This window comes from Populus nigra, chromosome 4, assembly GCF_951802175.1.
Source record: "Populus nigra chromosome 4, ddPopNigr1.1, whole genome shotgun sequence".
In the NCBI taxonomy this organism is placed as follows: domain Eukaryota; kingdom Viridiplantae; phylum Streptophyta; class Magnoliopsida; order Malpighiales; family Salicaceae; genus Populus; species Populus nigra.
This window is the reverse complement of record NC_084855.1, coordinates 16032813-16093760: the sequence shown is the minus strand read 5'-3', so window position 1 is coordinate 16093760 and position 60948 is coordinate 16032813. Positions and strand designations below refer to the sequence as shown.

At 33.6% G+C, this 60948-nt stretch overlaps 6 protein-coding genes and 1 long non-coding RNA gene across 33 annotated transcripts; 1 reads left to right on the top strand and 6 right to left on the bottom strand.

The window, feature by feature from the left end:
- Nucleotides 1–1361: 1361 nt before the first annotated feature.
- LOC133692876 (uncharacterized) lies at nt 1362–2082 on the bottom strand. The gene has a single exon (XM_062114043.1). It carries the CDS (start codon nt 1928–1930, stop codon nt 1484–1486), a length of 447 nt encoding a protein of 148 aa, XP_061970027.1. The 5' UTR covers nt 1931–2082; the 3' UTR covers nt 1362–1483.
- An 18603-nt stretch (nt 2083–20685) lies between these two features.
- Nucleotides 20686–21714, bottom strand: LOC133691586 (histone H1-like). Its single transcript, XM_062112154.1, has 2 exons — nt 21436–21714; nt 20686–21348 (listed from the first exon to the last, which is right to left on the bottom strand). Exons 1-2 carry the CDS (start codon nt 21514–21516, stop codon nt 20842–20844), a joined length of 588 nt encoding a protein of 195 aa, XP_061968138.1. The 5' UTR covers nt 21517–21714; the 3' UTR covers nt 20686–20841.
- A 4823-nt stretch (nt 21715–26537) lies between these two features.
- LOC133691669 (GATA transcription factor 16-like) lies at nt 26538–27593 on the bottom strand. Its single transcript, XM_062112268.1, has 3 exons — nt 27307–27593; nt 27075–27197; nt 26538–26965 (listed from the first exon to the last, which is right to left on the bottom strand). Exons 1-3 carry the CDS (start codon nt 27322–27324, stop codon nt 26669–26671), a joined length of 438 nt encoding a protein of 145 aa, XP_061968252.1. The 5' UTR covers nt 27325–27593; the 3' UTR covers nt 26538–26668.
- A 1686-nt stretch (nt 27594–29279) lies between these two features.
- On the bottom strand, nt 29280–32199 carry LOC133691550 (uncharacterized). The gene is made up of 3 exons (XM_062112097.1): nt 31297–32199; nt 30795–31172; nt 29280–29867 (listed from the first exon to the last, which is right to left on the bottom strand). The coding sequence occupies exons 1-3, from the start codon at nt 31700–31702 to the stop codon at nt 29506–29508; spliced, it is 1146 nt and encodes a 381-aa protein (XP_061968081.1). The 5' UTR covers nt 31703–32199; the 3' UTR covers nt 29280–29505.
- Nucleotides 32200–33692: 1493 nt separating this feature from the next.
- LOC133690908 (importin subunit alpha-like) lies at nt 33693–38941 on the bottom strand. 2 transcript variants are annotated; one of them, XM_062111189.1, is made up of 10 exons: nt 38574–38941; nt 38275–38463; nt 38051–38182; nt 37741–37926; nt 37476–37639; nt 37294–37372; nt 35896–36024; nt 35297–35424; nt 34823–35202; nt 33693–34240 (listed from the first exon to the last, which is right to left on the bottom strand). In XM_062111189.1, exons 1-9 carry the CDS (start codon nt 38808–38810, stop codon nt 34824–34826), a joined length of 1623 nt encoding a protein of 540 aa, XP_061967173.1. In that variant the 5' UTR covers nt 38811–38941; the 3' UTR covers nt 33693–34240; nt 34823. The 2 variants fall into 2 exon arrangements, with proteins under 2 accessions (XP_061967173.1, XP_061967172.1); XM_062111188.1 differs by having other exon boundaries at nt 33693–34237; nt 38574–38940.
- A 9915-nt stretch (nt 38942–48856) lies between these two features.
- LOC133691727 (uncharacterized) lies at nt 48857–50057 on the bottom strand. The gene is made up of 2 exons (XM_062112333.1): nt 49649–50057; nt 48857–49557 (listed from the first exon to the last, which is right to left on the bottom strand). The coding sequence occupies exons 1-2, from the start codon at nt 50055–50057 to the stop codon at nt 48857–48859; spliced, it is 1110 nt and encodes a 369-aa protein (XP_061968317.1).
- A 3419-nt stretch (nt 50058–53476) lies between these two features.
- On the top strand, nt 53477–59891 carry LOC133692119 (uncharacterized). Of its 26 annotated transcripts, none has more exons than XR_009841819.1 (5): nt 53477–53891; nt 54036–54082; nt 54164–54840; nt 55671–56718; nt 56862–59891. It is a non-coding gene; the product is annotated as an uncharacterized LOC133692119 (long non-coding RNA). The 26 variants fall into 26 exon arrangements; XR_009841820.1 differs by having other exon boundaries at nt 53478–54082; nt 54164–54261; nt 54744–54840; XR_009841811.1 differs by having other exon boundaries at nt 53478–54840; nt 56862–58076; nt 58352–58417; nt 58568–59891.
- The last annotated feature ends 1057 nt before the right edge of the window (nt 59892–60948 follow it).

Here is a 60948-nt window from a genome sequence, read left to right as displayed (position 1 = left end):
CAAAGCGCCACCTTCTCTGCTGTGTGACAATCTTGGCGCTACTCACCTCAGTTTTAATCCGGTTCACCACTCTAGAATGAAGCATATTCAGATTGATTTGCACTTTGTGCGTGACTTAGTTCAGAAGGGTTCACTTCACGTCAAGCATGTTCACACCCAGGATCAGCTTGCCGATTTGCTCACTAAACCTCTATCTTGGCAGCGTACTATGTTTCTCCGATCCAATATTGGCCTTACTGATGGGAGTCCTATCTTCCGGGGGCGTATTAAGAAACCTGCATCAACTCTGCCAAAATCAAGTAATAGATTCTTGACACAGCTCAGCGTTTCAACCGTTACAAATCCTTCCATTTACTGCAGACATTATTCTCCCAGAATTATAGCAAATGTCCATATGCAAATTTTTCCATTTACTGCAGACATTACTCTCCCAGAATTATAGCAAATGTCCATATGTATTCATTGCCAAAAGCAGACTCTTCTCGTGTATATATTTTACTCAACATTGTAATGAAAGTTGTGAGGTTTTCCATCAATTTTGTAATCTGTTGTTTGTTCTTATATCTTGCCTCTGATTTCCAAAGGGAATATATAGAGATAATTATGCAAAAATAAAAACCAGAAAAGAATTCAAAAAAGAGTGTTAATGGTCTTACGCAACAGATTTCCATGAAGAGGACTGGCTAATTCATCAACAAACATTTAGGCTTATAATTAATAAATTTTTTTTGAAAATTGAAACAAATTGCGCAAGGATCTGACTATTAAATGTCAATAAAATACCCCAAAAAAACTATATACAATAAATAGGTTTTTCTGATTTTTGATTTGAAAAAATTGAATCGAACTAGTCGTTTTGAATCAGTTGATCAGTTAGATTTGTTTTATTTTATAATTTAAAAATAAAAAATAAAAGTTTCTTAAATATGGAAAATGTTCACATGAGAAACATGAAAAGCTGGAAATGATTGTAATACTTATCATTTTGCTCAAACGTGGATCCAAATATTTATGAAAGAAAGCTAAACACTAGAAAAAAAATAAAAAAAATACAAATGAATCGTTGAATCATGTGTATTAAAAAGTACATTGACCACTCCATTACTTGGGATGCACTACTACGATTCATTTGTATTTTTATTATACTTTTTTCCTTGTTATATTTTATTAATATTAGATTATGTTAGATATGAGTTTGAAAATATAAAGGTGAATTACTAATGAATAATTGGGATGCTCTAAAGATATTTTATTTTCTTTGTGGATCCGAAAAAGTGAGAGATGGCTAAAAAAGTAGTTTTATTGCCAACTGAGAAATTAATCTTAATTATTGCAATTAATTAAAAGAACATATATCGGTGTAGAAAAAGAGGACATTATATTATAATTCTTTTCCCTCTTCCTTTGGGAAATTTATGGAACAATTAACAATCTGATTCTGGATTGATTTAGTTGTCCATTAAAAAAACACCCTCCATGGCATCTACTCTGCAATAGCAGTGAGTTTAGGCATGGAGCCAAGCGTGGGTGCATCGCGTGGCACCAACTGACCCTGTGCCATCACCAGCGACTTGTAGATCTCAATGATCATCTTCTCATCATACTCCTTGATTGGGCGGGCACCAATCCCATCGCCGTACCCTGCAGTTCCTATCGCCCTGGAATTAGCAAACCCAAGCATCATCTTCACGTAGGCATCCCGTAGCCAGACAAAAATCCTCTTCGGAGAAGACATTTTCAAGGCTTTAAGCTTCGGCTTGACCTTGATCCGCCAAGCAAACCTCCTCCTCCTCCTCGAAGTAGTGCTAACCGAACCCAGCTCCACCGGCCAACTCCTCCGAGTCCGACCTGACCCATTTATCCTCTCGTACCCTCTCCTGCTCCAGTATTCTTTCATCTTCGTGAATATCCTAGCAGAAACACCTTCCATACTCACACACACACACACACACACACACGCCTGTGTATATGTTTCCGGTTTTTTTTGGCTTCTCTTTACTTTTTTGCAGTTTATGTGAGAGAATTATGGGGCAGAGAGAGGAAGGAGGAGGGTCGTCGAAAGTTGTACACAAGTACACAACTTATATACCAATTAATTCTCTCACATAAACTGCGTAAAAATAAAGGATAAACCAAAAGAAATCAGAATCACACGTAGGGGTGTGTGTGTGTTTTTTGTTTTTTTATTATTTTTTTATTATAATCTTTTTAATGTTAAATGTATTATGTACATCTCGCGTACCTGAAACAGAAGATCTTGGCCCTTGGATTCTGGTTCGGTTCAGTTGATGTAAATAGTTGTCGTCCACACTGTTTCTAGTTACCTGTCTTATCCCAAATACCACTGTCTTTTCTTCAACCGAAGAAAGTTATCTGACGTGTTTGAAATTTTAATATTTTTTAAAATATTTTGTATTTGTAAATAAATTAAGATTTTATTTAGTAAAATTTATATCCATTCAAATTTTAATGTGATTAAATTAATGTTTGTTTTTACATTTTAAAAGTATTTTAAAAAAAATAAAATTTTTTATTTGCTTTAAATAAATAATTTTTTATATTTTTATATCATTTTAATACGCTGATATCAAAAATAATTTTTTAAAAATAAAAAATATTTTATTTTAATATAAAATAAAAAAATATTTTAAAAATCATTCGTAACCTAATTCAAGAGACGCTTTAAATACATGAGTACAAAAAGTTTTCATCAACTATAGACACAGTAAAGCGATATTTAATGGTGACCGTATTGAGGGATCTAAAGTCAGTGTAAAAGCGGCAGTCGCCATCTTTCTTTTTAATGGGAGCTAGGTCTGATGAGCCCCACTTTTAGCACGTCAAGGAATTGGTTTTCAATTTTAGCTTTTGTAGAAATAGTCATGGCTGTAGGGCCGCACCTTAACTGGCTCGGCGGCTTCCCTTGCCGGTGGGAGCTGTGCGGGTTTCTTGGAAACATCAGCATAGGCTTCTAGTCAGGGCTGCATGTCCTCTTGAACTTGTAGCTGATTTTCTTGCTCCGTTGTCTGCAAACAAAGTGCAAAAACCGAGCCTCCTTGCCTTATTTCTTTAGCAGTGGTTTTTAAGGGCGCAGATTGAATTGTCTGCGTATCCATGGCTTGTGAGATCGTAGCTTGATTATTCCATTGGATTTCCTTTGTCATTTGCTTCCAATTACAAATCAATGGTCCTGGTTGCTTCTGTTGGAAACAGATTGCAGAAACAAAAATGAAGAAGATTTGTATGAGATAATTGGTAGACCTCCAGAGCAATACAAAAGATGTCTTTTATTCTTCTTCTTTTCTTCAATACAAAAACAGAATGGAGGAGTACTCTGTATAACAAGGACGAATTTAATGAAATCTCTTCTATCTAAGAAAAACCAAGAGAACTCTGATTCATTAAAGCTAACAATTAATGACACTGAAAATTATAAATTAAACTTTAATACTCCCTCTTAATTTGTATTTTTCAAAAACTCCTTGAATTGTTGGAACTTTTTAACAAAGAATAGCTTTCGCAGATTAATTATTTGTATTGATAAACTTTAGTTGTATCTCTTTCTTGCTATCCGTGTCTTTGATAGCAAGAAAGAGATATAACAGTAAAATCAAGGACTTTTTACTGCTATTTAAAAAGAATACTTCTCAACCACACTAACTGACATACCACTTCATTTGTAGCAAAGTATTCTGCTTCTACAGAAAACAATGCTATAAAATTCTATTTCCTTGAGCATTATGAAATTATATTTGTTCCTAGACAAAACACATAACCATATTTATTATTCCTATCATCACAGCTTCCAGCCCAATCACAGTTAGAAAAACCAATCAACCTGTTATCTTCTTGTTTCTTGTACAGGATTCCATGATCCTTTTTTCCTTAAAGATATTGCAGGATTCCTTTTGTTGTTGCAAAATGAAGTCTACTAAGATCCTCCATAAATATGAAAATAATACTAATTAAAAACTGTATATCAGGTCTTGAATTTGAAAGATAGATTAAAGATCCAACAAGACTTCAAAAAATCTTTAAATCCACCTTAGCAACGTTATCATTCTGTTGTAACTTCTCATTTGCTGCCATAGAAGATCCTACTGGTTTACATTGTGACATGTTGAATTTCTTGAAAAGATCTGCAACTTACTTTTCTTATGAAATAAAAATTTTCCCTAGAGATTGCTTCACTTGAATGCCAATAAAATATCTCATCAACACAAGACTTGACATTTTGAATTCTTTCATTATAGCATTCTTGAATTCAACAACCATATCTTTACTTGTTCCTACATATATTAGATCATCAACATAGAGATAACTCATTGGAAAGTCTTTTTTTTTCCTCACATAGAGTGATGGTTCAGATTGACTTCTTTCAAATCCATTTTGATGAAAATACCTATCAATTTTGTTGTTCCATGCTCTTAGTTCTTGTTTTAATCCATAAAAAGCTTTATAAAGTCTGTAAACTTTTTCTTTTTTTCCTTTTAATTCATATCCTAGGGGCTGCTCAACATAGATTTCTTCTTGCAATTCTCTATTAAAAAATGCTAACTTAATATCAAGTTAAAAAACCTGCAATTGAAGTTATGCAGATAAGGCAATAACTATTCTGATTGTTTCCATCCTTGCAATAGGCATAAAGGTTTCTGTAAAATCAACTCCAGGCTGATGTGAGTAGCCTGTTGCAACAATTCTAGCCTTATGCTTCAGAATATTGTTATCCTCATTGTATTTGATCTTGAACACCCATTTTAAGCCCATTACCTTCTTGTTTTTTTTTTTGGAGATCAACTAACTTTCATGTTTGATTCTTTTTAATACTTATCTTCTTATTCGTAGCTTTCCTTCATTCTTCCTTTCTTACTACTTCTTTAAAATTTTAAGGTTCACCTGGAAAGAAAGCAACATGACAAGAGTTGTAAATGTTAGTTAATGGTTGAAATCTCTTTGGAGGATATCGTAGGATTCTTTTTGCTGCTGCAAAATAAAGTCTGTTAGGATCCTCCATAAATCTAGAAATAATACTAACTGAAAACAGTATATCAAGTTTTGAATTTGAGAGACAGATTAAAGATCCAACAAGACTTTGAAAAATTCGTGAATCCACCTTAGCAGCACTATCATTATTGAATATTAACATGGATATGCACACACAATTAATTAACTCTTCCCTCTCGTATTATTTAGTTTATATGTTCCACTATATAACTAATTTGTGTGTGTGTACACACACACACACACACACACACACATACTGGTTATGTAGTGGTTATAGAGGTCCAATGTAGGTAAGACTTTGGATGAAGCTAAACTTCATCCTTAGGATATGATTACATCAAATCAGAGTTACAACATGATTTAAACAGTGGAAGTATCAGTAACAGATTCTCTTGAATTTCCAGTAGTAGCATTATCCATTATATACCCCATTAAGATTGTGCTGCCATCAAGCAGACCAATCTTGCTACATAAATATCATGTTTTTTGTCGGGATAGAGGTTTGGTAAGCAAATCGGCTAACTGGTCTTGTGTGTGCACATGTCGAACTTAAAGGCGCCCTTGACTGACTAGATCACATACAAAATGAAGTTCAATCTGAATGTGTTTCATGCGCATGTGATTGATAGGATTGAAGCTCAGATATGTGGGACCAAGAATGTCACACAACAATGTTGGAGTCTGTGGAAATGAGAGACCAAGTTCAGTGAATAGGATCTGCAGCCACTAAGTTTCAGAGGCAGCATTTGCTAGTGCACGATATTTAGCTTTTATAGAAAAGTGAGCAATTGCTCTTTGTTTGTTTGATTTCCAAGAGATTGGTGTAACCCCGAGAAAATATATATAGGCAGAAATGGAGGTTCTGTCATTGAGGTTTCCAGCCAAGTCAGCATCAGAGAAAGTATTAAGGGCAAGAGTACCAACTTTAGAGATTTGAATGCCATGAAAGATGGTCTGCTTCAAATAACGCAGGAGATGTTTTGTTGCAATACAGTGATTTTGGGATGGTTTGTGTATGAATTGTGAAAGTTTGTTGATAACAAAGGAAATGTCTGGACGTGTGAATGAGAGATATTGAAGGCTCTCGATAATGCTGCGAAACTGAGAGCTATTCGTAGGTGTTGTGCCATCCTGTAAGTGAAGGGAGTGACTGGTTGAAAAGGGAGCAGAGACAACTTTAGCGCCCAACATATTTGCATGGGATAGATGTAACGCCCTGCACTTTCATATGTGATTATAGTTACTTTCCTACGATTTGGTACGTAAAAATACGGGTAATTTTTTTTTCCAATTCTCATATATAAGTTTACAAATTTCCACCGAAATTTCGGTAGAGTCTCCCCTATATCGGAAGGTCCCAAATTATCAACATATACCCTGTTTACACTTTTAATAACTTACATCTCGTAACTCAATCACAACCCAATCATCGTAGGTCTCAATCCCACAAACATCATCATCATCATCACAATCACAACATATATAACAAACATTGAACAACAAATATCATTTTTGAGGAATAAATAAGATAAACACGCATACATGAAACATGATTATATGAATTTCAAAATGAAGTTCATCTATTCAAGTTTAAACATCAATTATACAAATTAAGTTATATAAAAGTTGTAATATTACAAAATATAAGGGTATACTCCCTAGAATCTAGATTATAAAAAGTGAACATAAGCTAGGATCTACTCCTATCGTGCATGCGATGGTTTTGGAACAAAATACATATTATTGAAACATGAAAATCATAATAATATAGCAACACAAATATCCAACAATTTAAGAAGACAAACATACATTCATATTTTATTCACTTCTCCCTTCTGATTTTCATTAGAAACTCTCTCCTTTAATTACTAAAAATCGTTTCCACTTTCATTATCAACCTCCATTCAAGATTTCATAAGATCAACCATGATCATTTTCGCTTAACACATTACCGATACCAATTTCATGGTATTATCATCACCTCGTAAGAGTCAATGCAAGGTGATCCCCTTACCCAGGATCCTATATACACTAAATGTATACTAGCTAATACATGGTGATCCCCTTACCCGGGATCCTAACATACACTAAATGCATGCTAGTCAAAACATGCCGATTGATCCCCTTACTTTGGATCCTAACATACACTAAATATATGCTAGTCGAAACACATATTACACTTCTTATATTTTCATTGTTAGTGGTACTTCTATCACTTGGCAATGCACATAAGGGTAGTTCATCTTGAACACACACATACATTCAGAATACTATCCGAAATAACAATAACATTACACCAACTTCCATCATTTCACTTAATATTCAACGTTGCAAATTCACATCTCACATTATTAACATATTAAATTCTTGAATTTAACTAAAAAGCTTAGGTGAGGATCACTTACTTACAGGAGAAGCTCTATTCGTGCTCCCCTGCTGCTGCTGTTGCACCACACTGGTGGTCCCTCTTACAATCATAGGCTTATCTCATAATTTTTCCTCATTCAATGATATGTTTTATAATAATCATATCAATAGCTAATAGATCTTTCTTTCAATCATTTCTTTCTTTATATTTTAAAATTTTCTCATTACATTCATTAATGTTGTCATCCTTTATCCAACCATAGTTATCATTCCTTTCTTTATATTTGAACTATTACTATTTAAATCTTAAACTGTTATTATTTAACTATTACTGTCTAGACATTGAACTGTTACTGTCCAACCGTTACTGTCTTGATATTGAACTGTTACTATCCGACCTCTCCTCATATTTTTAACTATATTTAGAGTTATAAAGCTTCATTTCAAGCGAGATTGGTCTCGTTGGAAAGCTAAGACATGAGACTATATGTTCTCAAAAGCAGAAGAACCCATTTATACCCCTAGGATAGTCAAAATTGCTTATCAACTAATTAGTCCTACTGTTTTACAGAGTTAGTCATGACCTAGTCTCGGTTGGAGACCCATAACTGGAGTTCTACAGCTCCAAATCAAGCAAGACCAATTTTCTTAATTAAATAACATCCAAAATTATAATTACTATGAAGGAACCTGATCCTAATTCCCTCATCCTTCTACTCAAATTCTCTCTAAAAGTCAGGTGACAAATCTCTCCAGATTTATCAACCTTTCAATTTACACACAACATCCATAATTTAACTTTTTCTCTTTTATATCAACCCCTAGTCATATCACATACCATTTAAGAGTGTCAAAAATATCTTTTTAAGAGCCATTTTATCTTATTTATTTCAATCTTCCCTTTTAACGTCAAAATAAAACATTCTTATCGACTTTACAAACTTTCCGAACAATATTCTTCTAAACACAATCCTTGACATTTCAACATGTATTTTTTTTCATTTTAACACAATTAAACACACGTCATCAAGCTAAATATATCAAATTAAACATCCTTCCCCTTTGATGCATAATTGACCGAAAGTATGGTCTTAAGGAACCAAGAGTTCCCTTGTTCTTTTCATGCTAAGTTCATTGCTAAGTTCATTAAATTCATACACACATTCACATAAAGAAAACAACATATTATAATAAATTCATTAAGGAAAACCATAATTTCCCCATTTTTTCTCTTTGCTCTTTATATGGTCGGCTAACTTTCCTTGCCCCCACTCATGTGGCTGGCTTTTTATATCACTCTGAGTTGTCCTTAGAAATTAGGATAACAAGCACAATAACCTTATATATTTTTATTTTTATTTTTACTTTTGATTTTGGAGAGGTATTTACCCCCCTAAACATACACTTTAAAGGCTGTCACAGCAGACCCAAGGTCTCCTAAAAATTAATTCTCTCTAATGCTCAATTTCCATTTAATTTTAGGGTTGTTTTAGTTCACACAAAACCAATTTTGACAATAGTTTTAATCAACCATAAATAACAAATGAATAATATTTCAAACAATCTATACGGTCAAGTTATAATGCATTATTATGAGTATAACATATCCAAATATCAACTTCATCGAATGGTGAAATTTCCAGAAACATGGGTTTAACCAAACTGGCCTTAAATTTGCAGACCTACTATGTGAGAAGCACAACTTCTATACCAAGTGTTTGCTTCTAATCTCCACCGTTCAGAATCTAGATAGCATTGGAAAGAACAAAATATTCAAATTATAGCCCAATCCAATGGTGTCCAGAGGGGAAAATAGTTAGAGATGAAGACTATCCAGAAGTGTATTTTCCCTGAAATTTTCCTCCTGCGATATCTCTCAAGCGGAGACTGATATAGAAGATCCCTCCAGTGACAATATACGCAACAAGGAGGAGAACAACATATCCGAATATTGTTCAGATCCAATGGTGGAAGGTGGAGTTATAGCTATCGAATTTTTTGTCATCAATATGTCTTCTCTCCAACCTCTCTCTAAACTCTCTCTTGCTCTCGCAAGTCACTCCAAGAGAGAAAATAGAATGATATTTATAGTGTTATCATCTTGTTAATTGCACATTTATCCCCACCCTTTTTTATCATTTGTACATAAACTCATAACCTTCTGTTATTTGAATATTGACCTCTTTTGGTCTTACATATTCATTTTGTCCCCACAAATATTTTTCTTTTCAACAATTTAGTACTATATTCACTTTTCTTTTTATTAATTTCACTATTTTTATATTGATTTAGGTTTCTTTAATTTAATTTAACCCATTTTACTATTGGTTAAATTTCTCATATTTTAATAACTTAGAAAAATTATAACCTGGGGTTTACAATAGAAGATCATGAATGTAATTATGTTGTATTAGGAACAGACCAACATGGATTGGGATCACCTTGATTCCCAAAAAGAAATATAGATCGCCCAAGCCTTTTACGTGGAATTAGGTACTAAGGTGTCGAATGACATTGGTGATGAAGACTGGATTGTTGCCTGTAATGACCAAATCATCAATATAAACCAATAAATAACATTTGAGAGAGTCAGTCGAATAAATAAAGAGGGATGGATCCGCCTTGGATTGAAGAAAATGTAGATACGTGATAACGACCTTGAGAGTAGTAAACTAAGTTTTGGGAGCTTGTTTGAGACCATAAATGGCTTTCTAGAGGCGACACATATGATTTAGTTTTGATGGATCTTTGAACCCAGATAGTTGAAGCATAAAAAATATTTCGGAAAGATCACCATGTAAGAATGCGTTGTGGACATCCATCTATCATAAACTCCAGCCATGCATAACAGCAATGGACAGAATAGACCGAATGGTTGCAGGTTTAACTACAATGCTGAATGTATCTATATAATCTAAACCTGGTTGTTGATTATAACACTTGGCAACAAGGCGAGCCTTAAAACTATTAGTGGAACCATCAGGATGATGCTTTACCTAAAAAACTCATTTACACCCCACTGGTTTTAAGGAAGCAGAGTACGGAACTAATTCCTAAGTGTCATGACGCATTAAGGTTGTAAGTTCAGAGCACATGGCTTCCCGCCACTGTGGATTGGAAAGAACTTGAGTGACACTAGACGATTCGATGGTCTTAGGGAAGGGGTGTTTAGTCACAAGGTTGAGTTGTTTTGGTTTAAAAATATTATTCATGTACCTGGTGATCATAGGTTAAACACGGGATGTTGATGCAACAGGAGCAGAGTCATTGGTTTGAGGATGGTTAAGGGGGAAGGAAAAGGCAAGATAGAAGGTGAGGGATTGCATGTTGATTGTGCTTGAGGATGTGATATGAACTGAGATGAAGAGGATGGAAAGGCTGAGATATTACCTGAAGGAGAAGCAGCAATGGTAGTGTCACTTTCCTGTGGAACTAATGGAGATGTGGATGAAGACACAGTGGTTAATGGTGGGCATTGGACAATAACAAAAAGAAGAGAGGGGGAGGGGGGCAATTACTGCAAGGACACATCAGGTGGGATTGGAGGAACATGCTGGTTTTCATCAAATAGAACATTATAGGAGAGAAATAATTTGTTAGTGGTGACATCTAAGCATTTGTATGCATTTTAAGTTTGAGAATAGCCTAGAAAAACACAAGGGCGAGATTTTAACTAAAGTTTGTTAGTGTTGTATGGAAGAGTGAGAGGGTAGCAAATACATTGAAATTTTCTTAGTTTAAGGTAATTTAGATGCTGACCAAAAAGATATTCAAAAGAAGGTTGATTCTGCAAGAGAGGGGCAGGATGACGATTAATGAGATATGAGGCTGTGTGAAACGCATATGGCCAGTAGGATTGATCAAGTTTGGCATCATGAAGTAATGTAAGACTTGTTTCAACAAGATGCCTTATCCCACTAGTTAAGAAAATTGATCGTAAAGTAATGAATTCGCCACCATTATCAGCATAGAGCAACTTTATCTTTGTTTGAAGCCGTGTTTCAATGAATTTTTTGAAATGTGGAATGATTATTGAGACATCAGACTTTTTAACCATTGGATAGAACTAGATGTATTTGTTAAAATGATCTACAAAGATGACATAATAGTGAGAACCATCAATGTCAATGGAAGAGGCAGGTCCCCACACATCAGTGCAAATTAAATCAAGTGGAGCCTCACTCATGAGACTATTTTGACAAAAAAGAAGTTGATGTGCTCTATTGATAGAGCAAAAATTACATAAGGAATAGAGTTTGGAAGATGAAACTAGAAGAAAAAAAATTCTTGACTAGATGAGCAACTATTTTGTGAGAAGGATGTCCAAAACGTTTATGCCAGCCATCAATGGAAGTTCTTTCAAGAGCTAAAGCAAGAAATTTAGAAAAGGGTGACACCATTGCTTTCGGGAAGGCGTATACACCATTGCTACTTGTTTCTCTTAGTAGAATCACCCCTATGTGTTTGTCCTTCACCAAAAAATAGAGAGGATGAAGTTCAACAAAAACATCATTGTGTTTTGTGAGATGGTGAACTAAGATTAAATTTTTACACAGATATGGAATACACAGTGCATCAAGTAAACAAAAAATTTTCTTAGGAAATTGTAAGGATAAAGAGCCAGTGTGAGAAATTGACGAACCTGAACCATCGCCTAAAATTACTTCGTCAGTGCCATCATATTCTGAGTGTGTAGTGAGATTTGCAAGATCACTTGTAATATTGTGAGAATCCCCTGAGTCAAGGAGCCAAGGTTTTTCCATGGCACTAGATGTTTGAGTGGAGTTGATCGTGGTAGTGTTGGAGTTGAATTGAGAACAGGTCTTTGTGGTATGTCCCAAGTGGTCACATATTTGGCATCAGGGTTGATAGCGATGATTTAATCTATTTGGCTGGTTGGATTCATAAGATGTCCCAAGTGGTCACATATTTGGCATCAGGGTTAATAACGATGATTTAATTTATTTGGCTGGTTAGATCCATAAGAGGCCCAAATATTTTCTGGCGGATAAGTTGGAGAACAAGGTTGGTCATGTGAGATCCATCAATTTTTAAGGGTTTTAATTGGGGAATGGTATTGACCATTGGTTTTGTTGAAACACTTGGTGGAGTAACTACCGTGTGGATTCTACTTTATACAAGTTGTGTAATTTGCAGAGACTACTAGCTGCTAAGTTGCAACTTCTATGAGAAACAGGTAAGTTTTATGACCTATTAAAAGATCTTGTAATTCTTCAAAAGTCAGGGTATTCTCTTATGCGCGAATGGGGGCAATAATCTCTCTGAAGTCGGCTCCCAGTCCATGAAGGATATGGAGCGTAAGATCATCATCCGAGAGTTAGGGGTGAGCAAAAAAACCGAGAAACCTAGAACACCGAGAAAAAAATAACCAAAAAAACCGAACCGAAAAAAACCGTTTAAATTGATTATTTTTTTTGTAAAAATTTTCGGTCCGATTCAGTTTCGGTTTCTGAAACCTGAAACCGGCAAAACCCCAATAGAACCGAACCAGTTTGGTTTAAGGAGTACTATAAATACAAGGAAAAAAACACATTCTAAAAATAATTAACCTTAGACACTCTCCAGCGACTCCTTGCAGCCGTTCCCTCAATCCTCACGGTCACACCTCACACAATTCACACTTTCACTCACTCTGCATCAAAACCAAGTTAATCCATCTTCAATTCTTCATCCATATCCCTCTCCGGCTCTCCCACACTATCTTCATCTTCAAAACTAACAACCTAGCCAATTAGCCACATCTATTTTCCACACGGCCACGAGTTGCATGACACACACCACCCCGGCACACCGAACCTCCAAAGTCCAAAACTAGCAAACCAGTCCCTTTCTCTTTCACACCCGACCTTGAATCGTGTCCCAACTCACACCAGGTATGATTTCTTTTTTTTATCAATCTCTATTTTTATTTTTTTAACATATGCTTTGTGATTCTGTGTATTTGTTGGTTTTTTTTTTAACACCAGAGTCCAAATCTAGCAAACTAGTCCCTCCCTCTTTCACACCCGACCTTGAATCGTGTCCCAACTCACACCAGGTATGATTTCTTTTTTTTTGTCAATCTCTGTTTTTATTTTTTTAACATATGCTTTGTGATTCTGTGCATTTGTTGGTTGATTTTTTTTTTTACACCAGAGTCCAAATCTAGCAAACCAATCCCTCCCTCTTTCATACCCGACCTTGAATCGTGTCCCAACTCACACCAGGTATGATTTTTTTTTCTGTCAATTTCTGTTTTTATTTTTTTTAACATATGTTTTGTGATTCTGTGTATTTGTTGGTTGATTTTTTTTCAACACCAGAGTTTGAGCATTCTGTGTATTATGGTTGATTTTTTCAACACAAATCTATTGTTATGTGTAGTGTGTATTCTATGATTAGCATAGGGATGATTTTTATTTGTGCATTCTATGTATTTTGTATGATTTTGTTTTTGTGTGTTCTATGTAGTGTGTAATGTGTATTTTGGGTAAAGCCCTGCATTGCCATTTATTCATTTTTGTGTAATGTGATTCTGTATCCTATATTTTGTCATTAATTTCATTCATTTTATCATTAATTACATGAATAATTCTGATTAACATAATGGATATTTAAAATTCTGTCACTAATCGTTGATTTTTTCTGATTATCATTGGAAAACTAATTAATGACTAAATATCGGATTCGTAACAGAACTAGTGGAGACTGAATTACTAGGAGATCAATATTTGATTGCTGGAAAGACTTACGCTTGATAGTGAACTTATTGTTATAAAAATCTGTTGCTATTTCCTGAAATGACTAAGAATCTGTTGCTTTTATAATATAGGATGTAAATCTGTTCCTATTGCATCTCGAAATAAACTGTTAATCAGAATTTCAAGGACAATTTGATGGTGTGAAATGTGAATTTGAGACTTAGGCTTGGTAGATGGCAGTGAACTTAGGATTGACAGATGTTTTGGCTGATATTACTTTCCTTTTTTTTTTTGTTTTTGCCTGACATTTAAGTTTCTATTAGTTTGATAGTTTCTTTCAATTTTATTACATTTAAGTCTATTATAAATTATGGGTTTTTAATATATTAGAAGCTTGATAAATTCCAACTGATATTAGAAGCTTGAAAAATGATTTTGAAACCTATGAAAACCTTGAGTCAGGTAATTGTTTTTTAGAAACTTGCACCTTTTATTTTGTAATTTATTAATTAAATTGTTTGCAATCATCTAACATGTCTAATTTTTTTTTGTAGAATTTGGTGGAAAGTTACATGTAGCATTGGATTATAATTAGTTCAGAAGTTACTTTGATGGTAAAATACTACTTTTTATTTTTACATATTCTAATTTATTTTATCATGTTATAATTTTAGATCTTGATTTCCAGGTTTTGATGTCAATGGTATTACGGAATCAAAGTGCAATGTTCTTGTCATCTTGATGTGCTTTTTGGTTGGAATGTTATGCACAATAAAGATTTATATTTTTTGCATGAAGTGTTTTATTTTTTATGACAATGTTATTTGTTGTTTTTTTTTAAGCCCTTTTAAAGGCAATGCTTTGTAGTTTAAATTTAAATATAGTGTGTGTTTTATTTAAACTTTGATGCAGGAGAGGAGTCTAAAACACAAATATTAGAAAGACTTGCAACATATTAAACACATTATTAGCACTAATAATTTAATATAAATGAATATTTAGTGACAAAAAATATTAAATATATTATAGAATTTTGTAACAAAATTAGATAATATTTACATTAATTACAAGCCCATTAGAAAACCCATTAGAAAACCCATTAGAAAGCCTAAAAAACCTAAAAAAAACCCAAGAAAACACTAATACAGGTTTTCTGGTTTTTCTGTTAAAAAAACTGAACCGAACTGAACCAGTTTTGGTCAGTTTGAACCGGTTCCGGTTCGGTTCCAGTTTGAATTTTTTAGTTTTTCAAATTTTGATTTTGGTTAGTTTTTAGATAAAAACTGAACCGGACCGAATTTGCTCACCCCTACCGAGAGTGGTTGATTGATAATGGCAATTTCATTTGCCAACGTCTTCACAGTATGCAAATAGTCGGTGATTGTTCTGTTTCCTCATTGAATTAAAGTAAGCTCCTTCTTGAGCTGCATGACTCTAGTTCTGAACTGGCTAGCATAAAGGGTGTAAAGTTTTTGCCAGGCTTGTTGAGATGTTTTTGGAGTAGCTATTAGAGGGGTGATCTTTGGCAATGTAGAGGCTAGGATGGTGTTGAGGATGAGTTTGTCTTGTCGAACCCAATGTGTTTTATTTGGGTTTGCAAAGGAACTGATATCAATTGAAGGGTAGGGAATGTCGTCGTTTACGTAATCAAGCAGGTCGTAGCCAATTAGTTGTTCTTCAAATTGAGCACGCCATTGCGGGAAGGTGGACGGAGTTAATTTTTTGTTGATTTGTGCAGTGATATTTAGAGCAATGAAAGATTTTCCAGATTCAGAGGAGGGGAATGTGTTGGGACTAAGATTTTGGCTTTGATGTGAAGATGAAGACATGATCATATTTGAATTGTTCTCGTTGGAGATTTGTGGATTTGATACCATATTGAATATTAACACTAATATGCACACACAATTAATTAACTCTTCCCTCTCGTATTATTTAGTTTACATGTTCTATATATATATATTGGTTATACACTGGTTATAGAAGTTCAATATAGGTAGGACTTTGGATGAAGCTAATAGGATAGGATTACATCAAATCATAGTTACAGTAGGATTTAATAACGGAAGTATCGGTAACAAATTCTTGGTTATACACTGGTTATAGAAGTTCAGTATAGGTAGGACTTTGGATGAAGCTAATAGGATAGGATTACATCAAATCATAGTTGCAGTAGGATTTAACAATGGAAGTATCGGTACCAAATTCTCTTGAATTTCCAGCAGTAACATTATCCATTATAATCATTGTGTTGTAACTTCTCATTTGCTATCATAGGAGATCCTACTAGTTTATATTATAACATATTGAATTTCTTAAAAAGAAATGCAACATACTTTTCTTGTAAAATAAAAATTTTCCCTGGAGATTGCTTCACTTGAATACCAAGAAAATATCTTATCAATCCAAGATCTGACATTTTGAATTCTTTCATCACAGCATTTTTGAATTTTGCAACCATATCTTTATTTGTTTTTGTATTTATTATATCATCAATATAGAGACAACTTATTGGAATGTCTTCTCCCTTTTTCCTCACATAGAGTGATGGTTCAGATTGACTTCTTTCAAATCCATTTTGATGAAAATACATATCAATTTTGTTGTTCCATGCTCTTAATGTCTGTTTTAATCCATAAGGAGCTTTATAAAGTCTGTAAACTTTTTCTTCTTTTCCTTTTAATTTATATCTTGGGGGTTGCTCAACATAGACTTCTTCCTGCAATTCTCCATTAAGAAATGTTGACTTAACATCAAGTTGAAAAACATGCAATTGAAGTTTTACAGATAAGGCAAGAACTGTTCTAATAGTTTCCATTTTGAGAAGAAGAATTGGAAACATCAGACTGCTTTAGAGCTTCAAGTTACTCTAGTGTTGTTGATTTTAGATTGACTGTATTTTCCCATTTCCAAGTTGCATATTCATAAAAAATAACATGTAGAAAGAAGTAATTGATCCTTTTTAGGATTGAAGAGTCGAAAGCCTTTTGATTCATCATTATAGCCAATGAAGATAAGTTTCTCCTTTTTTCATCAAACTTGTCTCTGTTTTGAGAAGGAATAAGAGCATATAACTGATCTCAGGCTTTTGTTTATGTCATGATTCAAATGGAGTTTGATTTCAGACTTTCTTTATTAGAGATCTATTAAGAATGTAAGTTGCAATATTGATAGTTTTAGCCTAAAACTTATTAGGAAGTCCTTTCCCTTTTAACATGCTTCTTGTCATTTCTTTAATAGTTTTATTCTTCCTTTCTACAACTCTATTCTGCTGAAGAGTATGTTGGACAGTAAGTTGTCTTTGAACACCATTCTCTTTGCAATAATCAAGAATAGGCTTGTAAATAAATTCTCATCCACAATATGTCCTTAGAGTCTTCATCTAGCACTAATTTTGTTTTTCTACAAGAGCTTTGAATTACAGAAAAATAAAGAATGCTTCTGATTTTTTATCAAAAAAATAAATTCATATCATTCTAGAATAGTTATCAACAAATAGTAAGAAATATCTCTTGTTACTTATAGATGGAGTTCGAGTAGGGCCATAAATATGTGCATGGACTAATTAAAGAGGTGCATTGGCTCTCCAAGCTGTCTTTAAAATGGAAGACCAAAAACCACATTCTTATGCTTTTAAAATTTGGAAGCCATTGTAATTCAGATGCCCATATCTTAAATGCCAAAGATGAGATTGATTAACATGTTCACTTCTGAAAGCAACATTATGGAGTGATTTCATGTTCAAAGAAAAAATATTATTAGAATTCATCTTGACAATAACTATTCTCTTATTTATTTTCTTATTATAAATCTCACATTATTCTTCATAAAAAATCAGCTTATAACCTTTTCTCATCATTTATCCTACACTCAACGGATTTTGAAAATACATCATAAATAAATTTTTTATTATCTTCATTGGAGTGGATTGCAACATCACCTCTTCTTTTGATTTCCACCCTCTTATTATCACCAAGTTCAATATGAGAAAAATAAGCTTCATAAAGAGTTTCAAAGTTTGAGCAATCACTAGTGATACGATGACTATAGCTACTATCAAGATACCAGTCTTCTTTTCTTTTGTGTTCTACATTCATGCAGGAATAGAACAACTAATCTTCTTCCTTTGAAAAGTTTGTTGCATTGTTCTCTTTATCGCCATTTGCCTATTCTTAGTGCTAATAGTTTCTATCAGAATGTGAGGAATTTTTTCATCTAGTACATTTGAAGAAACAATCTCGACTTTTATGACCAATTCTTTTACAAATAAAGCAATATGAATTGATGTTTCCTCTTAGCAGAAAGAGTGTTCTTCCTCTTCCTCTGCTTCTATCTCTGCCTCTACTACGATTTTGACTCTCACTTGCTCTTCCGCATGTTTTTTTTCTGAAAAATAATCTTCCTCCTCTCTAATCTTGATGAAATCTTGTTGCTTTTCTATCAGAAAAATTTGCTTTGATCCGAAATGCCTACTTCATTGGTTATTTGCTATACTGGTTTACTCTTTCTTCATGTACTTCAAGAAATCCTATCAATTCATAAATTGTAAGCCTTGATAGATCTTTTGTTTTTTCAATAACAACAACTATATGCTCAATTTTTTATGGGAAACTTCTAAGAGTCTTCTCTATAACTTTTTTATCAGAAAAATTGTCTTCATAACTTTATATTTGATTGATGATTTTAATGGTTTTTGAAGAGAAATCTTTAACAAACTCATTATCCTTCATTGTAAGATTTTTAAATTCTCTTCATAGATTTTACAGCCAAATGGAGATAGCTTTTTGATAACCCTGGAATTTATTTTTCAAAATCTCTCATGCTTCTCTTGCCTTCTTAATAGAGGAAATTCTAGGATAAATTGATTTGCTTACTCCCTGCTGAATTATTCTTAAGGCAGATGCATTTCTTTGCATATTCTGCTTATATTCTTTTGTATTTTTTTCTGTCCAGGATGAAGAAGATCATGTCTAGGGTGGTTCTTCAAACCCCTGTTCAACTAATGTCCAAAATAGTCTCCCTGTGAGAACTCCATTATTCACAATGCTCTCCATCAAAGATAGGAATCTATGTTGTTGTATAGGAGAAAGTAGAGTTACTTGATGAAGAAGCCATAAGAATAAACTAGCTCTGATACCAAATCCGTTGGAAACAGATTGCAAAAACAGAAATGAAGAAGATTTGTATAAGATATAATTGGTAGAGCTGCAGCTAAATACCAAAAATATTTTTTATTTTTCTTCTTTTAATTCTTCAATATAAAAATAGAATGGAAAAGGACTTTATATAACAAGAACTAATTTAATAAAATCTAGGAATACATAAACTTCCTCAATCTTAATCAAGAGAACTTTGACTCATTAAAACTAACAATTAATGAAATTGAAAATTACAAATTACACTTTAACAACTTCACCCATTGTATTCCCAATACTACATCTAAGCCTATTAACAACAAAGAGTTTAATGTTAGGGAGAACGGAATACCTTGAAGCAGTACAAGCACATGTTCATCCATGGACTCGGTTGCCCAACCTTTCAAACTCCTTCTGATAGTCCCGCAGAGAACCCAAGTACTGTCTCTCCCGTTAGAGCGCTTTGTCAAAGTCCTCACATTCTGTAGGTCCAAAGCGAGCCCATAACTCTTCCTTCAAAGATTGTCAAGTCACCGTTCTGCCTTCTTCCTGATAAGCTCGTCGTAGCCACTGCCACCACTGGTTGGCCTCCCCTTCCAGGTGGAATGAAGCTAAAGACACCTTCTTCTTCTTTTAGCAGTCCCTTGAAATTCAAAGCATTGCTCCACGCGGTTGAACCACTCAGTAGGGTCATCACCAGAGTATTTAGAAAACTTTAGTTTCGCCATTTTGGATGAGAATATTTGTCGACTTCCCTCTGTCTCTTCCTGATTTCCCTCCCTGTTGATGTAGGAGTACATCTCGGTTCTAGTTGTTGTGACTGGATCCTTCTTTGTTAGGGAGAAAAGCTTCTGGTAGTTTGTGAATGGTTTCTTCCGGCTGTTACAGCTTGTCTGCTACACCCAGCTCTACGTTGCATGGAGCTTGGGCTTCCGTACTCTACATGAACATCGTGGCTCGTTATCATCCTGTTCTCGCTGAACAACCTTGTAGAAATCAATCGAAGAAAATGGCATTTACCATACCCAAACAAAGCGTATCTTTTTTGAATAATGTAAGATGATGAGTAATTGGAGCAATCTGCTGAAATAGAACCTGTCTAGAGGACTAAAACATGTTGTGTTCTTGAAACTAAAAGGCATCTTGAAAAAACCCATTGTTTCCTCAATTTTTTTCCAAGAAAAAAAAATCTTCAATCGACTTGGTACTTCTTGATTTTATGGTTATACAAGTAAGAAATACACTAAGCAAAACGCAGGAGTGATTTTATTGTGGCGCTGGCTAGCACAAGCCATTAATCAACTAAAAATGATCAAAACAAGAACCACCACAGCCAGAAAAGCAGTTCTCACTACCATGATTCTCAAAACAGAAAGAAGGATAAAAACAGTACAATGTTGAAGAACGATTTGCAAACCAGAAACAGTTAGCCATATTTTTAACGAAATGCAAACTGGCAGGCAGCAGAAACTATGATATATATAAAAAAGCAAACATAATAATATTACTAATCAGTAATCATAACAATAATAGTAATTGACTTAACATTTCCTTCTCCTAATAATTACTACAAATCAAATACTGGGATTTTCCTCTAATCACCACTGGTAACTAAGATCCGCCACCGATGTGCATTACTTCTCATGGGCCCTTGAATTGGAAGAACTTCCAGCCTTCAAATCTTTCCTCTTCATAGGCGTCGAATTTTTCAGCTTCTTGAACCCTTCTGGTGTCTTCACCTGGCTCAATCTCTTCATTTTTCCAGCCTTCACTTCCTTTTTACCCTTCTTGAGAACCTCAGGTGTCTTAACCTGACTAAGCCTCTTGGTCTGGACACCTTTCTCTGATATCTTCTTGGCAGCCTTCTTTTCCGAGGTGGTCAAGGCCCTCTTGGAAACACCCTTGTTTTTCTGGGTCCCTTTGATATCCAGCTCCAGCTTCTCGGTTGAAGAGATCTTGTACGAATTCTTGCATTTTACAAGCCTTTCAGATGTCACAAACTTCTTCAACTGGACAGACAGAACTTTCTTAAAGCTTGAAGGCAGAGAAGACTTCTTGTACTTTTCCTCAATGAACCTTGCAATCGCAGGTTGGCTCGATCCTTTCCTGTCCTTCAGTGTTGTTATTGCTTCAGTTATCATCTGCATTTGCAAAACAACAGAACCATAAGTTAAAAACTAAGAAAAAAAACAAGAGAGAAACGAAATCTCACAGACAGAACAGAGGACCTCGAAATATGGAGGGAGGGCAGAGGGGGGTTTGCTTGTTGTGGTGTTCTTTTTCGGAACGGAGGCAGTTGGTTTCGCCATGTCTGATGAGAGGGAAAGTGGGGGAGAAATTAAGAAGAAGGATTATATGGGCAAAAGAATCGTGGGTTATCCACAAAAACGGATATGGTTGATGGGGTCGTGTGATCGTGGATCCAGGCCGAAGTACACTGTGTAATTTCCTTGCTGTTGTCCAAAAAGGCACGATGGCACCTTTTTTTCAAGATTTCAAATTCGACCCTCTGATTGCTTGCTGGTTGTAATAATTCTTGCCATGCGGAAAATAATTTATTCATTTTTTATTCATAAGATAACAAGGACCCAATCAATTAATCAATCCAAGTTCAAACTTGAATTTGTTTTTACCCTATATAAGAAGGAACATATCGTGTAGTTTGAGTTGCCACCGCTACCCTTTCCAATGGTGTTTTGTATTTTTATCATGGTTTTGGATATGCGAGGGATGCCGTATCGAACAAAGTAAATGATGGATATCACTAGAATACAAGTGAGGGGTATTGTTACTAAACTAGATTGGTGTCTCGTGAATCTTTTTAATATAAAAAAAGGATGTTAAGATGACATTGATGTTTAAAATAAAAATTAAGAAAAATTTGAGATTTCAGTCATTGATTTTGGTTTAATAAGTTGAATTAATTTAATAATATAATTAAAAAAATAATGACAGTAAATAAACTAAACTAGACAATAATTTAAGGTAAAAAATAAATGTTTGACGATATTATAAAAAAATAACCTTTCATTATTCTTAAAAGGTCTTCATGTTCTTATTTGTTAATAAAAAAAATTTCAAACAGAATAAGATAACCTCATAGAAAAAACAATGAAGTTCAATTCCTAGCAAATCAAAAATTAAAAATAAAATCAATTTAAAAAAGAATAAAAACCGACCTGAGTCCACTCAAGTCAGCATGCCAAATCAGCAACCTAATCATAAGACCATGATAACTCAAGTAAAAAGCAAATTAAAAAAAACTGTGAAGCACAATTCTCAAACCAACATAATGTTGAAGAGCGAATATGAAAAAAAAAATCTTTTAAAAAAACAACGAAAAAAAGACTCGAGACCAAAATAACTCAAATAAAGAAAAGTGAAAAAAATCACGAAGTTCAATCCTCAACCAATCAAATATTGAATGATAAAATAAAAAAAACATTTAGAAAAAAGACCTAAGAAACCAAATTCAACTTGGACTAATCTTTCAAACTCGTGACTCAAGTTATAAGCTCGGAATTACCTCATAGAGGAAAAACTTGAGATATATCTCAAAGCAAAATTGTCAATCAACTAAATGATAAGGGATAAAATTAAAAAAAAATCAATAAAAAAATGATGTAAAATAAAACAAATAGCAATTAAAAAATTAAGGATTAAATTTGACATAAAAATATAATGAAACCAAATGTTAAGGAATAAAATTGAAAAAACAATCATTCAAAACAAAAGTCAATCAAAAGAACAAGCACCAAACTTGATACAAAAAAATAACAAAACACCTTTTGATTTTATCTGCCTAGTACAAATCTCAACAAGAGAAGAGAGAAATGGAGAGGGGAAGAAAGAAAATGTTGTCGGAGTCTCACTACATACACATTTTGGACCATCAAAATGAGCTCGGTGTGCCACTTTCAACTCAATCACAAATGGGGATGTTACGATAACAAACAAAGATGCTAGAGCATAACGATTTTGACACGTATGCGCTAACAAAATTGTTTCGTCTATCCTTTTTAGTCTCCAAAATTATTCTAGCATCAAATTGAATCCCTTAAACCTTATTTGTTTTAGATTAATAAAATTAAAATTTATTTTGCAAAGTCGGGTATCAAATGCTTGTCTGAAGATTTTTCATCACATCATAGGATTCCGATACATTGAAAAACTAAAAATCAAGGAACAAAAAAAAAGGTTGAATCTCTTACATGCTCGTGATGTTTAGAAGAAAATGGGGGTCAAAACTTGTCTAGTATTCATATTCAATTCTCATTGCTTTAATTTAAATTAATTTTTTCAAATCAAGCATAAAAGGAGAGTCGATTTTCTTTCTTGACACCATTAATAGCCAATACCAAGCTAAACAAAACAAATAATCAAACCAATCCCAAATTAATCTAATGCTGAATGATCTAACCACAAAAAAAAAGCCATAAAAAGAAAGGACTAAGAAAAACAAGATGAAACATTATTCAAATTCACAGTATTTCCTCTCATACATCTCTTAGCTCTTTTAATTTTCTTTCATGTAAAATATTACCATTGGTTAAAAGTGTTAGGCCAACAAAGTACTCAAAAAAGAAAAAGATGAAACATTGTTCAAATCCATAGCATTTCCTCTCATACATCACTAAGTTCTTTTAAAAAAACAATTATGTAAAATATTACGATTACCTAAAAGCGTGGCACCAACTTTGCATAAAACATTTGCACTTGTAGAGAGAATATATCAATAAAAAAAACATAGAAAAAATATATGTGTTCGTGGTGTGTGACACAACATTTTTTAATTTTAGGGACTGAAAAAAAAATAAATGTCGGGAGTCATCAATTATTTGATATATTATGATATATTATTTTTTTTATTTTGTTAAAATTTGTGTACCGTCACAAAAATATATATATATATTAAGAGACATCAATTATTTACTGTGCACCAAGACACAATTTACTATGGATTCGAATAGTAAAAATATCATTTTTTCATTGTTTAATAAACTCAAGTAACATGGTTTTAGATGTACAAAGGTATTTTCAATGGGATTTATTTATCATTATTATATTAATTAGGGTTAAATAAGTTCTTTTGCATTTTAAATGAACAATATAATAACTTTCATACCCTTGGAAGTTAAAAAATTAAAGCTTGGTATAGGGGTTTTTTGGTATTTTTAACCTTCAAATACAGAGTTAAAGACCATATTACCTTTACATCTCTAAAAAAAAAAAATTGACAGTTAGGGTCAATTGGGTTTTTGAACATATATGAAAATCATTAAAAATAAAAAAAATTCTTGTTGTGTGCTAGGAGACGTCTGCGCTATTTGGACGGCCCGTGCGGCGCCTCCCAGTGTTCAAATGTCACCTTTCGCCATTGGAAGTAGCGTGTTATCCTTTACACGGTGATATGATATGTGTAAACGACGAAGGTGTGGTTGATTGCCGGTGAATTTTTTTTTTCCTCCCTCTTTTATCTCTCCACATCGTGTTGAGCCCTCTAAAATCAAATATGTCCTCCCTAGACATTTTGTTTCATTTAATTTTTTTTATCCAATTTTTTTATCTAATTTAGTCCTTGATTATTTTCTTTGCTTTAAGTTTTATATCAAGATTAGTCTTATGACTCGAGTAATTGATTTCAAAGATTATCTCGATTTAACATTAGTATTGTTTGAGGTTATTTTTATTTTTTTTCAACTTCATCATTGGATATTAGGCCTTGAGCTTCATTATTTGTTTCACTTTTTTTTTGTAGGGTTATTTTAATCTCATATCCCTGATTGCGAGATATTGGAGTTAACTTGAGTTTACTCGAGTTTTTTTTTTTTTTGCGTTTTTTTTTTTGAAATTGATTATTATTTTTTATTTTATCCTTTGACATTAAGTTATTGACCTTGAAGATATGTTTTTCCTTATTTTTTATGGGGATATCTTAGGTTGCTAGTTGGTAAAGTTAACTTAGGTTAACTCGGGTTTGTTTTGACTTTTTTTTTTCAAATTTAACTTTGATCTTTTTTTTTCTAGATTTTTTTTTAAAAAATATTTTTTATCCCGATCTCATATTGCGAGTCACGAGTTAGTCAAGTTACCCCGGGGTGACTCAAGTTTTTTTTACATCATTAATTTTTTTTTCAATTATATTCTTTGACATTAGGTTATTAGGCCTTGAGATTTGTGAATTTTTTTTTTTGCTTTCTTTTATGTGTGGTTATCACGAATCACGAGTTCGTCGGGCTAATCTAGGTTTACTTGGTTTCTTTTTTTGACCTTTTTTTTATATATATAACTTCAATCCTTTTTCTAGTTTTTTTTTTAACAATTTATTTTTCTATCACGATCTTATGACACGGATCACTAGTTAGCTAAGTTAACCCGAGTTTTTTCTCTAGTGTTTTTTTTAATTTATTCCTTTGACATTAAGATACTATTTGTTATTGCGGCAAGACCGCACTTTTGAAGAAAATTGATTTTTTAAAATTATTTTTTAATGTTTATAAAATTTTTTTTAAAAAAAAACATTATTTTAATGTATTAAAAAAATTTAAAAAAAAAACATTATCTTCATACACATTACCTAAATTATCAAATTATCGCGTGTGATTTAAAAAGAAAAAAAATTCCCCGGGCGTCACATTTGTTTTTACTTTAAAAAGGTATGATACGCCGCGGGCCACACCTATCTAGTAACAGTACCTATGCGATCTTGTTGCGGTTACTTGCAGCTGGTCCGAAAGTGTTGACGTGGCAATAGCATGTCGTGCCTTGCTGTATATTACGTGTCATTTTTTAAGTTACCTTTTCTTTGTATGTCCATTGTGGGAGAGGCACCTGGAAGCATGCAGAAACTTCCTTCCTGCTTCTGCCACTTTAAGGAAATAGGACATCATCCTGTCCGTCCGGTTTAGGCGTCCAATCATAATTTTCTTAACAAATAATACGGTAAAAAATCTATTTAAAAAAGCGCAGTTAAAAATTTATTTAAAATAATAATACAGTTTGAAGAGTTGTCACATCCAATTTCTTAAGGGAAAAAAAATGGTGAGTGCAATTTTATTATTTTTTAAAATCTATTTTAAATTTTGAATTTAAGAAATAAATATTTAACTGTGCTTCTATTTTTAAATATAATATTTATTTATTTTTAAAAAATAATATTTAAAAAATAAATAAATAAATATTGATCTTAATAGTTAGTACCTGGCCAGCAGGAAATCTTTATTCCTAATCATTTGGGCATTGGCAGACATGTTGTAATTTGGCAGCCATGAAAGATTGTCTGCCTACACAGGAACTTGGATTTAACAGCCACCACAACACGAATCTGATGTGAAGAGAAATCATTGTTTGTATTCATGTAAGTGCTTGATATTTTGCAATTTTACACTCAGCAATTCCCCACCTCCATCAGAAAATATTGAATTTTGATGGGGTTAAAGCTTACAAGCAATTGGAAAGCTACTATGGATAAAAATGCTTTCCTTCATCTTTCTTGTACCAAGCACAGACCGACCCACAAGATAAAGCCATCAAGAGTATGGCAGCCTGTTCTTCCTCTCCCAGTTTTCTCTTCCAATCTTCCTGAAACATCCCATCTCTTTTAAACCCCATCAAATCAAGAGTCAATGAAACTCCTAGCTTGCTACTATTGCTACCCTTAGCCATCTTCTCTCTGCTGCGCTCCGGTCCTCCTTTGTCCAAGCCAAGAAGAGCCCTCCTCTTCTTCCTCTGTCTGATCCCACACGCATTGCACAGTGTCTGCAAACAAGATTGGATATCATTAATAAAGCTAGTCAGAATCACAATATAGAAACTTAGTACTTGATAAAGAAGATGATTATTGCAAAATGAATAATCATACACACACCCTGGGACCAGCTGGGCCACCTCGCCAACATGGGGTTCTTGTTGTTTGGCAATCTGTGCATCTTCTTTTGATCTCATTACACTTGCTTGGATGAGTATTATCCATGTCCTCTGACTCTGGTCCCTGTTTAAATAAACCGATGGCATTGAGTAAGAAGTAAACAGGGTAACAGTCATCACCAAAATTAAACAAAGAAAAAGATGAGGTATGCAAGAAGAATAAGATCACTTACTTTTGTGCGCAAATCCATGATTATTACAAAAAGGTTATGCCAGGGACTGAAGACAAGGACTTCAAAGTAAGTGAACTTGAACAGACATGAGAAAAAGATAGAAGAGAGATGGGTGTCTCAATTCAAAGAAACCTAAAGCGAGGGGAGGAACAACATTCTCATCAGGAATTGAAGGAGAGATATAAATGCAGAGAGGTGTGTTAATAGAAAAGAAGGAGAGGAAACAGAGCAATAGGAGTAGAGGTTGGTAGATAGAGTAACAGCTGCCACTTTCAAGAATCAAGGCGGCTAGTTTTGTTTTTTCTTGTTTTTTTTTTTTTTTTTTCTTTTAGGGGTTTGCAACCCTAATTCGAATCTCCCTTAATTGACGGAAATACCCATATGCGGTTCATTCTAGGAACCTAACCCACTACTCCATTTCATTTTTGTTGGAAAATTTAGGATTTAATTAATTAATGAGCTAAGAACCTTAGGTATTATCGTCATGGAAATATTTTATCACTTACTTTTATTTTGAGTTTTGGTGTTATTTATTTGTATGTATTTAAAAAAAATAATAAGTATGCATTAAATGAGTAAATCTCGTTGATAGATATCATAAATTTAATGTTCGAAATAGAAATGATTAGGTGAAGATTTTTCAGTTCCTTATATAGGGATAAAATCCTGGTTCTCATGTCAATTCTAGGATTTTTTTTTTCTCTTTTTAATTTGGTTAGAGTCGTAGTTTTTAGACTCAGCCCGATCCAAGATCCAGGTTTTGGATTTTGACTGGGTCGCCCGGGTCAATTTATTTATTTTTTAAATTAAAACGATGTCGTTCTAGTATAAAGAAACAAAAGTCAACGGGTTACAACCGGTTTTTTGATCGGGTCTTGTCGAATTTACCTGATCACACCGAGGTTTTTTTTTTTTTTTTTTCTTTTTTTCATTCTAGTTTAAATTTAGCTTTGAATTAACTGGATTCTAAATCAACCCATTTTATGCAAATGGGATCCCTTACATTGACCACACAATTTTCTTGTCGGACCCCAAGCAAGAGATTGTTCGAAATCCGAGGCGTAGGCCACACAATCTAATCTGTGTATATATATGGTAAATGGATTATGACATGTTGTTAGGATGAAAACGCCGTTGTTTAAATGATATTTCATGAAAATTAACTTATTTTTATTTAAAATTAATTTTTTTTAATATTTTAAAATTATTTTAATATACTGATATAAAAAAATAACATTCTTCAAACACCCTGAAACAGAATCAAGAGGAGAGGAGCCTTTTGTCTCTTAAGAGTTGTGAATGAGCAATGAAAAACAAATGAAGTTATGGTAAGGCTTGAGGTAGCGATTAAAAAAGAGAAAAAGATGCAAGAAGAGACAAAACCCAGCCCAAAGATTCTGGACCAGACACAGACAGCCAACCATGCCTAGGAGCTTTCTGGTCCCCAGCCACATAAAAGGAAAGGAACATCCTGTGCTGTAAGTTAAAATTGCACTAATCTAAACTCTAAACTCCAAACAGAGCTGACTAGTGACTATAAATTAATAATGCTGGTGCTTTTTGCTGATTTTCCTCCATCATGGATACCTCAATAATCTTCGGCTTTACCAATAATTACTGTATGATTGAGCCATGAGACTGAACTCCACTCGTAGCATAAAAAAAGGACCGACTTTTGAAGCATCGAGAGTTCACCACCAATGCAAAGGGTGGCAGAGAGCTGCATGTTCCTCGATAACACGGAATCATGTCTGGAACTGTTCAGAGATAAGAATTTAATAAGGCGCGTAGCAGAGACTAGCAGGATATGCAGACTCTACATGGCAGATTTTACCAGTCTAAAATACTACAATTGTGGATAGCAAGCTCATCAGGGACACGTTCTTGAGATTCAAATTCTCAGTACATCATGACTACAGGATTCAAATTGCGTGGACTGTCTTTTGGAATGCAAGAGTAAAAACACTATATAATGGCAGCAAAATAAAATCAATGGATTTCACTGCTCCAGCCTTGGGGCATTATTTATTCAACTGCTCCAGCCTTGGGGCATTATTTATTCAACTGCTCCAGCCTTGGCATTATTTACATCAAATCAATAAGTCAGACCATCTAAAGTCGAATGGAGAGAGTCTTTAGTACAAATAAAATATGTGCAATACTAGATATGCCGAGCAAATTATCAGACGCTTCTTCCATTCAGTGCTTCAACTTATCCCTCCGTCCAAGTTTAGAGCAAAGATCAGCAAGGAAAGCGAAGAGAGCACCCATTAGGCACATTGACCATGAAAATAGGAACACTGCCCAGTCCTGGAGGTTTTTCTTTGGAAAATGCCCCCTGTCTGAGATGAGCAATGCCCTATATACGGCTTCAGTTACGGCATAGGCCGTGACAGGATCAGATTCTTCTGCGAGAAATCCATATTCTGTGAGGCAAACAATGTCATACACCCCGTTTGTCTCTGATATTCCTAGACGCTCGCATAATCTGATCCTGATGTCGATCCGCTGTTCGGTTGTCAACAAGTCACCATGTGTCAGGATCAACATAGGATTCTCATCTGTGAGCAAAATGGAGCCAACACAAAAAGTTCAGGATTTACTATGAATGTACAGTGTACGCACAACCAAATGAACCAGCCTCTGTGTCTATGGCAATGCTTTATTCATTGCAGCATAGTTATGTTAAACATGCATGATTAAAAAAATACTCAAACAAGGGTAGGATCAGAAAAATAAACGCAATAAAGCTCTGATGCAAGCAGGCAAGAACAAGGAAAACTGCAGAATGAATTGGAACTCTTCTGAGTCAAGACTCGGGGGGGAAATGATTGAAATATCTTGACTATCGACACCATCTGGAAAAGATTTTTGCATATTCAAATAAGTAATGAATGGAATGGTATTCAACATCTGTCAGTCTACTAATGGTGACTAGTTGTACTCGAATACAAGGGAAAAAACAAAATTCTCTTTCTATTGTGATGTATTATCGAGAGATTCGTCAAGAGACTCAAGATCCCCGTCAGCTGCAGGAGTCAAAGTTTAGAGCCCATAAATAACCACAATATCTTTAGCAAGTCCAGTTGCTTCAAGTATATCGAGATCTTCATCTTTTTGCATTTGCTACCCAAGAAATCTCAAGACTTTAATATTAAATTAACAAGAACACCCTTGTTTTTACTTGATAATAATATAAATATTTTAGGTAACTAGTCTACGTACTATATATTTGTCAAGAAACCAATTTAAACACTTTTATATATTTCGATAACTTTAATCAATTTTATGACGTTAAATTTATTATTTGATTCATTTCAATATTTCAGTTTTAAACTTAGATAATACTTGTGTTGATATTAAAAATCCAATATTAATAATTTTTATTTTTAATCAAATACAAGAATCAAATTCCATCAAAACATCTAATCATTCCTGCAACAAACACCCTCTGGAAGATGAAATTGATGGTAAAGAGTAAGGCTTACTGCAATTTCTCAAAGCAGGGGAGTGGAAGAGCTCTATAGTGGCCTCTAATGGCTTGGAATCACTAGCTTTTAAAGCTTTATAAACCTCTGCTATGTTAACCACCACCATTGAGAAATTCACTGTCCTTTGCACAAACTTTGAAGATGGCCTTAGACCAGCAGCTTCTGCATCATCTTCCAGCAGTACATCATCACCTGATCTCAAGCACAGCTGGTTATGGTGTACCCCATCACTCATCCAACTTGACAATTCCTCAAGAGCATCCCCGATTTTACCATAACTAAACCCTCTAGAATCGTACACACAAAACCCACCTTGCAACGATCTCATTACATTGTGCTCTTCCATGTACATGGTGGTGTATTTGGAAGCACAGCCTACATACACGAAGTCAAATTAGTTCTAATGCTACTAGAAAATGTTTCTTAGTCCACAGTTATTAACCCTTTGGAGTGTAAATGCAAACTCATGGCTGTGCCATGCTCTGCACAATAAACTTACCAGAAGAAGTTTGAGCAAAAGGTATGAGTCCAGACCGACCAAGAACACTGTACATAAGGTTGACAAGTGAGCTCTTGCCTGAGCCAGAGAAACCCACCAGGAGAATAGTGATTACTGGTGGAATGTCCATTTCTTCCTTCTTGATACCTCCTGTGGGCACCCAGAAATCACCTGAACGATACATTTGTAGCCTGTATCTGACCTCATTGAGCCCTTCATGAGAAATCAAAGCCAGTCTCTCCAACTCTCTAAGAACTCTGACCCTTGGAGTAAGGCTTGCAATGTTTGGGATGTCAGACTTAAGCCTAACACATTCATCAAACTTTGCTGCTGATCTCCACCAACAGTAACCCAGACGTGACAGTTGGTTTTCATCTTCATCATTGGAAGAGTGTTGGCTCTTCATGCCTTTGTTTCAGCTCTTGAACTTCAGCAAAAAAACGGTGGGACTGATATTTTACAAGGCATATTGAAATCGAACAATTTGATTTTACCATGAAGGCACCGTTGCGAAAGACAGATCGGAAAAACAAAGGGATAAAGATAATCTCTCACGGCCACAAGGCTTGTCCAAATGAGTACTGTTTTGGTTACGGGCTGTACACCAGTTGGATGCTGCGAAGAGGCTATTTCCAGGCTCTTTCTTTCACCTGTGGAGTAGCTCGAGAGCTAGCATCCCATATTTACCGAAATACCCACGTTTCTGCCGTTCATGAGAACCAAAAGATTTGCTAGACAGAAAGGCCCTGTCTTGGTGCAAAATGATGTGCTGACATCGCTAAAGAACAAAGGGTAGACGTTCCTTCTCTAGTCCAATCAACCAAGTCGTTTTCAGCCTATACCTTTTTGGTGCACAACTAAGCTCACGCGCTGCGGATTAGATGAATTTCGAATTAGTTTTTTCATTAACATTAAAAAGAACATATTTGAGTGCTGTTAATGTTTTTAAATAGGAAAAAAAATTAATTGAGTTAATTTGGTTTTATTTATTGACTTAATGGTTTTAAATGAAACTCAATAATATTCAATAATCGATAAAAATATAATTTGATTAAAAAAATTTACAATAATATATTTAAAAAAAATAATTAAGACAATAATATATTAAATCAACATGAATTTACTTATCAAATCCATAATTTAAGAACCATGATAACCTCATACAAAACAAATCAAAATAAATTATAAAACTTAATTTTTAAATAATCTATATTAAATGATGTAATTATAAAAAAATAATTAGAAAATAATCTAAAAACAACCTAAATCAACCTAAGTTAATTTGTCAAGCTCATAACTCATGTCATAAGATCAAGATAAACCTTATATAAAGTAAATTGAAAAATATCATGAAACGTAATTTCTAATCAAACCAATGTTGAATGATGAAATTAAAAATAAAAATCAATTAAAAAAAGATACAAAACATAACCTAAGCCAGCCCATGTTAACTCGTCAAAACCATGACCTAGATCATAAAACCGGGATAATCTCATAGAAAAAAATTGAAAAAATAACTAAAGTCAACCTAGATTAATATGTCAAACTTGTAACCTAAGTTATTAGATTATAATAACCCCATAAAAAATAAATCAAGATAAATTATAAATCTTAGTTCTCAATCAAATTATTATTGAATGATAAATTTTTTTAAAAAAACATAATAAAACAATCTAATTTTACCTATATTAACTCGCAAAACTCGTAATTCAAGTCATGAGACTAAAATAACTTCATAGAAAGCAAATCAAAACAAATCATGAAACTTAATTTTTAATTAACTAAATGTTAAATGATGAAATTAAAAAAATATATCAATTAAAAAAAATTAAAATCAATCAAGTTAATCTGTCAAGTTCATGATATAAATCATGAGACAATAATAGTCAAAGAGAAAGCAAAATGCAACAACAAATCATCCAACTCGATCTCTAGTAAATAAATAAAAAAATTCAGAATTAATCTATTAAATTTAACATACAAGTCATAACAAAAAAAAAAATTATAATAAATAATGATACTTGATTTCTAATAAATTTTAAAAGAAAAAAAAAACATGGATTAAAAAAAATATTACAATAACTGCACATGCCTGTGCCATTTTACATTATCGCGAAGATTATGTCAATAATTGAGCAGCCATGCAGACAAGGCTAGTTAAGAAAATTGTACATGCTGGGTTTGTTAAATGCACTTGTTTGCTTATGTTAAACACACATGCCTGCTAGTGTGTTAAAACCAAATGCAACCTGAGCACAGTGCGCAAGGGATATCATTTTTCTTTAGATGAAAGAAAATTATGAGAAGTATATCATAGACCTCAACAATCATGACAGCAACAGCACAGATGAGAACCGTATGTATGAGGGCATAATAAAAGTTTTACTCATGAAGCAGAAAGCAATAACAGTAAAATTTATATAAAAAATTCTTCATTTTTGTTTCACAGTCAACAAAAATCCCACCTCGAAACTGATAATTGATGCATTTTCTAGTTTCTTCTAATCGGAATGACAATTTTGAGATTCCAAACTGATATGAAACGACCTTAAAAAGAAGGAACAAATAGCATGTGTTGTAGTTTCTTCCTATCATTGCTCTAAATTATAAAACAGACGGATGATGTAAGCTGTGATGAGCAGCTCCATCCTTGTGATATGGTAAACTAGGGCATGCAAAATAATGCCCAGCAAAAGGAAAAGAAGAAAAAGAAGAAAAAAAATAAAGACTCAAAACTTTCTGTACTCTCCACCAGCAATGGCAATTCTTGGCTTCACAAACCTATTTTAAAACCTCTGTGAAAGAGAATCTCTTCGACCACATCCGAATATGAACCAGAGAAGGATCCGTTGGCATTTGACTTCCCTACCCAAAAAGAAAAAAACAACATTCATCGATTGAAACCTGGACTCTCAGCTTCATTCCACCATCAACTTAGGTCCTGCTGGCACAGAAAAGGTGACACAGTACAAATTAACCTTTGCAGCAAATTATGGTGTTAAAATATAGAAAAAGGGATGAAGGAAATAATCCAATCACTATAATAAAATTGAAGGAACAAAGAAAAATTGCAATGAAATGTAGAGTTTTAGAATAATGTTAATTTCCTCTCAATGATACTATATGATGTTTTACGAATTAGAGAGAAGCATTCAACTGCAAACATCACTCACAACTACATATATATGTTTCAAAATTTCATTCAGATATTGAAACAGATATGTAGTTTATACGTGATATAAGCGCATAAAAAGTTAAGACCTCCCCAGCATGCGTAGAAACCACACCAAATGGGAGCCCATGACAGGTAAACTGATAACCAAAATCCACATGCTTGCCCATTCCCCACCAGCTACTTGGGAAATGTCAAACCTCAATTAATGAAAAAATTATCAATAGAAATTACAAGCACAAACAAGCAATCCCTATTAAGCAGGAATTGCATAGTCTCAGGTGAAATGTCAACTGCTGCTTGTAAAGAGAAATAGCACCTCTACTTACAAACTAGGTGAGAGAAGTTGCATACCTTAACTGAAATTAAATCCGTTAGAAGGAACAGGAACTCCGGTCCCACCAAACTGAAATCCAGATTGGGAAGCATCACCAGGAGGAAATGCCTCAAGGTCATCACCATCCTCCACACAATACGTCTCCAAAATCTTCACTGCTTTCTCATATATTTCATTGTTGTCATGACTCTGAAGGTTCTCAATCTTTTCTAAACCCTCAACATCTTCAATCATTTGGGTGTACAGATTTGCATTTCCTGTGCTGCCCAAATTCTTTTCAGCTTCCCCAACCTTTAGAATGTTCTCTAGACCATCTAAGCAAACTGTGACAATTCTAGGGTCGGGACAAATCAAAAGATCACATAATGGCTTGATGCATCCCTGGTTCACCAGAAACCTACAATGCACAAATATAATTGAATCTCTTAGCTACCAATAAATCAAATTATCTAATCAGTGGAGAAGAATATCATTGAAGAGAAAATACTTACTTGATTTGTTCATGGCTTCCACCCGATGATGCATTTGAAATTGCCCAAGCAGCTTCTTTCTTGATCTCAAATTCAGCATTTTGAAGCAGTTGGACAAGAGGACCAATAATACCTGCTTCAAGTACCGCCTGTGCAGTTTGGAAATGCAATGCCCATTACGACAAATAGGTGATAAACATCTAATAGAAAGTTGAAAGGTTTTTTAGATTATCTGTAGCTGTCCTCAACATATCGTCACTTGGAAACAATTGAAGGATGTATATAAGTGTTCTATTGTAAAACAAACTGAGGGTCCATAAAACAATCATCAACACAGCCTTTCAAAGCAATCGGACCAGGGGACAAATAACACCAGCTTTAACTATGGCCTACATACATTAAGATATAAACTCAAACGGAGTCCATTTTACCAGATGGACTCGAAAATAGTATGAATAAATGGCCATGACAAACTCTGTAGACTCCCCTATCCCTCAAATATCTCAAATTTATAATAGTCAGTAGATTGGAGACGTTATCACAAAATTTAAAGGACATACTAAACAAATTTCAGCCAAACCATCGATACACTGATGACATAAGAGAATAGACAGGCTCACCTGTATCTGATTTACATTTCCAGCTGTGACGTTTGAGATTGTCCAGCATGCTTCCTTCTTGATGCTCTTCTTGTAATTATTTGTCAGTAAGTTCAAAAGGCATGGGAGAGCTTGATGGTTTATCATACACTGGGATCAGGAATATCATAAAGCATTACATCATTGACTCAGAATATAACAATTTCAAGTCATGCAAACATGACACACACACAACACATCATACCAACAAGGCATCCTGCAGATATCATCAGACAATCAATTGAAGAAAGCTGAAAACTATAAATCATATCATCTTAAGGAATTCTAAATTAAATTTTTATTGTTCCCTTTTTCTCCTCTCTATGTTTATTTGGATAAGTTGTTTTGAGTTCTCACATTTCATAGTTGCATATAGTAACAGGCAGCGGGGTGTCTTACATGTCTTTCAGCTTTTCAAATCTCTAAAATTTTATTTCTCAATAGGTTCCAATTTTTTTTCCCGATTAACATGCAAGATTATCAATTCTGCTAAGACGCAAACGTAGACTTCATCTCTACCAAAAATCATTATTTGTTCAAGCATGTTTCTTTCAGAAATAGAAACAAAAAGTCACTTCCTTAAAAATTAAGGCACATCTGCACACATCTCAAAAAGAAAGTGAGAGGTGACTTCCATCAAACCATAGAATAACCTCCTAACAAGGATTAGACTACATTGTTGGGGGAGGAAACAATTTGATGTTTTGTAAATTTGGAAATTTTTTCGAATCTCAAACCACCTTCAAGTTGGTCTCAAGACAATTGGACCTTCACATATAGGAAGTTTCACTCGAGTCAATGATATTAAATAAAAAAGACCACTTACTACTCTGTACTGATTGGAAACTGGAAGAGGGTAGTAGTGGGTAATAGACACCATAAAACCTTTAGACTCGTCTATATCAGTTTCCATCTAATGAGGCATGACAAGTATCGACTTGATAAAATATGACAAATATTGGTTTCAAAACCTGAAAACCATAAGCAACAGCTGAAACTAACCCATTACAAGCTATCATAATTGGCGCAAAACAGCATGCCAAGTTGTGTGTGATAAGTTGTGAAATTGTAAAGAAAATGTCAACTAATGTAGAATAGTAGATTATGAACCAGCAAGAAGAAAAATGCATTCCCATCTATATATTTTCAACCTGTGCATCTAAAATGAGCAATGCCGGCACATATAAGTATTTCCACTTGCTAAGATCAGTACCACTGTCAGAGGAATGTGTAGTGTGGTTTTAACATAAACAAAGCTATGCGAATTATGAACTCGTGACAAAAACCATGGAAGAGAAACCAAACAGTAAGATGAATAAACGTGGGGATGGTGAAAGGGAGAGATAATTAGGAAAATAAAGGTACAAGTATAACCAATACCTGAGTCTGCATGTCATCTCCAGTAACAATATTTCCAACTGTACGTAGAGCAGGGATGAGCACTGTCGGAGATGGATGACTGGAAACAGAAAATGTAAAGAGCATTTAAACTTTCATAAGCAAATGCCAGAAAAAAAAAAAGGTCTAAAATATATGAAGAGCGAACTAAATTTAAATCTCACAGTAAAAGCTCGACAAGTCGGGGGCAGACACCAGCCTCGATAACAGCTTGGATTTTTTCATTGGATCCATCTGAGAGATACGACAGAGCCCAGCATGCATCTGTGAGGACTTCCTCATCATTTGAATGTATGAGACGCTCTAGAGCTGGGAGGGCAGGCTTTGTCTGCTCATTGAATTTCAACAGCACATATATTAGCAACAATTATCAAAGTGGGGAATAAAGTGTCGCAACTGCATTTAAGCAGTCCATCTTAGAAGTCAAACCTGGTCGAATAAAGGTTGGGGCTTGCCCCTGCAGAAGTTTGATAATGTCCAGGTTGCATTTCTTAACAATGAATGCTTTGCTTGTTCATTGAATTGCGCAAGCAAAGGCATCAAAGCCCCATGGCCAAGGACCAGATCACGGCATTTTGGTGAGTCACCAGCAACATTTCCTAATGCCCAAACAGCCTATAATCCCACCAAAATGTAAACTTATCATTACCGAACCAATCAAGGAATAATTACGATGTCCCATTGAGACATCACTAAAATGAAAACAAAATAAATTCCATAAAAGGGTAACATCGTCTACCTGTTCCCTGACATCATCAGCTGGAGAACTTAAGAGTTTGACAAAAATTGGGATTGCCCCATGGTCAATTACAACCCTGGTGTTTTCTGATGTCCCAGAAGCGATATTCGTGAGTGCCCACGCCGCCTCAAACTATACAAGACATTAAAACAAACGTTAGTTACAATAGTAATAATGAAGCCCGATACGAAATTGAGCGACATAGAGCAAGAACAAATTCAAACCTGAAGCTGTGGAAAATCATCCCTTGCAAGAAAATCAACGAAGCGGGGGACAACCCCTGATTGTATAACTTCATTGATCGGAGGAGAGCGTTCTATCGAGAGCAGCTTTCGGAAATGAGTAGTTCCCTCAAGCTGCGAATTCTTGTCCTCTGACCAAACACCAGCAATCATTGCCGGAAGAGTATCTAACTGCAATCAGATTAGATTAGCAAAACCATCATCTCCATTCAAACATGCTGATTGCTAAATAATTGACTGATCCACCTATTATTAAATCGAGAGAGAGAGAGAGAGAGTACCGGCTTATCAGAAGCGGAAGAAATGTTAAGAGAGGAGGTGACTTCTTGTTGTTGTTGTTGTTGAAGTTGTTGGGCCTGAAGTCCCTCTCGTCGCTTCTTAAGCAAGCTTTCTTCTCTCTTACTCTTTCGGATCTCCACCATGTTGTCCTCCCTCCTCCTCCTCCCTTCATCTGCATCCACCGCCACCTTGTATCTGTTCCTCCTCACCTCCACTCTCGCGTTCGGCCTCAACGACATGGCGTTTGGATTGTACTGTACTGTAACGTGGGTGTTTGTACAGTGAGGGAAGGGAAGAAGGGAGAGTAGTAAAGAGAGGGATTTGGAGGGGATTCTCAGATTTTTGTTTGAATAGACAGGAGGCAGAAGGATGGTTCTATTATAGAGCTTTTTCAACTACCGGTGCCTGTGAAAGAGGGCTTGGATTTTGTTTTTATTAACGACACCTGCCATTTGGTTTTTTGAATTTGAAGGAGAGGGAGTTCTAACGGATCTCCGCCGCCGTCTATCTTTATTCCTTTTCTACCCCCTGGATTATATTTTATTATTTCGTCTACAATAGGAATAAGTGAAAATAATAATGAAATTAAGAAACCCATAATATTTCTCAATTTAGATGGATGGAAAGGTAGTTAGAGGAGAATGGAAATTTAATTTACAATACATAAATAATTTTTTCATTGGGTGGGTGAAAATTCTCAATTAATAAAAAAAAATATATAATCTTTTTATTTATAATTGATATTTTATTAAATATATAAAAGTATCTAGTCTTATCATAAATATCATACAAGATTAAATATAAATAATCACAATATAAACCTAACATCAAATTTATTTTAAAAACAAATTATTTAAGAAGTATAAAACATAAAAACAAAAAATAATATATATAATTCAATTATTTAAGAAGTATAAAAAATAAAGACCAAGAAATATAAAGTAATTTATCATTTTTTTATTTAAATTACCGTTAAAAATAGTTGTAAATAACTTTAAATTGAATTAGTTCGATCATGAATAAAAGGATTTTAATTTACACAACTTTATAACCTAATAGCTTGTTTATAACACTATGAATTGAAATCAATTCTTGTGTTTTGAAAAAAATTTTAAGAGCATTGATATGAATTCTAAATAGAATTTAATTTATAAAAAATATATATATAATAACTTCTCTTAAAATTAACATAAAAATCAATATTTCAAGAATACCCTCCTCTTTTTTTCCTTTCAAAATCCCAACAGAGTAACTTTTATCTTATTAATAACTTTGTCTCTGCCACCCCCACCTTCTCTTTCCCTTCTCTTCTTCTAACTCCATCTTCTTTGACAGCACTGCTTTCTTCAACAAAACCAAGTCATGTAATTCTCTAGTTCCTGGCAAAACAACCAAGTAGCAGATGTGCTCGTCCATTGCAGTTTATGGACTTGTAGGATGATGCTGGTTAGAAAAAAAGATGGAAGATTTGCTTAGGATAGGAGATAGAGTAGAAGTAGAAGAGGTTTCATTGCAAGTGTAATTTGACAAAGTAGTAAACGGGCTTCGCTTGGACTCGTTTTTCTCCTCTCGTACTGTGATTCTTGCGGATCAACAAGTTCTTTTTCATCAACCTCTCTGAATTCTGTGCAGCTATTTGCAGGTATGTTTTGGCTATTGGTAGGATTTATGCCATACGTAACCTAGCTACAAGGTGGAAGTTCTTAGCTTTCGAGTTGAAACAGAAAAGCCTGGGATCCATCGCTCTGCAAGAAAAATTTAGGGATAATTAGGAGCTACAATGTCATGGAAAAGAATAGTTCTCTTGATTCAAGCATTTTTCTAAGAACAGATAGAAAATTTGAGGAAGAAATTAAGTTGATTATGAAGTTAGAAGATCTTCTTACGATATATTTTACAAAGAAAAACTGAAGTTTTTATCGTCTTTTGTTGGTCAGGTTTGAAAATATTTACTTGGTACTTTAATCATAAAATAAGGGTGATATATATATATATATATAAACATAGGATCCCATTTGAGACAAGATAAGGGTGAAAGAAAATCTTTCACTTGCCTCGACTTGAAACAAATGATTATATATTTTGTGTGCAAACTTTTTCAATTATTCTTATTTAAATACTTGTAATTTTATTTTTTTTATTTGAATGTATAAAATCTTAATATATATATATTTTTTCTAATTCAAGTTCTTATGTCAGTTTTGTTGTTGCTAAAATGGTTGTTAAATCAACACTTCATATGCTACAATGTCTCACTAAATATGCTTAAACTTTCAATTTATTTGTATTTATTGCATATATATTTTTTTTATATTTGGGCTGCAAGTGGATTGAATGTTATACTTGTTAATATAAGGCTACGTATTAGAAAAAATATATATATATCCTACATCAATCTCCCTAAATTAGAAAGAACTCATTCTTGAGTTCAAATTATTATTGTTTCAATCGATTAGATATCCACTCAAAAGTTGTCAACCTTTTACATGCTCATTGTTTCTATTAAAAACATCATACCTGTTAGCAACATGTTTATACAGAGACTCCAAGTCATATGTAACACTAAAGACAATATGTTTTCCTTGTTGGTCGGCCTAAGTTTTTTTAATTCTTCACTAGACATACCATATCGAAATCTCATAACCTAGCATTGAATTTAAAATCCAATGTAATGTTATTGTCATCAACAACAATTAGGAAGTTCTCTTCTGGCAACACATCTTTATTAACAACATCAAAACCACCTTGAAAATTTTCAAGCATCAATTTTAGACACTTGATTGTCAGCAATGAACAATAGGTTAGTCTATTGATTTCTTTGTAGTTGAAAATATCTACTATTTCAATATCTTCAAACTTCGCTCTGAAGAACTCTTTTGAAATATCAAAGAACTATTTATTTTCATGAGAGAATCATTATAGATCATAACTTATAAATTTTTTAGGATTTTTACAACCCTTAAGTTCACTGACATATTAAGTTTATTCCTTTGTCAAATTTTGGTAGTTGATTTCAATCTACAAAATAACTAGAATCATAAAAAAAAATTAGTTTCAATATAACATTTGCCCCAATCAATAAGCCATTTCCTTTGCTCATACCTCTGAAAATAAGTTTTCAAAGCTAATTATGAATCTGTGATCACTCTTTGATGATCCTCTTATTTTCTCTTATTTATCTTTGCTAATTAATAAGATAATTATTTAACTTACCTCTACAATATTATCATCGTTAAGTAACAAATCAATTTTGTGATATATCTTTTTATGTTTTCTATTACCAATTATTGAATGTCTTTTTTTCAAGAGAAAACCTCCATATTTTCTCTTGCACAAGCACATCCTATTTTATAATATATTTTTGCCATGGTTATTCAATAACAGATAATAACTAATAACTAGGAACCGTTGGGCTCTAAGATCAATTGATGCAAATGAAACAACATGAAAAAGATGATAAACATTAAAAGACAAAATAAAATGAAAAGAGTCATAAAAAAACCTTAATTTGAATTTTTATTACTCATTATTTTATCTAATCAAAACTCAATATTATAGATCTTATAAGCTTATTCAAACCTCGATGGCTATGAAATTTTAATCATATAGGAAACAGAGTCTCTAGAATCTCCTAGCAAAGTTTTGTCTCGATCTAGCAATTTGATAAAAAATTATGTATATCAGCTAAGGTTGAACGTTAGGAAAAAAAATCTCTTTAATCAATAGCTTGTAGGTGGTTGTTAATGGAGTTAAATCTAATAAATTTTGAGGGGTTAGTGCCTAGTTGATCCACATATAATTCCTTTAACCATATTTTTTAAACGAATTAAAGTCAATCCAAATTGATCTTGTATGAGATTTACCACACAAAAAATATGGTTATTTTTTAAATGATTTATGTCATCAAATGTACACATTCCAAATTTCATTCTAATAAAAAAATGTAGGTTTCAACTATCTAAGTCACTTAAAATAGAATAGATACACAAAATAGATGGTTTGCAATTTAGATCTAATAATCAACGAGTGAAGAAGCCAGTTGTTCTCAGTGATCCTAAAATAAGGAAAAAAGTAGAGTCGGTTGAAGTAAAGTTTTAATGTTTAAAAAAGGAGGAGTTGAAAATTAAATTCAACTTTTCCATTATTTTCATATATGTAATATTATTAAAAAAAAAAGGTTTGACTCCAAGTTGTTTAAGAATAATGGTGTTGAGTTTCTCAACCCTTTGACTTAGGATTAATTAGTTTTATTTTGTAATAGAGGCAAAGGAAGTGATATAACTTAATGGTATAATGTCAAGGGAAGTGATATAACTTAATGGTATAATGTCTCCTTGACATGATGGAAGTCATCAATTCGAACCTCAAGTCAATTATAAAATAAAATAAAGGCATATAAAAAAAGATCTCTCTAGTATGATTAGAAGCAAAGAGCAGGCATAAGACCATTTAGTAATATTCCATATCCCACTACACTTTTTCTAACCTGACTCAAATGGATTAGATTAGAAATCAAATTCAACAATCCTTGACACACTTATTTGTTCTATCTATTGTTACTTTAAAAACAACGATTAACTTCTTAGCAATTAAATGTAACTCTATAAAATTTTGTATAATCAGGAAGAGTTACATTTCTTTATCCCTATGGGAAAGAAGAATATGAAATATAAAAGAAAATATCAATCAAACCAATCACAAGAATACCAATTATAGTGTCGATCAGCCAAAAAAAAATCATTCCCTAATAATCTTCCTTTTAGCCAATCCCTTTTTTGACCTTAATACAAAACTAAAGTTGGTGAGCAAAGAATCTTAAATACTGTACAATTTCTCTTTCTAAAAAAAATAAAATTAATTAGGATAAAAAATACTTATTACTTGAGGAAATTGATGTCTCTTTAAGATATGACTTAATTCATATTAAAGTAAAGGCTAAGAACTGCAAAGGTAGTCCATAAATTGGTGGGGTGGATAGATAATTGGTGATCCAACCCCTTCCCATTTCAAAAATATAGTGCAACTTTTTTTTTTATCTGATAGCTAGACTAAATCAAGTTAATAATTGGCAAGGTCTCATATAGTGCAAATAAAAAACATAAAAATAAATTTGTATAATTTTGGAGTAATTTTTTTCGCTTTCAAAATAAAAGGTGCATAAAAGACATGTCTCCATAAACAATATTTTTTATTTTTTATCCTTACAATATTCTTGTAAAAAAAATTTAATTACAAAATTATTCAATTAAAATATATAAGGATAAAAATAATTATTATCATATTTTTAAAATTCAATCCAAAGGTCGACTTGGGATAAGGTTAGAGTCACAAGTTGAGAGAGTTAATCTAGATCAACCAATTTTTTTAAAAGGATCAAAATTCAAAACAATATTTTTTTAACTAAAAAAGTTTTTTAAAATCCAACAGATTTTTAACCTAGATTTTGATCGGGTTAACTTGCATGTTTTATTAGATTAGGCTAGGTCAATCATTTTTTTATTTTTTCTTAAACCTGAACCAGTTTAAAACCCGGGTTGGTTGAGTCCAATTTGACCTGTAAAGTTAGTTCAGGTTTTATAATTAGAGTTATTATACTACCAATAAATTTAATATTCAATATAAACTAAAGTAAATAAAAAAATACTATCTAATTATTATTTTTAAATATGTAATTTACTTTTTTCAATTTTATCTTTTAACATTTAGTTGATTTGGAATTGGGCTTCATAAATGCTTTTCATTTTGCTTTCTATAAAGTTATTCTGGTTTCATTACTTGGGTTATGAGTTTGACAAGTTAACCCGAGTTGAATCGGATTATTTTTTATCTTTTTATTTTTATTTTTTCTAAAACATTAGGATTGCTTATCCCAAGTTGTAAGTTAACCTGAGTTTTTTTTGTTCTTTTTTAGTTTTTTTTTTCAATTTTATCCTTCAACATTTATTTATTTAGAATTAGGCTTCATTTCTCTTTTGCTTTTTATGAGGTTATCCTAATCTTATTATCTGAATAATGAATTTGGTTGGTTAACCTAAGTTGACTTGAGTTTTTTTTATTGTTTTTTTTTATATATTTTTCCAATGTCATCCTTTAATATTGGATTGATTAAGAATTGAGTTTCATAATTTGTTTCGATTTGCTTTTTATGGAGCTATCCCAGTCACATGACTAGGGTTGCAACTTTAACATGTTAACCTGAGTTATTTGTTGTTTGGTCTATTTTTTTAATTGATTTTTTTTTAATTTCAACATTCAACATTGGTTTAATTGAGAATTGAGTTTTATATTTGGTTTTCATTTGCTTTCTATAGGGTTATCTTACTCTCATGATTCAGATCGCGGATTTGACAAGTTAATCTGGGTCGATCTAATATGTTTCCATCTCAATAATTTTTTTTAAAAAAACATGTCATCTTGAAATTTTTTTAATAAAACTACATTTAACAGTTATTTGGTTTGTCTTTGGACTTGTCAAGTTGATTAGGTTATATCGTGTCAACACCTACACGATTTAATTTTTTTTCTACTAGAAAACAAGTTAGTAACACCTATATTTTTTTCACGTTAAAAAAATTGATTTAACCTGCAGCGTAGCATGTGCAATGATCCAATAAACAATTAAAAAGAATCATGGTGTAGCTAAAAACAGATGGCTAGGTTAAGCATCATGAACATTTCAAATGCATCAATATTTTTTATAGGCTTAGCCAACATGTAGAAAATGGTAAGTTTCTTAAGCATGCGCCTGGCTTTCCTTGAAATTTAAACCTTCAATCAACTGCTCCTTTAGGTTTTGAACCATCTACTTGAGTCGTGGATTAAAGTATCATCTCATCTCAAATAAGATATGCAACACTCTCTCTTTCTCCTCACCCTGTGACATCAAAGAATCCTACATTAAAATCATTGATTCTTGATCTAGAATTTGCTTGTTGTAAATACAAATTAAGATAGTGAAGTTAAGATTTTTTTTTTGAATTTTTTGGGAGAAAAAAAGGAAAAGGAAAGGATTGTTTAATTTATTGTAAATACAAATTGATATCTGAATATTTTTCTAAAAGTAAAAAATCTCATATCAAAACCAAATTAGTGTTTTGATTTATGGTGTTTGTGTTATATTATATTTGATTTATGAGTTGTTTATGTAGGGATAAGGAACAAATTCAAGACAGAATGAATTATTGCATGATTTATGGGATTTTTTTGTTTGTTGCTTAAAAACACTAATTTAATTTTGATTTGGGTTCGTAATCTTTGTTCATCAAGTGAAGAGAAAAAAAAATTGTATATAAAAAGAGATAAATCGTGTTTAAAGAAAGAAATTCTATATTTTTGATAAATTATATGTGTGTTTGGCTTGGTTATTTTATCATATTTAATTTTGTTTTTGTAAATCTAGGAAGTAAATTGTAATTTTTTAAACTATAACAATTAATTACCAATATAATCCAATTATAGGATGCTAAAATAATTTTCTTAATTTTAAATTCAAATCCATAATGGAGTTCATTAGAAAACAAAACTCATTGTCATTTAATTGTTTTTGCTATTGCTTATTATCAATACCAACTTTATGTACAATAAAGAAAATTTATAACAATTAAATCCACCAAGACTTTGTATTTTTTATGGAATAAAAAATTATCATATATAATGCCTTTACCAACATCCACAATCCTTAATTTACTAATTTTTGTTCTAAAATCCATATTTTCTAATTAAAATTTACCACCTTCCCTGCTTTACTTTTCTTGTTACATTGTTAAAAAAACAATTAAAAAATAACATGAAATTGATGAAATAATCAAGTTATAAACATATATAATAATACTTGGACTAACTATATGGTTTTGAAAACCACAAGGACTCGTAACAATAACCAAGTTATGATTAATTAATTTCACATTGGACATGCATCCTTGTTGGAACAAACTATTTTAGATGGGGCCAAGCATGCTCACCTTGATATCTTCCGCTACAACTAACCAATAAAGCACAAAAAAGTTAAATTGAAGAATAAAATATCAAGAAGAAGATAAAAGAGTGAGTATCAAATTAAGACGATGGAGCACAAGCTATCTTCCATGGCAAAAACCTTTACTCCTTCACCAATTAAAAAACTCTCTCATTTAGCTCAAAGAAGAAACACTGTCAACCTTGCAGAAGGATTCCCTAATGATGATGTATGTAAAAAAAATCAGTTTGTTTGGGTCACGACCATACAAAGTAAAATAAAAGCCACTCTGTTTGTGGCCTAAATAGATTAAAATAAAATACCACTTTGTTTAGGTTATGACCCAAACAAAGTGAAATGAAAAACACTTCTCCATTTTCACCTATGCAGATCACCCTACTTTCAAACTCATGCACATTAAATCATTTCTCCTTACTTTACGAATACATGCATGCAATAAAAGGAAATGGGGAAAGAAATGTTAACAAAGCTCACTTGTCATGAAAAAAAAAAGATATGATAAAAGGGAAAAGAAAATATGAAAGAAAGAATTAGTCACTAAAGACACATTGAAGATCCATTTTTGACACTACCAGTACTATTAAAAAGATCTCGACGATACAATTTTGAAAAATACATTGGAAGACCACCAGAAATGGTTAAAGTAGGCCATATATACTACTTAAATGGCCCAAACAACCATTCACCATTTTGTGCCCGTTTGGGCTTTAACCTAAAAGACCACTCACCTTTTATGGTAGTTTCGGCCAACATCCAAACACCCACTCACCCTTTCCGGCGTTCTCCCCCTCTCTCTTTCGCATCCTTACTTCCATATTTTTCTTTCACATGTTTTATCTTCTCTTTTCTTTCACCATTAAGCACACACCTATATTTTTAATCTCTAAGGATTGAGAACACGATGTCACATTGCCCATTGTATATAATATTTTTAAACTAACATATTCTTCAATATATTTTATACAAGTACATAATTTTATACAAGGTTAACATCACCTTTACTAGCTAATGGTGGACAATGCAAACATGCACCACATTTAATGTAAATCAGACACCTTATTTCTCTTCCAATATTTATTTCTATCTAACATGATGCGTGTTTACACTATTTATCACTGGTTAGAAAAGATGGCACCAACCCATCTTTTTCTCTTTCCTTATCGTTTCCACCTTTTTCTCTCACGCAATCTCTCTCCCCTTTTCTCTCACCATTATGCATACACCTATAATTCTTTAGTCTTTGAGGAGTCAAAACATAATGTCATACTATCTATTGCATTTAATATTTTAAATTAACATATTCTATGATATTTTATCTGCAAATACATATTTTATGCTAGGTTGACACTGTATTTTTTATCCAATGATGGACATTCATAATTGTCTCACATTCCTCGAGCTCTTACTACCCCTCTGACCATCACACGGACTGCGATGCTTGCTACTAGGGGCGGAGCTAGGATTATTTGTTAGGGGTGGCCAAAAATAATATAACAATATATATAATATTTGTTTTAATTTATTATACATGAGTTGTAAAAAAACCCTGCATTATTTAGTTTTATTCAAATAACTTATTACAAACATATAATGACCTTTGTATAAGGTAAAAGGTTTGGAGCAATACCGAATTCAGTCAAAGCAATGAAGTTAATTCCATCGTCATGATGTATCCATCACTTTAATGTTGTTGGTCTTTATACCTATCAAATATAAACATACAAAGTATAAAAGAAACATTAGCTAAAGTGAAGCATTATTTATGTTTGATAAACTTTGAAATAAAATAAAAAATAATAAAGAATAATTCTTACATATTTATTTTAATTGTGCTCGTTGTTATTTCATAGAATAGAAATCATCGATTATCATATCAATTGTGAATCTTTCAGCAATTTCTTTTTCTATGTAGACAATCAAATAATTTGTAAGAAAATCATCCTCCATCCGATTACGAAGTCTTGTTTTAACAATCTTCATCGCTGAGAAAGCTCGTTCAGTAGTTGCTGTCGAAACAGAAAGAGTCAAAATAAGTCGAATCAACCTGTCAACTAGTGGATAAATTGTTGATTTTCCTGTTTCAACCAGTCCTTGACATAAATCAGCAATCGATGACATGCTCTTTAACTTTGGATGATTGGGTACATCAAGCTCATAATGCTGCAACTGAAGTCTCAAATGAATTTTTTCTTGGTCAAAAAAATCTTGAGGATAGAACTTGTCAACAAGTAAGCATATATCTTCAACATTGAATAATTTATAGCTATTTCTAGGATCTAAAGTTGTGCTCAACTGAAGAAGCTCGATTGCCTACTCATTGAATCTATTATTTAGCTCTTGCAATTGTTGATCAATGATAGCTGTAAATATATCAACTCGGTAGTGATGTTCAACTGTTACTAATTTTTGTTTACGACGAGATCGTCCCACACTAGAAAAACAAGCATCCATATCAGGAACTTTAATGTCTTGATGCTTACAAAATGATGTCACTTCTTCTAAAAGAGTTTTCCAACCATCATCTCTTAACTTCTGAATTAAAGTCTTTGTGGTAGTCACTAAATGCATAGCATTTAAAATGTCTTGAGATTTTTGTTGTAGAGCTTGGCAAAGCATATCAGTAATTCCCATAACATCCTTCATTATATGTAAGATGAGTGCAAAATCAAATGACATTAGCAACTTAAATGAAAAAGTCGTATCACCACGTTGAGAATAAGTAGATCCATCTAAAACAATGTTTTCAAGAACCAAGCAAGTTGCCCCATACATTTTTATCAAACTGTAAATTGATTTGAAGTGCGAACTCCATCTGCTATCTCCAGGTCGTTGCAAACCACCAACTTGATTAACTCCTTTACCCGTTTCAATCTCACCAATATCAACTAAATGTTCAATTGTAGATGCTTGAAAAGCCCGTAATTTATCATTACGCTTACAAGAAGCACTAACAATGTTAATAATAAAAATCAAATTCTGAAAGAAAGTGTGAACATCAGATATTTTTCTAGCTGCAGCAATAAGAGCCAATTGTAATTGATGAGCTAAACAATGTACATAATATGCATAAAGGGCAATCATTAATGAATAAAGCTTGCAAACCATTCCACTCTCCACGCATATTACTGGCACCATCATACCCTTGACCCCTAATATTTTGAACATCCAGATTATGATGAGATAAAACAAAGGAAATATCTTCCTTAAAAGTTACAATAGTTGTATCTTTGACATGAACTATATCCAAAAATCGTTCTCGTATAAATCCACTTCTATCAACAAACCTAATAACAAGGGTCATTTGCTCTCTTCTAGATTCATCTCGAGCTTCATTAACAATTAAACAAAATCTTGCATCACCAATCTCATGACGAATTGAAGACTGAACATTTCTAGCAAAAACATGCAAAATTTCTTTTTGAATTTGATGTGAGGTGTATTTAGCATTTTGTGGAGTATTACCCAAAACAAGAGCACCTATTTGTTCATTGTATGATGCTAAAAGTTCCATCATTTCAAGAAAATTACCTCGGTTTTTTTTATTCTGGACGTTCATCATGCCCTCTAAAAGCACATGCTTGAAATGTGAGCCAACGAACAATATCTATTGAAGCTTTAATATGCAATCAATTATTCTGAATTTCTTGAGTAGTTTGCCTCTTGACTACCTTCTTAATATGACATGACTGATTTTTCAAATTTTCCAAGCACCTGGTAGCAAATCTAATGAGACTGAAATCCTTTAACAGTAAATGTGTCTGATCCTGGCTTTCCAGATGGTTTACTTGGAAATAAATAGCAAGGGAAACAAAATGCAGTATTTTTCTCTGAATATTCAAGCCACGGATAACTTTTGAACCAATGAGACTGAAATCGACGAGGATGTTTATTACCAGTTAGCAGATATTTAGACATCAAAGGTTGATATGGCCCCAAATTAATGTATGCCCTTCGAATTTCATCTTGTTGATTAACCGGGTATTCCCAAATTTGAGGACGATTGCTTGGATCTCTAATTAAATGAGCAATATCGATTCTAGTAAGAGGTTGCTCACTAATCAGCGCAGGTTCTTTGTAAACTGAAGCACATAGAGGCTACTCAACCATAACTTCAACATTATTTGGAGTTGGTTCACTAGGTTGTGAGTTGTCAATATTTTTCCTTTTTTTTCAAAAAAAGAATCAATTCTTCTTATTTTGTTCATGGTTCAACCTAAAATCAAAACATATATAGTGAGAAAAAATTGATAATTTTGGTGGCTCTGCTAAAAACAAAACATAAAAAAAATTCATGCATAATTAAAACAAACTAATAAAATATATCTAATCAATTAGAAAAAAAAATTACTATAACAAAAATTCAAAAAACAATTGTTAGAACTAGCAAATTTGAAAAAAAAAGCAAAAATTATAAAATTATAAAAAAATCTTATTAAATTCTTAACAAACATCTCAAAACAAAATAAAAATATATTTTAAATTTAAGTTATCAATATCCAATTACGTACCTTGTTTTGTTTACTGAGAAATAAATCAAATAATACTCTGCTTTAATCTTTCCGCACAAAAATTCTGTTTATGATCTTTATTCTTGTTTTTGTTTTGATAGGCTGCGTTCGACTTGTAACAATTTATATCAAGGTTGTACTTTGTAGCCTATAGGGAGAGAAAAGACAAGAAACACATTCATCACTTTGTAACCTATTACTTTCCACGTAGGCATTTTTTATCACAATCCATTAATTAATTACACAAAGTTGGTGGGCTGTGGGACCATTCTTTTCAGCCTTTTGTTCTCTTCACCCGGCAGGTATCCACAGTCTTAGTACCTATTAATTCACACTTTTGTTTTACCCCTAAAAAAAAAAAATCTTGCAAGGGCCCGGGCCCCTGCTTGCCTCCCCTTCACTCCGCCCCTAGTTGCTACTATTAGAGGAAAATAATTTGTGCAATATCCATCTCCTATGAAAAATAGTTCAAACACAAGAAACCTTAACAAGTTCCGTCTTTTTCATCATGACCATTGGTGTGACACTAAAGAATGTCACACTCTGAAAAATAAGATAAAAAGATTGATCGCCAGAGATTACCTTCACCAGTTCATGAAAAAAAAGAACTTAAGAATAAAAGTAAGGAAGTCTAGACACTTGATGTTCTACCTAAAATCAAATACTCCTCGAATTAACTTCAAGAATTGTATCTTTATTTTATTAGTTTTTCAATAAAAATAGTATTTTTTTTCATATTTCCAATGTCTCTAAAAAGAAATCTCCATTAAAATCTTTAAATATGTTTCTCTGAAAGTCTCTACGATGAGATTTTCATAACTCTAAACATGTCACTATGAAAATCTTCATGGCAAGATCTCTGTATCTCTAAATGTGTCTCCATTAAAATCTCTAGGGCGAGATCCCCGTGTCACCAAATATGTCTCAATTGAATCTTGATACGTGTCTCCAATATTTCTAAAAGGATCAGAGATCCTTCTACACATCTTCTTAACCACTTGTCTTCAAAAAAATCAAGGATCTTTCTCCACTCTATATGACAACTAAAAAAAAACTTCCTCGTGTTCTAAGCACTTACACATACCATATTACTTACTTTTAAACTCATTTCTTATTACTATATTACTTCTTTTAACAAAGTAAGACAACTAAATTATTCTCTCTCTTACATAAACATTGACAAAAAATTACAAGAAGTCTGTCACAATACAAAACAAAAGGTAACATCACATGTATAAAATGAGTAAGTTTTCTTCTCTCATTTCTACTAGTTAAAGTCTTTCAAACATGTTTATTTAAAAGATTTAGGAGGCAAATGATGTTACATGTTAAAAAAATTAGTATGGTTAAGCCATGACCCAAAAAAATTGAAATAAAAAGCCTAAATGGAGTGAAATGAAAAACACTTCTCCACTTTCACCCAATGCATTCCACCCCATTTTCACACCTATGCACATTAATTCACTCCATGCACTTCTCCTCACTTTATGCATTCATGCATGCAAGAGATGGAAATGAGACTAGAAATGTTAACACGAACTAACTTAGTATAGGAAAGGGAGAGAGGAGAGAGAAAAAAAAGGAAAGAAAGAATAAATCATCAAGGACAAATCGAAACTCTATTTTTAACACCACTAGTATCGTTGAAAATATCTCATCGATATAATTTCAAAAATAATTTGAAAGACCACAAGAAGTGCCAAGAATGGGCTCCATGTCTCGCTTAAAGATAGTGATGCACCCACTAGAATGGCTCGTGCACTCATACACACATATATGATCATTTGAGATTTAACCCAAATGACCACCCACCTTTTGTGTGACTATTTTGGCCAAAGCCCAAAAGCCACCCACCTTTTATGGTTGTTTGATCCAACACCCAAATGACCTCTTACTTTCTTTCTTTTTTGGAGTTTGAGCCTATACCCAAACAACTTCTCACCCTTTCCAACGCTCTCCCTCTCTTTATCACTCCCACTTTTTTCCCTCACACATTCTCTCTCCTCTTTTTTCTCACCATTACACACATCTAATTTTGTTTACTCCTCAAGGATTCAAAATGCGGCGCCGCATCGCTCATCATACATAATATTCTTAAAATGACTTATTCTTTGATATATTCTTTGTAAGTGCATATTTTTATACATGAATGACACTATCTTTTATAGTTAATGATGGACACTGCAAATACACACTACATTCAATACAAATCAAGCACCTTATATTTCAACCAATATTTATTTTTAGCTAATATATTACTAACATTTACTAAATATTTTGTCAATAATATGCCATACACTATTTCAAATAATGAACACCAATTTTTTCACCTATTAATTTTTATACAACTCTCAAAATAAAATGACGTAAACAAGATTTATAAATATTTTATATCAATAGATAAATAAAATAATTTCTCGATTATCACATTCTGAGCATTAAAGAGATAAAAAGTCAAAATCTATGTGTGAATCATCATGCCATCCGGCATAGATTAGATCCGTTTATTGAATCCAACAACTTGGTTATGTTGGGCTGCCGGGGAGCAGGCTAGTCAAGTATTTGAGGTGAGGTAGCAATACCATAGCACCTGCCCGGTCTTCAACTGAGAAACACTGGCTCCGAGGCTACTGGAAGGGAAAGGAATATAAAGGAGAAGGAGAACGAACCCCTTCTTCTTCACAATCCCTTTTCACTTTCCAATTAAGAAGAAGAAGAAACGACAGCACTACCTTCAACCTCATAATCCAACGCACCACCACCAGCTCAACGCCTCCTTTCTCTCGAAGTTTTTCGTGGCCTTGCCATCGCCGTAATCAAGATCAATTTCTTCACAGGTTTTTTTTCCCCTTACAGCCCATGATTTTAGTTGATGATGCTGGAGGAGCTTTTCCTTGTATCAATCACTCTCCGGGGTTTGGCGTGACGCTTTCTGATTTTGTGATGCCCTTTTTCCTCTTTGTTGTTGGTGTCTCCATCAGTTTAGTTTTTAAGGGAACAAATTTCTCTTCATTATCAGGTTAAACAGGTGCTTCTTTCTTTCCTTTCACGTAGCTCTTCTGCACAATTGAATTTGATAACATTTTCTTGAGCTAAATTTTTTTTTCAGAGTCATAATTAAACGACAATAAGTTCAAGTCTCTTTAACTCAAGGCTGTTGAGGAGATACGAAGTCCTAATAGGGCTCAAGCAAAATTTAGACCGAAGGTTCAAAACTCATTTAACAAGCTTTTCTGTCTGCGTCAGACTGCCATCTTTCTCCATTTTGAAGTCTAGGAAGAAACTGGACTAGAGGACCATTTTCTGTGGTGATTTCTTGTACTATAATCATGATGTTGGATTCAAGAATAGCATGATGTTATAAGAATTTTTCTTCCATTTTGGCATCTGGAAGGGCTTTGTACTTTGAAGCTTGCTCCCATCACCAGGTCCAGTCATTTTAGCTCGCAAAAGTTGAAAGGAAATACAAGTGACTCCCATTGTGTCAAAGTACATCCCTATTGGATCAAAACTCGAGGGCAGAAAAAAAAAGGGTTTACTTATTGCTCAACCATAAACTGAATGCTGGATTAGATGTTTTATACATATTGGTGGCAAAGTAAATTTAATTAGAAAGATCGTTAATTTAATGATTTTGATGATAAAGTTTATAGTACATCACTTTTAATTTTCCGAGATTGCTTTTGCAGGATGGTCGCTTTCTGGCTGTATGGCCTTTATGATCCAGACTGGGAATTTGAAGTTCCAAGCACACATCTGTTTGGTTACAAATCTGGTACTAAAACTGTGAGTTGAATTGTACGATTTCTACCAGTTCATCTACCATGTAAAGATCGCATTATCCATATGTAAAAGTTTGGTTATATCAGCAAAGATGCTGATGTGACTATTTTCTCTTTTCTCAACCTGCCATGTCACATGAATGATTAGTTTTTATCGTCTCTGGGATTGGACTTTCTTTGGTTCAGCTTTGTTAGTGGGCCATTCTTCACTAGAAACATGTTTTCTGTTGATTTATCAACCATTTTCTGCTCAAACAAGGTCCCTTTTCTCCATTGCTGTTTGCTTTCTTTTCTTTGTTTTTTTTTTTTTTTGACTTGTCATATAAAATTCTCTTGCCAAGAGAATCCAGACTACAAGAAAATAGTTTTGAATCTGTTTTTGTGGAATACATAATGGACGTCTTGTTTGATTTCTGGACATCAGTGCGGCTGTCTTTGATCTCTTTCTTTTCATTCAGTTTTTGCCCCCAACTGAAACCATGCCCGATGAAACTATCTGAACAGTGTCACAACTTTTTAATATATTGAACTGCAATCAAGTAACAAAGGTATCCAGAAAACTGTCAAACAAGACCTGACAGCTAAGCTGGTGCATTCGGTTGACTGCCCTTTCTTTATCGTTAAACAACCAGATGACTGTTTAGCATTTGCCTGAACTCCATTTTCAAAAGACAGCAAAATAAAACTTGATTTTCTTTCATCAGAATATACTTATGGTTTATCAGCTATTACCATTTTTTTTCCAATGGAATTCTTGCTATTGTCAAGCTTTAATCCTATTATTCTCCCTCTGGTTTATGGAACTGACTTAAACCACTGTATCTTGTTTTATAGGTGAATTGTGGAGTGAAGGGAAGTCTTGAACCTCCTTGTAATGCAGTTGGCCTGATTGATCGATTTTTTCTTGGTGAGCATCCTCTATATCAGCACCCTGTGTATAGAAGAACAATGGTGATGTTCTGAGGTACTCTCTAACACATAACAATTACATTGTTTTCATAGCAATGTAGTGTTAATTCTCCTGACTATAGACCTCCAGTACCAGATTCACCTGGTTGGTTCCTTGCTCCATTTGACTCCAAGGGCATCTTGAGGTCAGATAAACTGCAATGCTTTCTCTTGCTCCATATTCTTATGAATCACCAGATTATTTTCTCCATTATAATAACGTACATTAAAGCCAAGTGCCTATTTCAGATGCTTTCACTGTACTAATGTATAGTGATACAGCTCTTAGCATGTCAGCAAATAATCAGCTCCTTTTTTTTTTCCCAGTTTTGAAAAACTTTACATGGGTTCCTTGTTTTGTGCCAATTATCATTTAGGTTTCCCAAATTTAATAATTTATCAATGAGGTCCCTTAAGTATCACATATATTTCAATGGAGTCCGGTCATCAACTTTGGTTAATATTTTATATCATTTTATGCACTAAAACAAGACTGGATTGATGAGAATTTGACATTTTTAGATGAAAGACCTAATAGAAAAATGTGTTGACACTCAAAAAATGAAACTGATAAATAGATAGATTTAGATGAATTTAAGAATTAGTTATTAAGTTAGGAAAGAAAATTAAATGCTCTGATGTTTATCAACTGCATGGAGGACAAATAAATTATACTAATATATTAAAATATAGAAATATCCATAGCAACTTGAGGGTGTCATTCTAATTGATTGCAAAAATTGAAGTAAAATTATCTGCTGAAATAGCGTTTCATTTACATAATCTTCTGACACCAAAAAAAAGAAGAAGCTTTTGTGTCAATGACAAACTTTAGTGTTGATTTCTTTTCTTAACAATCTTTTCAGTTTCTTGATGGCTTCTTATAACATGTTTTCTTGGATTGCAGTTTGGTCATATACTTGTTCATTTTAAGGTATGACACATCTTGTTCTATAATCTATAGTGCTTCTATGGGTACCTTTTGTTCTTTTACTATGTGCATGGTGCACCAATTTGTGTCAACAATATGGTTTGATGGACTCGGATAACAATATTTATCTTTCTTGTTTGCTGCAGGGCCACATGCAGAGGCTGTATTTGTGGTCGGCGTGTTCTTTCACTGTACATTACTGGATATGTGTTAAAACTTCTCGGTAGATTTCCTATTTTAAATATTCATTTAACATCAATGATTTCTACCAGGATCCTCTCCTTTTCCGTTAAGTAATATTTGGGAATATTTCAGGTGCTCCTTTTTATAAACCATTATATATGTTGAGCTATGTGTGCATTACAGCGAAAGCATCAGGCTTGGCTTTAATGATTATCTTTTACATAATAAGTTTATCATCCGCTTACTACCTAATAAAAAAATTCTAGCGTTGCACTTGGTAGTTCTCTGGTTATTCAGAAAAACTTATGATATTAAATTTATATACGATGCGCTTGCTTTCTTGTGTTCAACAAGGAGATCTTATTGACTCATATCACTTAGCCTGAGCTATTCATACAATTTAATTGGGTTAAAATCACGGAAATTATGATAATATAGAAACAGGCGGTTTCTTCTTGACATGTTTATGGACTGAAAGCTTCAGCTTAGTTTTAGTGGGGTTTTGTCTGTTCTGATCTATACTTGCTTTCAATACATTGACATGGCTTACTTGTTATCCATTTACCACCAACATGGCAAAATAAGTAGGTCTACAGAGCTTGATTTATCTTGTTATAATGTCTGAGCATCTTCTTTACCTAAAATTTCATTGAACATGGTAAATTATGTTCCAGTGTAGAGCTTTGGAATTATCATGGCTTTTGAGGTTGGGGAAGAAATAGTCTTACGAGGATATAGCAAATCTCCCTGCCATCTATAGGGGATTGGCTAGATCTTAACTTGGATTATTGTTGGGATGGTTTACAACATTAGAGTTTTTATCTGTTTATATCCATACTCTTGTTAGATACACTGACATGGCTTGCTTCCCATCACATGAAGATGTTGTAACTTACAACTCTCAGTCCCATTGTTTTGTCATCCCCTTTTCTTTTCTTTCCCACTTTTGTGCAGTGGAGAGATTTTGAAAAGATTGAGAGACTAAAGGAGATTGGCATGAAAGAATCATTTCAATTCAACCATATTTTATGCAGGCTGATGTCTAACATTTTAGAAAACCCTCAATGGTACTTCAGTGGATGGGAATGAATGCACTCATCATTTATGCATTGGCTGCATGTGACCTTTTCACAGCAGCCATTCAAGGTTTCTATTGGGGTTCACCGGAAAACAACTTGGTATGACTGTTTCCTACTTGGCTGCTAGTCCTGTTCTGAGTTATTCCTTCTCCACCCAATCTCTCCCCCAAATAAATATTTGTTAGTGTAATGGCTGGCGTTCTGCTTTTTGGTGCAAGTTTCTGCACTATGTGAACAAATGCAGAGGCGTATGCTCCCGTGCACACACTGATAGAGGATCCACCTACATGTTTAAAACTATTATTATTACACAATCTTTCAACCATTGATTTTCTGCAGTCGAATGGCTGATACCAACGGTTGATTTTCTGCAGTCGAATGGCTGATACAATGTCATACCTCATATACAATTACCGCTTACAACTAAATATGACATGCAGGTTACTGTTAAAACATACTACTATATTAGAACATACCACAGTTACTGTTGCTTCTCACTATTTCATTCTTCCCCTTCAGATCTATAGTTTGCTGAACCTATAGTCAATGTTCTGAATGTTTTTGTGCTTGCAACTAAATATGACATGCAGGTTGATGGCACATAATCGCTGTTGCAAGCCATGTTCCATTCAAAGAAATGGAGCACCTGAGTTTTTGTACCAGTGGTGATTTTATTTTGAAGGGCATGAATGCGAGACTGCATAGTATTGTAGATACTGCTTGTTCCCTGTGAAAGACTAAATTATACATTGTTATTCCTGCAACAGTGTCTTTTAAACGATGATCAAGAGTCAGGATCAATTTAGTCTTGAGATTATTTGCGTCATCTTTCCACTTTAATTCTTAGTTGCAACATAAAGACGTACAATTAAAGAAAAAGGAAAAAAGAAGATCATCACTCAAAGGTGTTCCGGATAGGGAAAAAGGCATTGGATTGTTTCAACCTTACTCATTCCTTAGAGCTGGAAAAAAAAGATAAGGTAAAATACGAAGGCAAGCCCTGTTCGGTGGCTTTCCTGTATTCACAGGGGGCGGCAGAGAATCAACATTAGCCCAAAAGTGTTAGCTTTGACTAGTGATTAATCATAGCAAATTGCCAAGCGTGTATTGATATTTATCTAACCTCCACCCGCAGGAGGATTTCGAGTTCCTAGTCCTGAAAAATATTATTGCGGGGTGCCTTCTTGTCTTCGCCAAAAAGGCAAGCGAGAGGCAGCCACAATAATGCCATAATGGTTGATTGTGCAGATCACAGACTAACGGTTTTGTTTCTTCCTTTTCAAGATAAGTATCACTTCTTCTTTGCTAAAAGAGTTCTGCCATGGAGTCATCTTTCGGCCATAAAAAACTTTGCCAGCTTCAGATTCCACCAGGCAAGATCACAAAAAGTTTTATGCTCACTTGTAACCCTTTCTTTTCTAACTCGTATATAATCACTCGCCTTGTATTCCACACACCTTGTAGAGCCTACAGCCTCGCGAAACTCCTTCCCACTCTTCAAGGAAGCGATTAGACGAGAGAGAGAGAGATGGCAACTGAAAAGGCAGATGTAGAGGTTTCTAACACCAACAACGACGGCATCCAGAATACCTCAACGCAAACCTCAGTTAACAGCGAGACACCGACATCAGCTGTCCCGCGCTTTGGAAAAGCGCTAGCACACAGAGCCCTCTATGGTTCAAGCAGCCGCCATGGTGGAAGTCGAAAGGCCAGATCCAGTGATGTGAAAACATTACCGAGTAGGCTAAGCAAGGTCTCACTAGCTGATGACACAGAAAATAGGGAATGAGGGCTTTACTGTACTGATCCTGTGCTAAATTTCTGTGTAATGGGATATCGTAGAATTCGTAACATTCCAAACCAATGTACAACTCTGATGCTTAATAGATATCAGTAGATAAATATTAGTTTCTATTATTCTCTAACAACCAGCCACATAGTCTAACATCAGTCAAGGAGCCGAGATCACCAAATCCCTTGCAAGGAAAAACTATCTGTGGCCACACTTGCCCCTTCTCTTCCCCTCCATGAAAGCAATACTGAAAACCAGAATCCACCAGTACTCTGTATCAGCAGTATCCATAAATGCATACAACACCGAACGACAATATCGGTTCCCTCTCTGCGTTCAAACAGGTTTTCAGCACCAATGGTTGACAAGGCAAATGCATGGCAATCGACATCATCATCCATTTGAATTCCATGATTCGGCTATTGCAAAACATCAGTGTGGTCATGTTATCACCACTTCTCACAGGAGTGGACAAGGGTCAAGCATCCGTGAAGTGCCTCAAGAAACCATTGTGCATTGAGTTTGAAAATGACGAGTAGAGAGAGCATAACACAAAAGAATCCCATCTTTGAATACATGCTGTATTTACTTGATAACCTGGTTTGTGTTTAGAATCACCCAAGGTAGATCATCCACCAGCCAAATCCATAAAAGAATAAACTACTGAACCAATATCGATCATAAGCAGCTCAGATCAGCAACGCACAATTCAGATCACAAAAAAATATGGGAAACCTGACAAGACCTTATACTGCTGGATTTGCGGTCGTTCAAGCCTTGACATAAGCCCTGTCACCATACTCTGACCTGTAGGGTAGTTTAACTAGCACATAAAGAAAACACAAATTCTTCAATAACATTCCCATCCAATGAGAGAGAACCATAACACCAGGTTTTCCAGATTATAAAACCAATCAATTGCAGGGAATATATCACACGCTGACCATTCCAGCCTCTTTATTGGATACATGCAACTAGTTTCTTTTTCCCCTCAATTCCAGCTACTTTCAAAGAAAGATCCATGCATGACAAGAACTAGCCTAAGAAAGAACTAAATCACTGTTGATTTGACCAGCCCAGTTTCTGATGTGATTTATCAAGCTCATTCCAGAGTAGGACGAATTCTATTTTACTAGCTCAAATAAACGGAACTACGCTTGGCAACCATAAAAAACCATC

What these genes read in the sequence shown, in the direction of transcription:
- LOC133692876 (XM_062114043.1), bottom strand. Translation starts at nt 1,930, where the DNA reads ATGGAAGGTGTTTCTGCTAGGATATTCACGAAGATGAAAGAATACTGG.
- LOC133691586 (XM_062112154.1), bottom strand. Translation starts at nt 21,516, where the DNA reads ATGGCGAAACCAACTGCCTCCGTTCCGAAAAAGAACACCACAACAAGC. An exon ending in CCCTCCCTCCATATTTCGAG is followed by an intron (nt 21,349 to 21,435) that starts GTCCTCTGTTCT and finishes TTGCAAATGCAG; the next exon opens with ATGATAACTGAAGCAATAAC.
- LOC133691669 (XM_062112268.1), bottom strand. An exon ending in GTGGCCCAGCTGGTCCCAGG is followed by an intron (nt 26,966 to 27,074) that starts GTGTGTGTATGA and finishes TCTTGTTTGCAG; the next exon opens with ACACTGTGCAATGCGTGTGG.
- LOC133691550 (XM_062112097.1), bottom strand. Translation starts at nt 31,702, where the DNA reads ATGAAGAGCCAACACTCTTCCAATGATGAAGATGAAAACCAACTGTCA. An exon ending in TTTTGCTCAAACTTCTTCTG is followed by an intron (nt 31,173 to 31,296) that starts GTAAGTTTATTG and finishes TCGTGTATGTAG; the next exon opens with GCTGTGCTTCCAAATACACC. An exon ending in CCCTGCTTTGAGAAATTGCA is followed by an intron (nt 29,868 to 30,794) that starts GTAAGCCTTACT and finishes TTTTGCTCACAG; the next exon opens with ATGAGAATCCTATGTTGATC.
- LOC133690908 (XM_062111189.1), bottom strand. Translation starts at nt 38,810, where the DNA reads ATGTCGTTGAGGCCGAACGCGAGAGTGGAGGTGAGGAGGAACAGATAC. An exon ending in ATGATTTTCCACAGCTTCAG is followed by an intron (nt 38,183 to 38,274) that starts GTTTGAATTTGT and finishes TGTCTTGTATAG; the next exon opens with TTTGAGGCGGCGTGGGCACT. An exon ending in CGACTTGTCGAGCTTTTACT is followed by an intron (nt 37,373 to 37,475) that starts GTGAGATTTAAA and finishes TTCTGTTTCCAG; the next exon opens with TCATCCATCTCCGACAGTGC.
- LOC133691727 (XM_062112333.1), bottom strand. Translation starts at nt 50,057, where the DNA reads ATGGAACTTTTAGCATCATACAATGAACAAATAGGTGCTCTTGTTTTG. An exon ending in TATGCGTGGAGAGTGGAATG is followed by an intron (nt 49,558 to 49,648) that starts GTTTGCAAGCTT and finishes TTATTGCTGCAG; the next exon opens with CTAGAAAAATATCTGATGTT.